This window comes from Gossypium hirsutum, chromosome A12, assembly GCF_007990345.1.
Source record: "Gossypium hirsutum isolate 1008001.06 chromosome A12, Gossypium_hirsutum_v2.1, whole genome shotgun sequence".
NCBI lineage: Eukaryota > Viridiplantae > Streptophyta > Magnoliopsida > Malvales > Malvaceae > Gossypium > Gossypium hirsutum.
The window spans coordinates 16,401,075-16,473,163 of record NC_053435.1 but is presented as its reverse complement, the minus strand read 5'-3'; the positions used below and the strand labels follow the sequence as shown (position 1 = coordinate 16,473,163).

At 32.7% G+C, this 72,089-nt stretch overlaps 4 protein-coding genes across 5 annotated transcripts; 2 read left to right on the top strand and 2 right to left on the bottom strand.

The window, feature by feature from the left end:
* Window positions 1-3,241: 3,241 nt before the first annotated feature.
* On the bottom strand, window positions 3,242-4,863 carry LOC107926562 (E3 ubiquitin-protein ligase RNF5). Its single transcript, XM_016857448.2, has 2 exons — window positions 4,595-4,863; window positions 3,242-4,145 (listed from the first exon to the last, which is right to left on the bottom strand). The coding sequence occupies exon 2, from the start codon at window positions 4,129-4,131 to the stop codon at window positions 3,451-3,453; it is 681 nt and encodes a 226-aa protein (XP_016712937.1). The 5' UTR covers window positions 4,132-4,145; window positions 4,595-4,863; the 3' UTR covers window positions 3,242-3,450.
* Window positions 4,864-36,528: 31,665 nt separating this feature from the next.
* LOC107926583 (UPF0496 protein At2g18630) lies at window positions 36,529-38,550 on the bottom strand. 2 transcript variants are annotated; one of them, XM_041084046.1, is made up of 2 exons: window positions 38,136-38,550; window positions 36,529-37,790 (listed from the first exon to the last, which is right to left on the bottom strand). In XM_041084046.1, exon 2 carries the CDS (start codon window positions 37,786-37,788, stop codon window positions 36,616-36,618), a length of 1,173 nt encoding a protein of 390 aa, XP_040939980.1. In that variant the 5' UTR covers window positions 37,789-37,790; window positions 38,136-38,550; the 3' UTR covers window positions 36,529-36,615. The 2 variants fall into 2 exon arrangements, with proteins under 2 accessions (XP_040939980.1, XP_040939981.1); XM_041084047.1 differs by having other exon boundaries at window positions 36,529-37,890; window positions 38,136-38,533.
* Window positions 38,551-41,747: 3,197 nt separating this feature from the next.
* On the top strand, window positions 41,748-43,479 carry LOC107926601 (NEDD8-conjugating enzyme Ubc12). Its single transcript, XM_016857499.2, has 6 exons — window positions 41,748-42,170; window positions 42,383-42,491; window positions 42,658-42,736; window positions 42,830-42,946; window positions 43,030-43,183; window positions 43,264-43,479. The coding sequence occupies exons 1-5, from the start codon at window positions 42,062-42,064 to the stop codon at window positions 43,165-43,167; spliced, it is 552 nt and encodes a 183-aa protein (XP_016712988.2). The 5' UTR covers window positions 41,748-42,061; the 3' UTR covers window positions 43,168-43,183; window positions 43,264-43,479.
* Window positions 43,480-61,316: 17,837 nt separating this feature from the next.
* Window positions 61,317-63,037, top strand: LOC107926612 (anthocyanidin 3-O-glucosyltransferase 5). The gene has a single exon (XM_016857508.2). It carries the CDS (start codon window positions 61,500-61,502, stop codon window positions 62,943-62,945), a length of 1,446 nt encoding a protein of 481 aa, XP_016712997.1. The 5' UTR covers window positions 61,317-61,499; the 3' UTR covers window positions 62,946-63,037.
* The last annotated feature ends 9,052 nt before the right edge of the window (window positions 63,038-72,089 follow it).

The window sequence follows — 72,089 nt, the reverse complement described above, 5'->3', positions numbered from 1 at the left end:
GCTCCAAATATAAATAAATCAGAAACTGTGACTCGAGAAAATAGCATGACTAGAAAATCAGCAAAAGTGTAATTATGATTACATTTTCATGGAATCATGTTGATAATTTGCTTATTATTTTCATACGGACTTACTAAGCTTTAAGCTTACTCCCTCCTCTCAATTTCCTTAGTGTTCTCAGGTCAGCTCAGGGTTGGAGACCGTCGGAGGCAGCATCACACTATCAAGCCAACAACTCCGGAGTATTGTCATATGTGTATTAAATACTTTCAAGTGAGTGGCATGTATAAGGACTAGTTTTTATGTTAGATGTTGTTATGATTAGCCAAATGTATCAGCTTATATTGATTTATTGTATATGGCCATGAGATGTGGCTTAAATGGTTATGGCTTGTAATCCTAATTATTCTTGCTATGTGTTAATGTTTGTGATGTGTTTATAATTGGTTGTTATGAATGATTAGTATAACACATGTACATGCTGAATGCTCTAAGACCATTCGAGGTGGTCGTGGACATGGAATGAATGTTTGGCATGGTAGTAAGTAGATAATGATTGAATATGGAAAATTGTAGAATGTGAATTGGAATGTCTAACTTGGTGTAACATGAGTATAGGTAATAAACACATGTATGACAACATGTAAATGCTTTAATGGAATTTTACTAAAGGATGATTAACCATTAAATTGATGTTATAAGGTGTGTCTATAATGTGTATAAGTATGGGAGAGAATTAAGCACAACATAAGGCTTGGAAAATAGCCTAAGTGTTGGCTACACGAGCAGAGACACGACCATGTGTCTCAGCCGTGTGGAGGACATGGCCTAGCACACAGGCGTGTGGCTTGACCGTGTGGATCAATTTGTTTTGCTGACATCATAAACAGAGAGTTACACGGCCTGAGGACACGGGCTTGTTGAAGACACACGAGCGTGTCCCTGTGTCCACACAGGCGTGTGACCCTGTTTCATGAAAATTTCTCTAAGTTTTTCCAGAGCTTTTTAAAGTCCTCGGTTTAGTCCCGAACCACCCCGATGTATGTTTTAGGCCTCGAAGGCCTGTATAAGGGACAATCTACATGTGTTTGAAAAGTTTTAATTTGGATGAAATTTTACAGCCCGATTTTGCATGTTTGTGAATGTTTAATTCCGGTAACGCCTCAAACCATGTCCCAGCTTTGAATACGGGTAAGGGGTGTTACAGAAAGTACAATATACTTAAGGGCAAGCATGAGCTAAGTAGGGGGATTTGATAACATTTTAAATTTGCATCATTTTTTGTGTTTAAATCAATTAATTATTGAATTTATCCCTGCTAAATTAGTGATTTTATGTTTTAATCCTGTCAGAAATACAATTGGGATGCTTTGAGTCAAACAAGGAAAAAATGACTAATTTGTAACATAGTCAATAAAGTGTGGTCGAATCAGAAACTTGGAAATAATCAAGGACTTATCAGATTTGTTTTGACCTTGTAAAAGCTAAAATTAGAAGAAAATCTAATTTTATTTTTTATTTAATTCTAATTTTGTGTAGTGGATAGTTAGGCCAAATTTAGGAAATCATATGTATATAAATATGGCATTTACGATATCTTGAAAATACACTTGAATTCACTTGGAATTGAATAAAATTATTTTTTCCCTTCCGATTTCATGCGTTAGTAGCATATTGCTACTCCATTTCCATTTCCATTTCCTTATTTCTTGGCAAAATTTTTTAATTGATTTCCAAGTCCCTTCCCTTTCCAACTTCCACCATTTTCATTCAAATCCACTCTATAACCAACCAAAGCATGATTAAATTCATGCTTATTCTAACTTAGCTTTAGGCCGGTATTCTTTCCGATCGGGAATCGTGAGATATGTATCTGTACTAAAATCTTTCCAATCGGTATTCATTATTTTTCCTAAGTATCGGGATTGACAAATTCATCCCTTAAAGGTAACTCAATTTTAAATCAAAAAGCGCGTTGGGTTGGAGTCGTGTTTGCGGACAGTTGGGGAAATGAGTTGGCCATGCTATATTAGGATCACTTTTCCCTTGATTTGTTCTCAGAGATTCGAAAATGATCGGCAATGGTTGGTTCGCAGGTCGTACCAGGATCAACTTACGAGAGGAAGAATTGGCGACTAGGACGTTCTAGCTGCTATAACTAGCTTATTGTTTGGAGGAAAAAAATAATTTTCGAGGATCGGTCCTGAGATCAGAAATTGTCAAGTCTAGGGCTAAGGCTTACTTCTTCTATTATTAAAATTCAAATTTGACTTCTAATTTTATTTTACTCCCTATTTACTTAATTGCTTATTTCTACCATTTCTATTATTTAATTTACAAACGTCTCAAAACTCTTGATTTATTTATTTATTTTTCAACAAGATGTTTGGAGTCGTAGGCACGACTATTGCCATGATTATCGACACGACAGAAATTCTGATCACAAGTTAAATGCAAAAATTGATTATAATACCAATCCCTGTAGACTCGACCCTACTACCACTCTTTACTATTATTTAGAATTATTTTAATTGCAAAAATTATTTTTGGTGGTTTCGACTCCCAGCAAAGCCATAAAAAGAGAAAAAGATAAATTATACCATTAATCACTAAATTATGGATAAATTTTTGTTTTGATCACTTAATTAAAAAAGTTATAATTTGATAACTGAATTATTTAAAAATTTTCTTTTAAGTCAATGAACCATTCAAAATTCTAATGATCTCCAAAAGAATATTCGACGATTGAATGGGAGATTGATACCCATTGAAGAGTAGAAGAATATAACTTAAATCCAAATCGATTTGACGGTCAATGTGAAAAAAATTACAATTTGAATTTTAATTCGTAAATTCATAACGTAGAAGAAAAAAAAATCCTCAATTAGTGCAAGTAATACAAACAAAAAATCATATAATATTGATTTTAACAATGTGATAACTTAAATGAAAAGTTATTTTAGTTAAATGAAAAAAAAAACTCACTTATAGTAACCAAATTGTAATGATCAAAATTTACCCTTAAAAGAACAGTGACTTCAAGCCAAATGCTTTGAAAACCTTGAGGAGGGCACTCTCGTTCTCCTCACCATTAACAACATTCTCAGGAATGTCACCTGTTTTTGACTCCATTACCGGAAAAGATGAAGAGGAACAAAATTTCCATGGCACTTCAGTACAATAGGATTACATTAATTGAACAAGCAATCAACATAAATTTTCCATGTCTAAAGAGGAAAAATGAGGAACTTTCACTTGTTTTTATTTTGAAAAGGTGAACATTAACACTGGTTTGAGTTGTTTCTGATGCTAAAAAGAAACAAAAATGACAGTCTCATTCATATAGACAACTTTTTCTCAAGCCCAAACATAATCATTCTCCAGTGCTGCTGGTATATCTACAGACACTGAATATCCAACACTGGATAACAGCTTAAATGCTGAACTATTTCACCAATAAAGCAAAGCGAGGACAACAAACACCCCAATCAACAACAGAAGATTCTTCAAAACATTATCTGCCTGCTGCCCTCGTGTCGTCGGCTGGGGAAACCCATGAGCAACACCACCGTGAAATGTATTGAACCCATAAGGAAACCCTGAAGTTGTTCCATACACGGTAGCATCTGGAAATCCATGAAAATGAATATTAAACAAGGATGGCAATAGGCCTCCAAAACCCATGGTGAAGTTACCGATCCTTGCTGTTGCCATCGGAACAAAACTGCCCATCAATCCAAACCCATAATTTGCAAACTGATTTGTTTCCGGGGGTGGAGGAGGAGCAGTAGCCGGCCTTTGCCCAGCTGGGCGGTTTGGGATTTCCATGCCCGGATACGATTTAGAGCGCGGGTCAGTCTTGTTTTTGCCCCTGCCATAAAGGGGAACAAGTTTTTCCTCTTGTATTAGGGCCTTGCAAACCGGACATTCTTGAGAATGCGAGTGATGGTGCAACCATCTGTAGAGACATGGCCAGCAGAAGAGATGACCACAAAGTGTGACGATTGGATCTTGAGCCAATTCAAAGCAAATATTGCATTCAAAATCACCAGCATCGTTAGCATTATTACTGCTCGAGCAAGATGGACTTGGGGGAGGCATGCTTGTTGATTCACCAAAACCACTCGCCATTCCTTATATACCTCCTAACACAAAAAATCAAGTTTTCATGAGGAAAATGCACAGGATAATAAGGCAAAAAACAAATGAGAAATCCAGAAATTCAAGCTACCGAATCAAAAGATCACCGCTCTCAATCAAACTCTTCAAAACCCAATTCCCACTTTTTTTTAAAAAGAAAAGGAAAGAAAAGAAAATTTGAGATGCCAAATTACCAATAGCCACCAAACTAATAAAACCCTAAAATTCCAAAACTTTTTGAATTCGTCAAATTAGCCCATAAAACGATATTAATCATAAACCAATCCCAACAATTAGAGAAAAAAACCCTAACGTAAAATCAGAAAATAGATCAAAGAATTAAAAACCCAGAAAACTAAAAATCTAGAAACAAGACCTCATCCGCATTCATTACAAAGTATAAACTAAAAGAAAAAATAAAAACATATCTAAGAAGTGGGTAAGAGAAACTAACCTGGGAATCAAAAGAATAGATTGATGAGAGTCAAGGGAGAAGGTTCTTAAATGGAAATTAGGTAATTTCGGGAATATTCGAGGCTATTCGAAATTTTGCTTGTTAATTCTCAAGTCCAAGGCAATTTTGAGAAGTAATTAAAGATTCTATATATATAATAATATTAACAGAAGAAAATCAGTTAAAAGCAGTGGGGTGGCGTTTTATCTCTCTCACTTGAGACTTTTTCGCAAATTGGAATTGGAATTGCTTAAGTAATCTGAGTCAGCACTAACACCTTGTTTGGTGATGGAGGAAAAAAAACAACAATTTTTTTAGTAAGAAAAATAAATTATCTTTATTAATAATTGAAATACACGTTATATTAACAATATAAAAATACTATTAGCAGGAGTTGAGGGAGATTGTCAGTGTCTTTCCTACCTTAAATAGTGGTTGAGGGTTCGATATTCGTCCTGAGTATGAAGCAAATTTAAAATTTGTGGTCAGCATTTACTCCCTCAATGGACTTACAAAATATACAGAATTAGTTACTGAGCTCGTTCTGATAGATACCTATATATAGGTGACTAATTATTACAAAAAAACTTATATTATATGGAAACTACAAATTTAAAATTCAGATGTGTATTTAAAAATAACATATAATAAATAATGTCATTTTTTTTATAGGATGTCAAAAGGAGATCAAGTTAGTGAAAAGAAAATCCAATGTTAAAATTCAATTTTATAAAAATTAAATATTGAGTTGAATTGTGACGTCAACACAATCAATAACATTATTTATACTAGAAATCTTATCACACATATGCGTGTAAAAACCATAGATTTAGAATATAGACGTGTGTTTAAAAATAGTATACATTAAATAATGAAAACATATGGTTTAAAATTAATTAATCATAACACATGAAATATGTATATTATTATAATTAAAAAATTGATTAAATTGTGAATAAAGCGAAATTTAAACACAAATAAATCAAGTTAACAATACTAAAATGCACTACAATTGTTTATCATGTGTTGTCATTAATTTGTGAGCTAGTGTTGAGCCAACTCAATTAACAACATTATTAATATTATAGATATAACTGATAAAGATAATAAATTGTAAAAATTAAAATAAAAATGTATAAAAATGATCAAAATAATGTTTTGGTTGATTAGCGAATTTAAGGTTTTGCAAGTTTAAATAGAGTATATTCAAATTTCATTATATTCATATTTTTATTTATTTTTTTAAAAGTAAAAATATTAAAATACCCTCAAATAATGTAACTTGTTTTAAATACGGAACATCATTTTATAATTTCCTAACTGAGTTGGTGCCTAATTGACTTGTGACACCAATTTAGTTTAGAGATTTCTTAAGGGTTTGTATTTGTTATACTAGCAGTGTACTTTTTTTATTCTACAAAGAGCCTTAAAAGTTTGTCACATGTCTCTTTTCTAAATATTTATTTTTAATATTTAACTATATCCTTTTATTAATAGTATAGATACATAAGTTTGGTGAGAGACAACATTTCATATTAAAAGTTAACTTTTTTTTTATTTTCTTAAGAATTATTAATTTTGCAACGGTAATAAATTTCTTTATAACTCCATTAAATATGGGTTCTGTAACAATTGGTTTAGACCTTATTTGAAATAGTGGTTTCAGGACCACAAATCTGAGCCAGAAAAATATTTTAATATTATGTTCTGTGTTTATAATATGAGAATTACCATGTGTGAAAGTTTCGTATGAAAATTCGATCATTTGTGTGCTTAATTTGTGAAAATGACCTAATCGCATAAAATGTAAAAGTGGCCTTCTATTTGTTAAAGTTCTTATTTGATATGTCTTTGTAAATGAAAGGTCCTTATGTTGCAATTAGACCATTAATATGGTTAATGGACATTAATGACCTTAATACATGTGATTTTATAATATTTTATTATAAGGGAAAATTGGTAAAATGAATAATTATGTTAATTAAAATAAACTAAAAGCATGAAATAAGCCATTATGTGTTCATCCATAGCCGAAATTAGAAAATAAAAAAGAAGAAAAGGTTTTAGGGTTCGGCTAAATAATTTAAGGACTATAAGGTATGTGTTTTGATCTATTTTTGATAATTTTTATGTTTTTTGTGATCATTGTTAGTAATCTATCAAGCCCGTATCTCAATTTCTAATTTTGTTGATGATTTTGAGTTATGCCATTGATGAAATTATAAGTCTTGTGAAGTTAGTTGTTGATAAATGGAAGATATGTTTTGGGTTAACATGTTTGGTTTTCGAATTTTTGATGAATTTGAGTAATTTGAACTAAATTGTGAAAATGAGATTTTGAGGAACTAAAATGTGAAATAAATGAAATATGTGGGCTTGTATGAGCTATAGGAATATTCGGCGAAGCATATGTCTAAAGAAATTTTGTGTATTTTGTGATTTTATGAATTAGGGACTAAATTGTTAAAATGTAAAAATGTGAGGGTTAATTTGTAAAATGCCCTAAATATGCATATTTGGATTGAATTGAATGATTTGGTGAATAAAATAGTTAAACTTGAATTGATTTAGATTAATAACAAAAGAAAACGGAATTAGATCGGGAAAAGTCGAAAGTCGTCGAGTAGCCGATTCTGTTCATTCGAATCCGTATGAAGTAAGTCTATATACAAATAAATGTGTTATGAATTAAATTATTATTGATTATATGCTATTGAACTATGGTGAATGATTATATGAGTTGAGAAATATGAGATATCCGAGAAAGTATCGACAAAGTTCTGACATCTGAAAAGCCCCGTACGAACCTTAGGAATAGTTACGATACATATGTCATGACATAGGATCCGATATGTGTTTTCCTGTAAGATCACGTCTGGGACATTGGCATCGACTTATGATTTATGTGTAAGACCATATCTGGGACATCGGCATTGTATTTGATTTCGTGTAAAACCCTGTCTAGGACAATGGCATTGATATTTGGTTACATGTAAGACCACGTCTAGGACGTTGGCATTGTATGAGCTTTCCGAGTTATTTGCGTATCCTTATAATTTTGAATGGTTCAACGGGCATTCCGAGAAACGAATATTTATATGAGATGTGTATTCGATTCAGGTATGTTCAAAATGTATACTATGTTTGAAAATTAAAAGGTAAGTATATGTACAAGTGATGATATGTGTTATAAGTATGAGAAAATATGCTATATGTGTAAATGAATTAGATTATGTGAAATGTATATGAACTATGTGGTTTGGGATAATATTTGGCCATGGAGTATATGTAATTTGATGATGCTTTCATGTTTTGAATGATAAGATTATTTGTACATGGCTTACTAAGTTTTTAAGAGCTTACTTGGTTTGTTTTTCAACTATTTTATAGATATCAAAGCTACCGAGAGCTCGGGGATCGTCGAGGATCGTCACCACACTATTGAACCTTATTTTGGTATCTTTTGATATTGTGAATGTAAAAGTATGGCATGTATAGGCTAGAAGTATTAGGATATGTTTTGTAATGTATATATCATGTCATGTGATATGGTTTGTTTGTGTTTAAACTTATGGATTGATTATAATATAAGATATGTGATGCAAGTGTGTCATTATGATGTGCATTTGGTTGGCCTAAAGAAATGGTTAATTTGATAAATTTTGTATGTGCATATTTTAGAATTGGGTAAGAATTTGGTATGAGAATGAATGGAATGTATCAAGGTTATAAACCATAAGTTTTAATATGTTTTTGGCTTATGAAATGACATGAATTGGTATATGTTATGAACATGAGATTGGTTGATAATGATATGCCATGAATGTTGAACGTTTTGATTATGAAATGGTTGAAATTTGATGTGCAATTGGTGTCTATTTGATGATTGTAAGGAGAACACTGAATGGGTGGCAAATTGGCCTTGTAAATGACCTATTTTTGCCCACACGGGCAGAGACACAAGCGTGTGTCTTAGCCGTGTTGCTCGAGGGCCATTTCAAAATGAGCTGAGCAGACCACACGGTCGCACATACGGGCGTGTGCTAGACCATGTGGCCAAGTCAATTTCAAGCACGGGCTAGACAGATGTGCGTGTGACTGGCCGTGTGACCCAAGTCAATAGCCTCCCTAATTTTCACACGGCCTGGCACACGGGCTTGTCTTGTGCCGTGTGGACAAGTCAGTATGTATGTCCTGTTCACACGGGTGTGTGACCTGTACAACTTTGAAAAATGTTTAAGTTTTAAAAATTTTTGTATGAGCTCAGTTTAGTCCCGACCCCTTTCTAATGCATGCTTAATGTCTCGATGACCTATGTAAGGAACTCTATGGTAATGTTTGACTATGATTGTGGATGATATATATGAAATATTTGTAAAAATGTTTCGATTGTCTGGTCACGCCTATAACCCTATTCCGGCAATAGATACGGGTTAGGGGTGTTACATTTGGTTGGTATTAGAGCTACAGTTTAGTCGATTTTAGGACTAACGTAGTGTGTATGAGTCTAGCTATACATGTCATATTTATGAACTGCAATAGTGTGATGAATCCTGACAATGAAAATGTGTTTTTATATAGTAAATGGATCCCGAACGAGCCGTAGATGACGTTGTCGAGAGTAATGCGCCTGCTCCCGCGCAAGGGGTAGCGCCATCTGATTCTAGATCGGCTAGAGTAGCCATGATGGAGAGGCTAGACAAGCCTTTTATCAAATGATGAATGATTAGTTCAGTCAGTACATTAGATCTAATCCGGCATTTCAACAACCCCCAACCCCAACTAATCCTTCGCAAGTCCCTATTATGCCACAAGCAAATCCGATTCAGATAAGTAAGCCATCGGTTGACAAGATTAGAAAATATGTGGCCGAAGAATTTTGTGCTACTACGAATGATGAGGTTGAAAGAGCCGAGTTCTGGTTAGAGAATACAATAAGAGTATTCGATGAATTGTCATTAACTTCCGATGAATGTTTAAAGTGTGTTGTTTCACTTCTGAGAGATACAGCGTATCACTGGTGGAAGACATTGATATCCGTGGTTTCGAGAGAGCGAGTCACTTGGGATTTCTTTCAAACTAAATTTCGAAAGAAATATATCAGTCAAAGATTTATTGGTCAAAACGCAAAGAGTTTCTTGAACTGAAGCAAGGCCGTATGCCTGTTATAGAATACGAGTGAGAATTTGTAAAGCCGAGTCAGTATGCACGAGATTGTGTATCTACTGAGGCAATAATATGCAAAAGATTTGAAGATGGTTTGAATGAAGATATTCGTTTGTTAGTCAGGATCCTTGAGATCAAAGAATTTGTAGTGCTTGTTGAACGAGCATGTAAAGCTGAAGAGCTTGGGAAAGAGAAAAGAAAAGCTGATTCAGAAGCTAGAGAAGTGTGAAAGAGATCATCGAGTAAGCCATTTCAATCTGTATCAAAGAAGTTTCGAGATGATTTTAGCCATTCAAAGGCTAATATGGGACATTCGAGTGGAGATCGTGCTAGATCACATTCGAGTTTTAGAGCTCCGGTTACATCTGTTGCCAGTGTTGAAAATGTTTGATCTGATCTACCCGAGTGTAAACACTGTGGTAAAAAAACATCTAGGCAATTGTAGACTGTACGATAGGGTTTGTTTCAAATGTGGATCATTAGACCATTTCATCCGTGATTGCCCTGAGTCTGACGAGTAAGAAATTGTGCAAAATTCGAGATAGAGTAACACCTCAGCTCGAGGTAGACCTCTCAAAAATATTGGAAATGTGAGTGGTAGTCAAAGAGGGACTAAAGACACTGTTATTCGATCCGAGGCTCGTTCACCTGCCAGAGCCTATGCCATTCAAGGTCATGAGTAAGCTTCGTCTCCAGATGTGATTACGGTACTTTTACTATTTACAATACTTCTGTGATTGCTTTGTTAGATCCTGGATCAACGCATTCGTATATATGCATGAATTTAGTGTCCAGTAAGACTTTGCCTGTAGAGTCTACTAAATTCGTGATTAAAGTATCAAACCCCCAGGTAAAAGTGTCTTAGTTGACAAAGTGTGCAAGAACTCTTGATTGGTTAACTTTGCACGATGCTATTGTGAATTGCAAACAGGAAACTATTGATTTGAAATGCAAGAATGATGAAATAGTCCGAATTGAATCTAGTGATTTGAATGGGTTACCGGCTGTGATTTCATCGATGAAAGCTCTGAGTATTGCGAGAAAAGGTTGTGAAGCTTATCCTATGTGATTGATTCAAAAGTATCAGAAAAGAAAGTTGAATCAGTGCCTGTTGTCTACGAATTCCCTGATGTGTTTCTTGAAGAACTTCCGGGATGACCTCCGATTCGAGAAGTAGAATTTGGCATTTAGTTAGTACCGAGAACTACTCCGATTTCGATAGCTCCGTATAGAACAGCTCCGACCAAACTAATAGAATTAAAATCTCAATTGCAAGAGTTGACTGATAGAGGGTTTGCTAGACCGAGTTTCTCACCTTGGGGTGCTCCAGTTCAGTTTGTGAAAAAGAAAGACGGTACGATGAGAATGTGCATTGATTATCGTCAATTGAACAAAGTGACTATTAAGAATAAATACCCTCTACCTCGAATTGATGATTTGTTTGATCAATTGAAAGGAGCTACAATGTTTTTAAAGATAGATTTGAGATCAGGCTATTATCAGTTGCGAGTAAAAGACTCAGAAATTCCGAAAACTGTATTCAGAACGAGGTACAGCCACTATGAGTTTTTAGTTATGCCTTTCAGATTAACTAATGCACCTGCTAGCTTTATGGATTTGATGAATAGAATTTTCAGATCGTATTTAGATCGATTTGTTGTCGTATTCATTGATGACATATTGATTTATTCGCGTGATGAATCTGAGTATGCCGAGCATTTGAGAATAGTGCTACATACTTTGCGAGATAAGAAACTGTATGGAAGTTTAGCAAATGTGAATTTTGGTTACGAGAAGTCAGTTTTCTGGGCTATATTGTGTCAGCATCAGGTATCCGAGTTGATCCAAGTAAGATTTCAGCTATTCTGGATTGGAAGTCTCTGAGAAATGTTTCTCAAGTCTGCAGTTTTCAAGGGAGATTTGTAAAAGGCTTTTCAATGATCGTGACTCTATTGACGAAAAACTGCTTCAGAAAGACATGAAATTTTATTGGTCTGAAAAATGTCAGAAAAGCTTTGATCAGTTGAAAGCCTTATTGACTGAAGCTTCAGTGTTAGTACAACCATAACCGGGTAAGGAATTTGTAATATACAGTGATGCTTCATTGAATGGTCTGGGCTGCGTTTTAACGCAGAAAAGCAAAGTCATAGCCTATGCTTCGAGACAATTAAAGCCACTTGAAAAGAACTATCTGATGCACGATCGGGAATTAGCTGCGATTGTGTTTGCTTTGAAAATTTGGTGTCACTATCTGTTCGGTGAGAAATGTCATGTTTATTGCGATCACAAAAGTTTGAAATATATGATGACTCAGAAAGATTTGTGTAATGACCCAAAATTCACGGGCACTGGAAAAGTGAGTTATAGGGTCTTTGTCTTAGTGAAATAAGTTCGAAAATAATTATTAGAAATATTTATGAGTTTAGTAGTGTGTCTAATTAGGTTTTAATTAGGTGAATTTAGCTTAATTTAGAATAATTAGTAAAAAGAACTAAATTGAATAAGGGGTAAAAATTTAATTCTAAAGTAATATAAAATAAAAAAGATTAAAATGGTAATTAAACCATTTACAAAAGTTGAGGCGGCATATATGTATTAAAATCTAAGATTTTATTTAGGTTATATTTAAATATTATATATAATTATTATAATTATTAATTCACATTATGGTTTTATATTAGATTATTATTAGTATTATTATTAAATAAACTAAATAGTAGATAATTGTATGGTAATAGAAAATGTACATGTGTAAAAATTATATTGGTACATTTGTAATTTAAATACTCAAGTTACTTATAATTTAAGTATAAAGATATTTTATAATAATTAAATGTATTAACTATATTATGAGATTTTTTTTATATAATTAATAAATTAAAGTTATGGCAAATGTATGAGGATGATAGGGTACAAATGTAATAATATGTATGTGTACAAATGTAATATATGTAATTGATATTAAAATAGATATTTATTAATTATTATTATGTTACATATATTTATTAAATTAAATAAATAAATTATGAGATTTTTGTTTGATAAACAAATTAAATAATGACAATTTTAATAAAATTATTGGTAACAAATGTAGAAATATAAGTGTGACCAAATGTAATACTAATATTTATTTTTAAATAGATATTTATTGAGTTAATTAAATAAAAAGTAAAGGAAATATAAAAGAGAAATAAAGAAGCAAAAGAGAATAGAAACAGAATTGAAAACGGGAAGCAGTGGAGAAAAAGAGAAAGAAAAAGGAAAAGAAAAATAAAATAGAAAACTAAGGATTTGAAGCTTGAAGCTTTGATTGCTAACAAAGAACTAGAGATATCGGCTCAAAAGGGAAAGGAGAAGATTACTGAGGAGTAAATCAAGAATTTCAGGTTTGTATTACTATAATTCAAGTTATTTATTTTTAAGTATTAATTTTAAATTTATTTATTTTATAGTAAATAAATATTGAGGTAAGTAACTATAATTCAAGTTATTTATTTTTAAGTATTAATTTTAAATTTATTTATTTTATAGTAAATAAATATTGAGGTAAGTAATTTTATTGAATTGAATGAGAAATATGTGTTAATATTACTATATTTCGAATTTAATTATTATTAATTGTTGAATTTTAAGTTAATATGCATGGTAAGCATTAGTATTGAATTGTATGAAATTAAATTAAATTGTGATTATATGTGAATAATTGAAATGCATATTGAATTGAGAAAGTGTATTGAACTATGAATATGTGAATTGAAAATTTGTTTGAAAAATGGAAAATGATTGAATTGAAAATGTGAGAAATTGCGACTGAATTGAATTGAGATTTATATGTGATCCGGAAACCTTATTAACTAGTCAGGCTGAGTCGGATATAGTTGGCATGCCATAGGATTGGAAGTGTTCAGGGATACTTCGACCTCGAGTCAATGAGACACTGGGTGTCATACTGTTACTTTGGATAGATTCGATGAGGTACTGGATACCACTTTACTTCGGCTAGGTCGATGAGACACTAGGTGTCAACTTTGTTTCGAACTATCCAATGAGGCACTGGGTGCTAAACTGATGTGTTTGGCTGGATCCATGTATCCGCCAAAGTCCGAGTCTGTTAATAAGGGTAATTAAAAGAAAAGTTAAGTCGAATAAAAGGAATTGGTTGAGCTATTGAAAGAAATGTGAAAATGGAACATGAATTGAAAATGTGACTTGAATGTGAGTATAAGAATGGAAAGCATGAACCAATGGTTCATGAATTAGATAATGGCTCAACATGAATGTATATGATTTTAATTGACGAATAGCTAAATTAAATTGTATGAATATATTAAGAATGACAAATTTATGTTTAAATTGGTTTAGTAAATATTAAAGTTATATGAATTAATTTATATGATTATTATGTTTATAATTTGAATTATGGTAATACCACTGAGTATGAAATACTCAGCGTACGGTTGCTTCCGTGTGAAGGTTAGTAGGCATTCAGAGTCTCGGTTAGTGTCCAGACGATCCCAACTCCAGCGCAAAACTCGGTGATGTATTCTTCTTTTGGCAAAAGTGGCATGTACATAGGTGTTAATTTGGTCACTTTAAAATGTTATATAATTTTTGTTGTAAAGAATGGTATTTGGTATTTTGGTATTTAAACTAATGAAATAGTATGAAAATTTATATGATATATTTGGTATAATTAATACTAACATGATCTTTTGATACTTGGTTTAATGAAATGGAAATAGAATTATCATAACATATTTGGTATAGTTGGGAACAAGTTGAAATAGAATGAATGAAGTTTATTTAATTAAACAATATATGCGAATGTTTACCTAGTAAATTACTCAGTTGATGTTAAGCTATGTTTAGGTATATTTAAATATGAAATCGTATGGATTGTGATATTGGTTTTGAATTGGTTGCGATTTGAATTTGCAGAGAAGGTTAAATATTTAGAAAGCGGTTATATTGAATTTTTCTAAAAAAAAAAAGATAGTCAATTGGAAAAAGTTTTATATGAACTTATGATTATATTATAACATGTTCGATAATTATTTAAATATTAATCGTAAATTATCCGATTATTCAGTAATTCTTCGTAACCCTATTTTGGCGACGGTTTAGGGTTAGGGGGTGTTACAATTATTGGTATCAGAGTTGTCAGGTTAGCCGATTCTCGGACGAAATCGAGCTCAAAAATTGAGTCTAGAAGTACATGCCACTTTTGAGTTGAAATTAAGTCAGGATTTTTGGATGCTGACCTATTTGTTTGTTTCTGTTTTATAGATTAAAGATGACAGATGAAAGAATAGAATATACTGATCAGGAAATGTATATTGGTGATGAAGAGTCGTATGGATTAGTTGAAACTTAGTCGGTAACACCTAGCATAAATCCTGTAAGAAATCAACCACCTAGAGTTGATAAAAGAAATGATAGAGATGATTCTGATATATTGAGAAAAATTACCGATGCACTACAAAGAGTAGCAGAAACTATTCCTGCTACGACTTCAGTTCCAAATCAAAGACGTGCCCCAATAAAGGAATTCAGAAAGTATGGTGCCACTGAATTTATGGGTCTAAAAGGAGTCAATCCATCAACTGCTGAAAATTGGATGGAGTCAACTAAGAGAATTCTATAGCAATTAAAATGTACCCCCTGAGAGTGCTTGATTTGTGTTGTTTCTCTACTACAATGGGAAGCCTATCTATGGTGGGAATCAATGGTACGACATTTACCAGAGGATCAGATAACATGGGACCTATTTCAGAAGGAATTTCAAAAGAAATATGTTGGAGAGATGTATATCGAAGACAAGAAACAATAATTTTTAATGCTGCAGCAGGGTGACATGTTAGTTATAGATTATGAGAGGGAATTCTTGAGACTCAGCAGATATGCCTCCGAGTTTATTGCAACTGAAGCATATAGTTGTAAAAGATTCCTACGAGGTTTACGAGACGAGATCAAGGTACAGCTGGTATCACAGCGTATTACTGAAATGGTAGACTTGATTGAGCAAGCTAAAATGGTAGAACAAGTGCTGGGCCTTAATAAAAAGACTGAAAGTGTTCGACCAGCTAGGAAGCGTACGAGAACTACCAGTTCAAATCCTTATCCGAAAAGACTTAAAGAATCTCAAGGTGGTTGGAGATTCAGTTTTAGATCAGACAGAGGTAGAAGAAGCAGAGGTAAACAGATGACAATATCTACTAGTAGTGTGAGAGGTCCTCATGAAATGTAGAAATTCTAGACTGTGAGCACTGTGGAAAGAAACACAGAGGAGAATGTTAGAAATTAACTAGAGGCTACTTCAGATGTGGTTCTACCGATCATTTCATTAGAGATTGCCTGAAAACTGACAATGCTGCACCAATATCATCATAGAGATTAGTATCTATAGCTAAAGGTAGAGGTAGGGGATCTGGTAGAGGTGGTTTGGTTTCTAGAGGAGGTGGAGTTAAAAGAAGCAATGACATTGTTAGCCAGCAATTTGAGGCCAGAGTACCAACCAGAGCTTATGTGATATCATAGAGATTAGTATCTATAGCTAAAGGTAGAGGTAGGGGATCTGGTAGAGGTGGTTTGGTTTCTAGAGGAGGTGGAGTTAAAAGAAGCAATGACATTGTTAGCCAGCAATTTGAGGCCAGAGTACCAGCCAGAGCTTATGTGATCAGAACACGTGAAGAAGGTGATGCTCATGATGTGGTAACAGGTATATTTCTATTATATTCTGAGCCTGTTCATGCTTTAATTGATCCTGGATCTTCGCATTCCTATATTAATTGAAAATTAGTTGAGTCAGGGAAATTAAAATCCGAAATGTCTAGAGTGTCTATTGAGGTGTCGAGTCCGTTGGGGCAAACAGTGTTAGTGAACCAGGACTGTCCAAGATGCCCGTTGATTATACAGAATAAAAATTTTCCGGTTGACTTGTTAATTATGCCATTTGGGGATTTTGATATAATACTGGGAATGGATTGGTTATCTTAACATGAAGTGATTTTGGATTGCTATAAAAAGAGATTCAGCATTCAAACAGAGAGTGAAGATTAGGTTGAAGTAAATGGTATTCGTACTGGAGTGCTAGCACGAATTGTTTCAGCAATAAAGGCTAGTAAATTACTTCAGCAGGGTTGTTCAGCATATTTGGCATATGTTATTAATTTAGATTCAGTTGGAAGCCAGTGTGGTAAATTTCGGACAGTTTGTAAGTTTCTTGATGTATTTCCTGAAGAATTACCGGGTTTACCTCCAGATAGAGAAGTTGAATTTGCTATAGAGGTTTATCCGGGCACTACTCCAATATCTATACCTCCATATCGAATGTCACCTACAGAGTTGAAAGAGCTGAAGATACAGTTGCAAGACTTATTAGACCGTGGTTTTATTCGACCGAGCATATCACCGTGGGGAGCTTCAGTGTTATTTGTTAAGAAGAATGATGGATCAATGCGGCTTTGTATCGATTATCGAAAGTTGAATAAGGTAACAATTAAGAATAAGTATCGACTACCTCGTATTGATGATTTGTTTGATCAGTTGAGAGGAGCTTTTGTATTTTCGAAGATTGATTTAAGGTCAGGCTACTATCAGTTTAAGGTAAAAGAAAGTGATGTACTGAAGATAGCTTTCCGTACGAGGTATAGCCATTATGAGTTCTTGGTAATGCCATTCGGGTTGACTAATGCCCTAGCTACTTTTATGGATCTCATGAATCGTATCTTTTAGCCGTATTTAGACCAATTTGTAGTAGTTTTTATTGATGATATACTGGTTTATTCGAAGTCAGATTCAGAGCATGATCAGCGTATCAGGATTGTACTATAGATATTACGGGAAAAACAATTGTATGGAAAGCTCAGTAAATCTGAATTTTGGTTGTCAGAGGTTGTATTCCTGGGTCATGTAGTATCTGCAGATGGAATCCGAGTTGATTCAAAGAAGATTGAAGCAATTGTACAATGGAAACCACCAAGAAACGTATCAGAGGTACGTAGTTTTCTTGGTTTAGTTGGGTATTATAGAAGATTTGTAAATGGATTTTCGAAGATAGCTTTGCCGATGACCAAACTGCTACAAAAGAATGTACCGTTTGTATGGGATGATCAATGCCAAGAAAGTTTTAAAAAGTTGAAGCAAATGTTAACAAAGGCACCAATTTTGACATTACCAGAGTCAGGGAAAGATTTTGTAGTGTATAGTGATGCTTCTTTGAGTAGTCTGGGTTGTGTACTGATGCAGGATGGAAAGGTAATAGCCTATGCATCTCGTCAATTGAAGCCACACGAACGTAACTATTCGACTCATGATTTGGAACTAGTAGCTGTGATTTTCGCTCTGAAGATTTGGAGACATTATTTGTATGGTGAGAAATACTACATCTATACCGATCATAAAAGTTTGAAATATCTCCTCTCCCAAAAAGAATTGAACTTGAGACAAAGACGGTGGATAGAGCTCCTAAAAGATTATGACTGTGTTATAGATTACCGTCCAGGAAAAGCTAATGTTGTAGCTGATGCACTAAGTAGAAAAGCTACAATTGAATTAAGAACAATGTTTGCACAGCTTAATATCAGTGATGATGGGAGTCTTTTGGCCGAGTTAAGAGTAAAGCCGGTAATGTTTAATCAGATCAGAACAGCACAATTGAAAGATAATAAGTTGTTGAAAAAGAGAGAGATGGTACAGAATGGCACAGCAGAAAACTTTAGTGTTGATGATCATGGTTGTTTGAGATTCCAAAATCGGATTTGTATTCCAGCTACTTCTGAGCTTAAAGAGTTAATTCTTGGATAAGCTCACGATAGTCCATTTGCCTTACACCCCGGAGGTACGAAAATGTATCGTGACTTACGAGAATTATATTGGTGGCCTGGAATGAAAAGGGACATAGTTGAATATGTTAGTAAATGTTTGGCATGTCAACGAGTAAAGGCAGAACATCAAGTTCCTACTGGATTACTTCAGCCTATTAGTATTCCTGAGTGGAAATAGGATCGTGTCACAATGGATTTTGTTACGAGATTGCCATTATCGGCAAACAAAAAGAATGTTATTTGGGTAATTGTTGATCAGATTACAAAATCAGCTCACTTTATAGCAGTCAGAACAGATTGGTCATTGCAGAAGCTTACAGAAGTGTATATCCGGGAAATTGTTCAATTACACGGTATTTCAGTGTCAATAATTTCAGATCAAGATCCTCGGTTCACATCGAGATTTTAGAGACAGCTACATGAATTATTGGGTACTCGACTTAACTTTAGTACAGCCTTTCATCCACAAACCGACGGACAGTCCGAACAGGTAATTCAAATATCAGAAGATATGCTTTGGGCTTGTGTTATTGATTTTGAATCAGGTTGGGAACGTTATTTGCCATTAACTGAATTTGTCTACAATAATAGTTTTCAATCTAGTATACAAATGGCCCTGTATGAAGCACTGTATGGTCGAAGGTGTAGATCACCGGTATGTTGGACAGAATTGAATGAAAGAAAAGTGATTGGGCCGAAATTGATTCAAGAAACAGAGGAAACAATAAAAAAATCAAAGACAGATTGAAGGCGATTTTCAACAAACAAAAGTCTTATGCCGATTTGAAATGTCGAGACATTGAATATTCAGTCGGAGACAAGGTATTTCTTAAAGTTTCTCTATGGAAGAAAGTATTGAGATTTTGTTGGAAAGGTAAATTAAGTCTACGTTTTATCAGGCCATATGAAATAGTGGAAAGAATTGGACCTATTGTATATCGATTGGCTTTACCTTCGGAATTACAAAAGATTCATGATGTTTTTCATGTTTCGATGCTTCGGAAATATAAATCAGATCCTTCTCATATAATTTCTACAGAAGATATTAAGGTTCGACCTGATCTATCCTATGAAGAAGAGCCGGTTCAGATCTTAGCACAAGAAGTGAAAGAATTAAGAAATAAAAAGGTTCCTTTAGTGAAAGTTTTATGGAGGAATCATAACGTTGAAGAAGTGACTTGAGTACTAGAAGAAACGATGAGAGCACAATATCCTCATCTCTTCTTAGGTAAATTTTGAGGACGAAATTTATTAAAGGGGAAGAAATGTAATGACCCAAAATTCACAGGCACCGAAAAAGTGAGTTATAGGGCTTTCGTCTTAGTGAAATAAGTTCGAAAATAATTATTAGAAATGTTTTTGAGTTTAGTAGTGTGTCTAATTCAGTTTTAATTAGGTGAATTTAGCTTAATTTAGAGTAATTAGTAAAAAGAACTAAATTGAATAAGGGGTAAAAGTTTAATTCTAAAGTAATAGAAAATAAAAAGGATTAAAATGGTAATTAAACCATTTACAAAAGTTAAGGCCGCATATATGTATTAAAATCTAAGATTTTATTTAGGTTATATTTAAATATTATATATAATTATTATAATTATTAATTAACATTATGGTTTTATATTAGATTATTATTATTAGTATTATTATTAAATAAATTAAATAGTAAATAATTGTATGGTAATAAAAAATGTACATGTGTAAAAATTATATTGGTACATTTATAATTTAAATACTCAAATTACTTATAATTTAAATATAAAGATAATTTATAATAATTAAATGTATTAATTATGTTATGATATTTTTTTATATAATTAATAAATTAAAGTTATGGTAAATGTATGAGGATGATAGGGTACAAATGTAATAATATGTATGTGTACAAATGTAATATATGTAATTGATATTAAAACAGATATTTATTAATTATTATTATGTTAAAGATATTTATTAAATTAAATAAATAAATTATGAGATTTTTGTTTGATAAACAAATTAAATAATGACAATTTTAATAAAATTATTGGTACAAATGTAGAAATATAAGTGTAATCAAATGTAATATTAATATTTATTTTTAAATAGATATTTATTGCGTTAATTAAATAAAAAGTAAAAAAAAATATAAAAGAGAAATAAAGAAACAAAAGAGAATAGAAACAGAATTGAAAACAGGAAGTAGGGGAGAAAAAGAGAAAGAAAAGGGAAAGAAAAATAAAAGAGAAAACTAAGGATTTGAAGCTTGAAGCTTTGATTGCTAACAAAGAACCAGAGATATCGGCTCAAAAGGGAAAGGAGAAGATTACCGAGGAGTAAATCAAGAATTTCAGGTTTGTATTACTATAATTCAAGTTATTTATTTTTAAGTATTAATTTTAAATTTATTTATTTTATAGTAAATAAATATTGAGGTAAGTAATTTTATTGAGCTGAATTTAGAAAATTGAATGGAATGAGAAATACGTGTTAGTATTACTACAATTCGAATTTAATTATTATTAACTGTTGAATTTTAAGTTAATATGCATGGTAAGCATTAGTATTGAATTGAATGAAATTAAATTAAATTGTGATTATATGTGAATAATTGAAATGCATATTGAATTGAGAAAGTGTATTGAACTATGAATATGTGAATTGAAAATTTGTTTGAAAAATGGAAAATGATTGAATTGAAAATGTGAGAAATTGCGACTGAATTGAATTGAGATTTATATGTGATCCGGAAACCTTATTAACTAGTCGGGCTGAGTCGGATATAGTTGGCATGCCATAGGATTGGAAGTGTTCAGGGATACTTTGACCTCGAGTCAACGAGACACTGGGTGTCATACTGTTACTTCGGATAGATTCGATGAGGTACTGGGTACCACTTTACTTCGGCTAGGCCGATGAGACACTAGGTGTCAACTTTGCTTCGAACTATCCAATGAGGCACTGGGTGCCAAACTAGTGTGTTTGGCTGGATCCATGTATCTGCCAAAGTCCGAGTCTGTTAATAAGGGTAATTAAAAGAAAAGTTAAGTCGAATAAAAGGAATTGGTTGAGCTATTGAAAGAAATGTGAAAATGGAACATGAATTGAAAATGTGATTTGAATATGAGTATGAGAATGGAAAGCATGAACCATTAGTTCATGAATTAGATAACGGCTCAACATGAATGTATATGATTTTAATTGACGAATAGCTAAATTAAATTGTATGAATATATTGAGAATGACAAATTTATGTTTAAATTGGTTTAGTAAATATTAAAGTTATATGAATTAATTTATATGATTATTATGTTTATAATTTGAATTATGGTAATTCCACTGTGTATGAAATACTCAGCGTACGGTTGCTTTCGTGCGCAGGTTAATAGGCATTCAGAGTCTCAGTTCAGCATCCAGCGATCCCGACTCCAGCGCAAAACTCGATGATGTATTCTTCTTTTGGCAAAAGTGGCATGTGCATAGGTGTTAATTTGGTCACTTTAAAATGCTATATAATTTTTGTTGTAAAGAATGGTATTTGGTATTTCGGTATTTAAACTAATGAAATAGTATGAAAATTTATATGATATATTTGGTATAATTAATACTAACATGATCTTTTGATACTTGGTTTATGAAATGGAAATAGAATTATCATAACATATTTGGTATAGTTGGGAACAAGTTGAAATAGAATGAATGAAGTTTATTTAATTAAACAAGATATGTGAATGTTTATTTATTAAATTACTGAGTTGATGTTAAGCTATATTTAGGTATATTTAAATATGAAATTGTATGGATTGTGATATTGGTTTTGAATTGGTTGCGATTTGAATTTGCAGGGAAGGTTAAATATTTATAAAGGGGTTATATTGAATTTTTCTAGAAAAAGAAAAAGAGTCAATTAGCAAAAGTTTTATATGAACTTATGATTATATTATAACATGTTCGATAATTATTTAAATATTAATCGTAAATTATATGATTTTATATGTACTTATAATTATATTACAACATGTTCGATAATTATTTAAATATTAATCGTAAATTATCTAATTATCTGGTAATGCCTCGTAACCCTATTTCGGCGACGATTTAGGGTTAGGGGGTGTTACAATTTGAATCTGCGATAGAAAAGATGGTTAGAGTTACTGAAAGACTACGAGCTTGTTATTGATTGTTATCTGGGAAAAGCAAATGTTGTTGCTGATACTTTGAGTCGAAAATCATTGTTTGCATTACGTGCCATGAATACTCATTTAGCTTTGTCTGATGATGGTTCGATTTTTCCTGAATTGAAAGTGAGACCGTTGTTTTTACAATAGATTATTGATGCTCAGAAAGTTGATAATGAGATAATAGCAAAACGAGCTCAGAGTGATTAGATTCTAATTCAGAATTCAGAGTTGATAAAGATAATTGTCTGAGATATTGAGATCGGATTTGTGTTCCGAGAAATTCAGAGATGATTCAGATGATTTTGAGCAAAGCTCACAATAGTTGTTTATCTGTTCATCCGGGTAGTACAAAAATATATAATGATTTGAAACAGCATTACTGGTGGTTTGGAATGAAAAGAGATATCTTCAACTTTGTCTCGAAATGTTTAATCTGTCAGCAAGTTAAAGCTGAACATCAGGTGTCATCTAGTTTGTTACAACCAATTATGATTTTGAAATGGAAATAGGATAGAGTGACAATGGATTTTGTTTCGGGTTTTGCCCTATCTCCGAGAAAGAAAGATGCAATTTGGGTTGTGGTTGACTGATTGACGAAATTAGCTCATTTTATTTCGGTACAAGCTGATTACTCGCTTGATAAATTAGCTAAGTTATACATTTCCGATATTGTGAGTTTGCACGGTGTGCCATTATCTATTGTGTCAGACAGAAATTCGAGATTCACATTGCGATTTTGGAAGAAATTGCAAGACGCTTTGGGTATGAAATTGCACTTCAGTACTAGTTTTCATCCGCAGACGGATGGTCAATCCGAGCAGGTTATTCAGATTCTTGAAGATATGTTGAGATGTTGCATTCTTGAGTTTGAAGCTACGTGGGAACAATATTTGCCTTTGATTGAATTCACTGATAATAGTAGTTTTTTATCGAGCATTAAAATGGCACCGTACGAAGCCTTATATGGTCACAAATGTCGTACACTTTTGCATTGGACTGAGCTCAGCGAGAATAAGATACATGGGGTTGACTTGATAAAAGAGTCTAAACAAAAAGCAAAAACAATCCGAGATAGTCTAAAAGCAGCATCTGATCGTCAGAAATCATATGCAAATCTAAAACGAAAAGATATTGAATTTGAGATCAGTGACAAAGTGTTTCTAAAAGTATCTTCATGGAAGAAAGTACTCTGATTTGGCAGAAAAGCCAAATTGAGTCTGATGTTCATTGGGCCATATGAGATTATCGAGCGTATCGGGCAAGTTGCTTATAGATTGTTGTTGCCACTAGAACTAGAAAAGATTCATGATGTGTTTCACATATCGATGCTTCGACAATACAGATCCTATCCTTCGCATGTGATTCCTCCATCTGAGATAAAGATTCAGTCTAATTTGACCTATGATAAAGAATCGATCCATATTTTGGATTATGAGGTTAAAGAACTACGAAATAAGAAAATTCCGTTAGTAAAAGTGATGTGGCATCGACACATTGTTGAAGAGGCCACGTGGGAGCCTTAAGATGCTATGAGACAACAATATCCGAATCTGTTTAACGGTAAGATTTTCAGGAACGAAAATCCCTGAGGGGGGAGAGTTGTAACAGTCCGATTTAGACCTTATTTGGAATAGTGGTTTTGGGACCAAAAATTTGAGTCAAAAAAATATTTTAATATTATTTTTTGTGTTTATAATATGAGAATTAGCATGTGTGAAAGTTTTATATGAAAATTTGATCATTTGTGTGCTTAATTTGTGAAAAAGACCTAATCGCGTAAAATGTAAAAGTGGTCTTCTATTTGTTAAAGTGCTTATTTGATATGTCTTTATAAATGAAAGGTCCTTATGTTGCAATTGGACCAGTAACATGGTTAATGGACATTAATGACCTTAATATATGTGATTTTATGATGTTTTATTATAAGGGCAAATTGGTAAAATCAATAATTATGTTAATTAAAATAAACTAAAAGCATGAAATAAGCCATTATGTGTTCATCCATAGCTGAAATCAGAAAAGAAAAAAGAAGAAGAAAAGCTTTTAGGGTTCGGCTAAATAATTTGAGGATTAATGTATGTGTTTTGATCCGTTTTTGATAATTTTTATGTTTTTGTGATCGTTGCTTAGTAATCTATCAAGCCCATGTCTCAATTTCTGATTGTTTTGATGATTTTGAGTTATGTCATTGATGAAATTATAAGTTTTGTGAAGTTAGTTGTTGATAAATGGAAGATATGTTTTGGGTTTACATGTTTTATTTTTGAATTTTTGATGAATTTGAGTAATTAGAACTAAATTGTGAAAATGAGATTTTGAGTGAGTAAAATGTGAAATAAAAGAAATATGCGGGCTTGTATGAGCTATAGGAATATTCGGCCAAGCATATGTCTAAAGAAATTTTGTGTATTTTATGATTTTATGAATTAGGGACTAAACTGTTAAAATGTGAAAATGTGAGGTTAATTTGTAAAATGCCCTAAATAAGCATATTTGGATTGAATTGAATGACTTGGTTAATAATATAGTTAAATTTTAATTGATTTAGATCAAGAACAAAAGAAAACAAAATTAGATCGGGGAAAGTTGAAAGTCGTTGAGTAGCCGATTCTATTCATTCGAATCCGTACGAGGTAAGTCTATATACAAATAAATGTGTTATGACTTGAATTATTATCGATTTTATGCTATTGAACTATGATGAATGATTATATGAGTTGAGAAATATGAGACATCCGAGAAAGTATCGACAAAGTTCCGACATCTAAAAATCCCCGTACGAACCTTAGGAATAGTTACGATACATATGTCATGACATAGGATCCGATATGTGTTTTTGTGTAAGACCATGTCTGGGACATTGGCATCGACTTATGATTTACATGTAAGACCATGTCTGGGACATCAGCATCGTATTTGATTTCGTGTAAGACCTTGTCTGGGACAGTGGCATCGATATTTGGTTACATGTAAGACCACGTCTGGGACGTTGGCATTGTATGAGCTTTCCGAGTTATCTGCATATCTTATGATTCCGAATGGTTCAACGGGCATTTCGAGAAATGAATAATTATATGAGATGTGTATCCGATTCAGGTACGTTCAAAATGTATACTATGTTTGAGAATTAAAAGGTAAGTATATGTACAAGTGATGATATGTGTTATAAGTATGAGAAAATATGTTATATGTGTAAATGAATTGGATTATGTGAAATGTATATGAACTATGTGGTTTGGGATAATATTTGGCCATGGAGTATATGTAATTTGATGATGCTTTCATGTTTTGAATGATAAGATTATTTGTATATGGCTTACTAAGCTTTTGAGAGCTTACTAGGTTTGTTTTTCAACTATTTTATAGATATCAAAGCTACCGAGAGCTCAGGGATCATCGAGGATCATCATCACATTATCGAACCTTATTTTGGTACCTTTTGATATTGTGAATGTAAAAGTTTGGCATGTATAGGCTAGAAGTATTAGGATATGTTTTGTAATGTATATATCATGCCATGTGATATGGTTAGTTTGTGTTTAAACTTATGGATTGATTATGATATATGATATGTGATGGAAGTGTGTCATTATAATGTGCATTTGGTTAGCCTAAAGAAATGGTCAATTTGATAAATTTTGGTATGTGTATATTTTAGAATTGGGTAAGAATTTGGTATGAGAATGAATGGAATGTATCAAGGTTATAAACCATAAGTTTTGGTATGTTTTTGACTTATGTAATGACATGAATTGGTATATGTTATGAACATGAGATTGGTTGATAATGATATGCCATGAATGTTGAATGTTTTGATTATGAAATGGTTGGAATTTGATGTGCACTTGGTGCCAATTTGATAATTGTAGGGAGAACCCTTAATAGGTGTCAAATTGGCCTTGTAAATGACCTATTTTTGCCACAAAAACAGAGACACGGGAGTGTGTCTCAGCCATGTTGCTGAAGGGCCATTTCGAAATGAGCCTGAGCAAACCACACGGTCGCACATACTGGCGTGTGCTAGACCGTGTGGCCAAGTCAGTTTTGAGCACGGGCTAGACACACGGGCGTGTGACTAGCTGTGTGACCTAAGTCAATAGCCTCTCTAATTTTCACACGGCATAGCACACGGGCGTATGGACAAGTCAGTATGTATGCCCTGTTTTGACACGGCCTAGACATACGGGAGTGTCTAAAGCCGTGTGAGGCACACGGCCTGTTCACACGAGCGTGTGACCTGTACAACTTTGAAAAATGTTTAAGTTTTGAAAAGTTTTGTAGGAGCTCGGTTTAGTCCAAACCCTTTCTGATGCATGCTTAAGGTCTCGATGACCTATATAAGACACTCTATGGTAATGTTTGACTATGATTGTGGATGATGTATATGAAATATTTGTAAAAATGTTCCTATTGTCCTGTAACGGCTATAACCCTAGTCCGGCGACGGATACGGGTTAGGAGTGTTACAGGTTCAATCCTAGACATGTTAATTTTTAGTTTTTTATTTAATTTTTATAAAAGTATGAAAAAAATCCATCATAATAATAATAGTCATTTAATAAAAAGGTATAATAATAATTTCTTAACTATGTTGGTATCCGATTAATCCATAACACCAATTTTGTTAATAGTATAAATGTTTTAATTTTAATATATAAAAGGGAACATCTTTTTTATCAAAAAAAAACTTATTTAAGATTTGTTCTTTTAACTTTGTTAAGTTCCACTTAGTTGAGTAACAAAGGGACACCAACAAAAGTGGGTAAAAGGGAAAAAGAAAAAGATTAATTACTCAATTACAAAATAAGGTTGTTGATGAATCTCATGTGATGGCATGATAGTAAAGGGTGCTTACCTTTTTAAGTGTGGCCTGAGTTTGAGTCGGACTAGTCACGTTTATTGTTCGAGTTTTGTCTTATTATTATAATTCACTAAAAAAAGATTGTTGACCTTAAATAAAAGTTTTATTTAATAACCATATTAGCTGTGTTCTACAAAAACTAAAACTTGACTTTTCAACAAGTCAGGAGTTACCTCAATCATAATATTTCTTAGAAATTATAGAAATAAGTAATTAACCTTATAGTAGTTTTGGATAAATTATAGTGATGATTTTTTTTTGTTTAACTATAAAATTTTTAAAATAATTACTCAACTAATCAAATTTATTTATCCCTTCAATGTCGCAAAGTTTTTTTTTTGAATAAAATTGACTAGTAAATGTAACACCCTGAAAATTTCTACAGTAAGATATTATCCTTAATATAGTAAAATAAGGAAATAAAGTGACAAGAAGAGGAAAATTGAGTTGTCACTGGGAAGTATATTATGACATATTGATTCAAGAAAGGACTAAATTGTAAAAGTGAGAAAAGTTTTGTGGCCTAAGAGTAAATACTTAAAATTTGAGGGATTAAAGTGTAAATATGAAAAAGTTGAAGGATTAATAGTGCAAATATTTTAAGGGTGGAATGATCTAGAAAACAAAGAAAATTGATGAATTAAGACCAAATTGAATAGGTGGAGAATTATGAGGGATTAAATTACAATTTTACCAAATTAAGTGATGACTCAAGAATGAAATTTTAAAAGATCACAAAGGGCAAAATGGTCAATTGGAAGAGAGAGAAATCTAGAAAGTAATGATTATGTTGGTGATATTTTATAATTATTTAATTAAATAATTATTATTTATTTAATATTTTAATAAGATATTTTATTATTTTATTTAGTCTATATATATATGTGTGTGTGGAAAAAACATACACACACACACCATTCATCATCTTTCCCATGCACTAACATGGGAGGAAGAGAGAAAGAAAGAAAGAAAGTTTGCTTTATTTACAATTTGGTCCTTCTACCAAAAATTCACCATTTTCACCCAAAAATTAAAAGAATTTCCATAGCTACCAAGAGAGAAAAATGTTAAGGAGACTATGGGAAGTTAGAATATCAAGTTGGATTCAAGCTAAGGAAGCTGAAGGAGAGAGAAAATCAAGTTAAAGATTGAAATCAATGGAACAAGGTAAGAACATCAAGATTTCAATACATTTTTAAGATTAATATTACTGAAAAGCATGGAATTGATGTTAATGTAGAGTTTTCTTAGATATGGTCTTATGTTCTTGATATATTAGTGAAGAAAAAAATAAGAGAATGTAATGAGAAATAGTGTAGAGAAAGAAAATAAGGATGTTATAAACATGGTAAATAAACATCTTGCACTAAAATAGTTTTGGATAGCAGCAGTAGGCTAACTTTGAAAAATCACCATAAATTGTGGATATCGAATTAGAGGATGAACAGAATATTTAATTAAATCTTATTGAGTCTAATTTCTTATAGAAGAAACGGTGTAAGCAATGGAATCGTAAATTGTGAGATATAATAAATTTAGTGAGACAAGGTCAGAATGATTTTGGGTTCCCCTGTTCTGACTTTGGAAAATCATAAAAAATTGGAGAAAAATAATTAGATTCTTAAAGTTATATGTTTAAAATCCTGAATAAGTATATTTGCAATATAAATAAACGAGAACATTATCCGAATCCTGTACAATGAGATAATTAATTTTTAGTAAAGAAGGGTTGGAATTGTCAGACAGCAGAATAAGGGTGAATTTAAAGAATAAAATGTACTTATTGGCTAAACCAAAAATTCTGCAAATTTTATGGTAAGAATATACATAAGTCTAATTTCATTGAAAATTATCTGATCTTAATTTCAAGTTCTGAAGCTCAAGATATAAATAATTTAGTGACTATGACGCAAATGGATAGTTTTGAATATACATATAAGTAAATAGTGAAATTATTGATAATGTTACCTATAGCATGTTATATAAATATAGGATGTGGAATGGAGAGGAGGAGGAAAACATGTATGAATATTCAACTAGCATGGCTAATTTGCATGTTTTAAGCTCAGGGACTAAATTGAATAAAAGTAAAACTTTATGGGCAATTTTGTAAAAATGTTAGAAATGATCAATTTGTATGAAATGGATTATTTTATTACTTAAAATTGCAAAATTGAATGAAATTATTAACTTAGTTCAAAATCGGGGAAAAACATGTTTTAAGGATTAAATTGAAAAGTGTTGAAATTATGGAAAATTCTAATATTTTATAGAATTCATGAGTTGTTATCAATTTGTATGAGAATAACGGCTGGAAATAAGGATTAAATTGCAAGAATTTTATTTTTTTTAGCCTAAGGATGAAATCGTCATTAATTAAAAGTTTAGGGGCAAAATCGTAATTTTGTTTAGAGCATTAATCGAATGTATTATAACATGAAATAAATGAAACCGACGATCAAATTTATTTATAAAGATCCGGATGACTCGAATACGAGACTTGAACGTGGAAAAGAAAAGATATCGGATTAATGAAATTATAAACATGAACAAGCAACGAGGTAAATTAGTGTAACTTAAATTGTATTTTTAAATGCATGAAATATCGATATAATGAATTATCTTATTTATGTTTATGAAAAAATGGTAATAGAATGATATTTATCATGACATGTAAATATGTGATTATCTTTGATACGTTGATACAAGGAAATTAAGTATATTGAGACGAGTAATAAATTCAAGTAAAACATGTCGAGAAAAATAAGTATGTTTAAGGGACAATATGTTTGATTTTAATTGGTTCCAAATATGAACACTAGATGAAATAAATATCTGATAAATAAATCGGTAACTCTGGTAATGCTTCGTAACTCTATTCCAGTTATGGATTCGGGTTAGGGGCGTTACAAGTGATTTATTATTAATAGTAAAGAAGGAAAACATAGATAGGTCCTAATACTAGTTTTAGGCCTGTTAAGGTTTAACATACATTCGGCCTTCCCATTAATAAACAGAACAAAATTCAAAAAACAAAACTTAAGAAAAGACAATTCATTTAATGGACACCACCTTCAATCATCTTTTCACATCCCTTGTCCCATATGTTCAGTCGATGGCCTTTCAATATCTTACTTTGCCTATTATCCGATTCTTTTCTTTCTTCACAAAACGATCATCAGTTTGGGTTCCTTCTCCAACGTCCCTCCGAATTCAAATGGTAAAGATATGAAATCACTCTCTTCAGGTGTGTTTCCTCTCCCTTCTTTAAAGATTCTGCTGCAATTTTGTAGGCATAGACGTTTTTTGTTCTGTTGATAAACTGGAAACTAATTTCTTGAAAACAAATCTTCTTACTTTGAATATCGCTGATGATCACCTCTATAACTGATTTATCTGGTTTCATTGATTGGCATTTCTTGATAACTGTATGAGAGTCCCCCATTATTGTTATTGGGAAGAGATCCATTGAGATTCCTAGCTTTAGAGCCTATAGTCCTACATAAGCTTTTGCTGCAAATGGAGATGGAACGTTTGTGTTCAATACAATCTTCGTTTCTAGGAGTTCCCCCGACTGGGCCCAAACCACCAGACTCAATGCCGATTTGAAATCTCTTTTGTCAAAGGCTGCATCGAATTGAATCGTCACCCTGGTATTAGCTTCTCTTTGGCTATGGCTTCTATCCGTATTCAACGTACTCATTCTTTCTGTCAGACCTTCAAGTTCGGCCATATATCTTTGAGCTTTTTGTGATAACTCTCTCCCTGTCTCTGACTTCTTTTCATGAATGAGTTTATTCCTCGAGCTCCAAATGAACCACAATCTACAATAAAACATTTGACATTGTTTAGAAGTACTTCTCTTGAAGACCCAGGTAATCCAATCCCAGAAACTTTGAATCGTACTGTTAATAACCCAAGAAAGGTCTAACATTTGTCATACCTCTGATGTTATAGGACATTACCGAAAAACATGAGTGTTGTCTTCTTTTCCATTTCTACATCGAGGGCATACTGCATTATTAGTCACTCATTTATACTTTAGATTGACTAGAGTAAGGATATAATTCCAGGATATTCTCCATATTGTAATTGTAATTTTTTAAGGTAGCTGTAGATTCCAGAGCTTTTTGTAGAAATCCTTTAGATCTGTCTGTATTAAAAAATTATTAAGATTCGAGCTAGAGTCTTGTAATAGTTTGTAAACACTTCTCACTGAAAATTCTCCAGATGGTTCTCATTTCCACACTTGAAAATTGTCATGAGGTGTTTCCACTAGAGGGATTTGCAAAATATTTTAAGCTATATCTTCTTGAAACGTACTATTAATTAGATCTGTCTTCCAAGTTCTTTTGTGGCTTCAATTAAGTCTGAGACTAACTTTACTCCTTTATTTTCGTTTCTGTTGCTCCATTCATCTGTATCCTTTCTTGGAATCCAGCAGTCATCCCATACAGATATTCCAGTTCTCCTTCTAGCTCTTCAGCACAGCCCATTCTGTAACAAGCCCTTTGCAGCCCAAACACTCTTCTGGGTAAATGAAGGTAAGTTTCCTAATTAGGCATTAAGAATATCTGAATACGGGTAATATTTAGCTTTAAGAACTCTCGCTAATAAGGAATTCGGATTATTAATGAGGCGCCAACCTTTTTTAGCTGATAATGCGATATTAAACTGGCTAATATTTTGGAATCTGAGACCTCTTTCTTCCTTCAAAATGCAAAGGTTCCTCCACGCACACCAATGTATTCCCCTTTTGCCTTGTCCCTTCTGCCACCAAAACTTAGCAATAATGCACTCTAACTCTACACATAATGATTAGGTAATAGGAAACAGGCCATTGTATAGGTTGGAATGGCTTGGAGAATAGCCTTAATGAATACTTCCTTCCCGCCTTAAGATAGGTGTCTAGTGCTCCAATTATCAATACGCTTCTTAAGTTGATCTTTTAAATTCTAAAGCGACTCTTTTTTTTTTTCTTCCAACCATGTTAGGCGATCCAAGATAACGCTCCGGATCGTTTGAGCTTTGCACCCTCAAAATTTTGACGACTACTTGTCTATCTTCCGCTGAGTGTTTTTGCTAAAAAAGACAGTTGATTTCTCAAAGTTAACACATTGTCCCAAACAGATTCTATATTCCCTTAAAATTCTCTTCAATAAAGTAGCTCTTCTACTAGTCGCCTCACTAAAGAAGATACAGTCATCTACAAATAGCAAATGCGATACCTGTGGGCCATTTCTGTTGGCTTTTACTCCTTTCAGTAGTGCTTCTCTAGCTGCAAGTGGCATTAAGCAGGATAAACCTTCTTCGCATATGAGAAATAAAAACGAACTCAATGGATCTCCTTGACAAAGTCCCCTTGTTGGTTGGAACTTTTCTCCTATGTATCCATTAACCACAATTGAATAGGAAACAGAAGTTAAGCATTTCGTAATAGTTTCAATCCAGTTTATAGCGAAACCCATTCGAGCCATTATTTCCTTTATAAAATTTCATTCAACTTTGTCATATGCTTTACTCATATCTAACTTTACTGCCATGAATCCTTTTTTCCCCGGCCTCTTTTGATTCAGTGTATGAAGGATTTGATAAGCCAACAATACATCATCTGAGATCAATCTTCCTGGTACGAAAGCGCTCTGAGCCAAATCAATACATTTGTCAATAACTCCTCTAAGCCGATTTGCAATAACTTTTGCCAAAATTTTATAAATCACGTTGCATAAGCTGATAGGCCTAAACTGCTTCATATTAGAGGGGTTGGAAATTTTTGGAATGAGTACTATATGAGTAGAGTTAATCTGTTTAACCTCCGTACCTTCATTAAGGATTTGTAAACAAAATTTAATAACATCATCCCTAATAGTGTTCCAACACTTTTGATAAAATAAAGCCGGAAATCCATCTTCTCTTTGAGCTTTTGTGGATCCCATTTCAAACACTACTTCTCTAATCTCTTCCCTTGTGTATAGTGTCGTAAGTCCTTGATTTGATTATCCTCCTCGGAGATGTATCTAACAATTCCCGACAGCAAATGATTGTTGTTTCCTCTTACTTCTGACATAAATAAGTTCTGAAAATAAGATCTCGCGATACCTTTCATTTTCTGAACGATCTTCGTTTCTCTCCCTTCTTCGTCTTTCAATTTATGAATAAAGTTTCTCCTTCGACGCTGTGTCGCTTGGCTATTGAAAAATGTTGTGTTCCTATCTCCAAATCTCAACCAGTTTACACGAGCTTTTTGTTTCCAATAGTGTTCATTCTTTTCGATTTCAAAATTCAGTTGAATCTTTGTATCATTCATCTCAGCCAAATTAAAATCATCTCTTTCGGCTTCTATAAGTTCCAATAACCTGGCTGTAAGAAAATCCTTTCGCCTTCATTTGTCTATACGAATCCGACCAGCCGATTTTTGCAAACCTTCCTTTAAATTATCTAATTTTTGCAACAAATTTCCTGAAGATGTCTCCTAAATGTTTTTAACCTCTTTACCAAACAACTCCTCCATTATCCACCAGGCTTAAAACTTAAATACTTTCTTATTCGACCATTTTTCAACCTTTCTTGTATGTATTAAAAGGGGACACTGATCAGAGAAATAGTGGATTAGGTGTAGAATAGTTACCTCAGGAAACATGGCCATCCATTCTTCATTTGCAACTCCTCTCTCTAACCGTTCTCGAATATTTGTCTCAGGTAAATTTCCCCTATCCCAAGTAAACCAATTTCCAAAGAACCCCACATCTATTAATTGACAATCTGCTAGAACATTGCGAAATATTTCCATTCTCCTTTCATCTTGAGGTAATCCTTCATTTTTTTCAAAACCATATATGATTTCGTTAAAGTCCCCACAAACAAACTAATGAATCTCCTCACTAGTGTATAAATTCCTCAACGCAGCCTAGGAAATATCTTTATCTTGTATATAAGGAGACTCGTAGAAGCCACTGAATCTCCATTTGCCTCTTACTTCGTTGTTGTCAACCATCACATCAATATGTCTTTTTGAATAGTTTCGAAGCATAACACAAATCTCATTTCTCCATGCCAGACATAATCCTCCTCTAGTACCCTCCGGATCAACTTCAATCCCAGTGACATAACCACAACTGTATTGAACTCTTTCCATCTGACTTTTGCATAACTTCGTCTCCATAAAGAAGACCATTTGGGGATTTTGTGTCTTCAACATATGCCGAAGTCTTCAAACTGTCCGTGGACTCCTCAATCCACGAACATTCCAACTTAGGATTTTCATTGCGCCTGGTCGTGGCAGCCGCTAATGATAAGTGATTAATCTCAAACAATCTCTTATTTCTTATCGCCGAAGTGTTAATCTCTCCCATTTCTATTACCTTCTCCATGTCCCCTCTAGCTCTCTTCTTCCCTTCCTCTCCAATTAAGACTCTGTCTTCCAGGTCATGCTCCATATCAGTTAAAGCTTTATCTGTTAATTGCTTTTCCCCCAAGTGATTCAAGAACACCGACTTGCCTTCCAGATTGAATCCCAAAACCGGATCAAAAGGCTGTCCATATCCTGGTTTTTTGTTTCCAACAGCCCGCAGAGTATTTCCTGTCATATAACTATCTTCTTGATTTCCATTCAATTTCCTTTCACCTTCTTCTCGCACCCAAACACTGTTCATTGCAAAAGCCCTTCGAGATTGAGCTCACAACGATAAATCCCAGCCCATTTCATTAATTTCCACACCTAACGCCATCTTTGCTTCACAAAAAGAATCATTATGGCCCAAGCAACCGCAGTAGAAACAAAATAGTAACAGTCTTTCATACTTAAATCTCACATATGTGCAATTTCCACATAACATAATCTGCTTTTTCCTTTTTAACGGACGCCGTACATCAATCTGAAATCTTATTCTTATATAATTTCTATTTTCTTTCCCCAGATTCGATCCATCATATTCTATAAATTTCCCTATAAAGTTGCCCAATTGCACTGCCAAGCTTTTAGAAAAGAGACCAATAGGCACATCATGGATCTGTACCCAAAAAGGCGTCAGGATTAAGGGTACTTTTAATGGATCCTCCCCCCACTGTAATTTGTGTAACACTAATAGATGATTATTAAATGTTCATGGAGACCCTTTCAAAACCCTATCTATATCCATAACATAATAAAATTGAAACAAAAATCGTTTTTCTCCCAGATATCGAATTTGAACACCCCGGACAGGGTACCACAGGTTTGCCATAGTGCTTTTTATTGCTGGGAAGTGAATAATACTAGCTGTTAAGAAACAACCCACTAACCTGAAAACCCCTGCTTCTCTATCTGTATTCGACTCTATTTGAATTTGTGAGACTGCTCTTCATCTTCATTAAGTGTTAATCCCGCTAATTCGGTTTCCATTGATTGCAGGCGAAAGACCCGATCTTGGATACCACTTTGCTATGCGAGAGACATGAGAGTTTTTAAAGCACACCGCCGTCAAGCAAACAATCAACAAAAAAAACAAAAGAAAAAAAACCTAAGGAACGTGCCAGAGAAGGCAGACTATTTCGTGCTAGGATAGCAGGCTTATCATATTCAATGTCGCTAAGTTTAAAGAAGATTATTGACATGAAAATTTTAAAATTGAAATAATAACATATTTAACTCTCAATAATTATATATTCAATCAATTTGATGATTAAAACAAAAATTTAACTCTCAATATTTACAAATTATCTAAATTTGATCCTAATTATAAAATAAGTAATTAATCTTATTTTATTTTAAAATTGGGTTGATTGAATTCCTAATAAAATAAAGTATGATATTTGATATAAATTTGTAGGTGGAAATTGTGCAATTATTTTCGACCTCCCTTTGCCAACCTTGGTCACACAATCAAGAAAGATTTGTTTCTACACAAGAAAATAGTCTAAAATTGAACAATGTAACTGTTATACGTATAAGATCAAATCCAGTGGAGCAATTTCATTACCTTGAATACAGCATAAAATTATTACAACATTAACACACTGAAATTTACCTCATTGCTACACTTCCCACGGGCTGTCACCCGTTGATGAATTCCCAGAACGTTTCATCATCTTCTGCAAAACTACCGTCCTCGCCATCCTAATATCACGGCTACAATTTTCGGCCTGTTGACCCAATTCCTCAATGGTTTTCATAAATGCTTCTAATTTTCCCTTGATCTCATTGATTGCAAGCTTCACTGCATCTTCTTCTCTAACTGCAAAATCAGCATTATGCAATAAAGATTCCATCTCAATTTCCAACCGGCTAATCAGCACTTTTATGTTTTCCATGTCATAGATTGTAATGCAGGAACCGATCTCCATTCCGATTATTAACTCCTTCTGCCCTTGCATCTCGTTCTCATAGCGCTTCCAAAGCCAGTTGCACCATTTTCCGACCGAACCAATAGGAACCGCCATTGCACCCGCCAAAGCTGTGACAACAGGCGGTGCAGCTATGGCTGCTGCCACCACGGAGAAAATCAATACTGAAACAAAAGTGGCTACAAACAATACATTCGACACCCTCCTCCATGTTTTCAGAGATTTCATTTTCTTATCGAGCTTTCTCTTCCGAGATTGCAATTTCCGTAGCATTAATTCCTGCTGCCTACGGACCGAATCAAACAGTATAAAGAACTCCTTAGTGAATGGCTCCTCAGCTGCTTTAAATTTCCTTAGTTCTTCTAAGGTCTTCACAAATTTCCTCTCATCATCCCCGACTTGTAAACCCACCTCTTCCTCGAAATTCTTAACAGCCAACTGAATGATTAACTGGTTGTTTCGAGCACGCTTGAGGCAATTCTGAAGAGCAGTGCAGAATTCTAAAGTCTTTTTAGTGTTGTCGAAGTATTCCTCAACCAAAGAAAACAAGTCTGGATTGTTCCATATATCTCTCTGACATTCTAAGATGATTTTCACCACTTCTTGGTTGGTTTCAAAAACACATCCAGTGACCTCTTTGAGTGAGTCAAAAGATAAAGCTTGAACACCCATATTAGCAGCCAGTGTGCCAATGACATCGTTGGTGCGTTGATGGAGGGTCGCATCAAATTGCTGCAAAGTCGAATCATTTCTACAAGCAGCCTCGTAGGAGCTCAAGTCTGATTCAATCCCAGAATCAGTCCTGCCTTGAGAAGATACTTCTACAACACCTCCTTTCGTTTTGCTAGATTTGCACCCCATCATAACTGATCAACAAACCCAGAAACACTGTAGTAACTAGGTTTACAGTGCTGAAGAAACTTCAAATTTAAGTGAAAACCCAGTAATCAAGTGGTCTCCTATGCCCTTCTCCAATGAAAACTTTTCATAAATCCAACAAATACAGCTAATTCTTTATTGAAAGTACAGCAAATTAACCAAAAAAAATAAAGGGGGAAAGCTTGGGGGTAAGATTATAAAAACCCAGAGATAGTTTCCAAGTGTGGAGACCAATTAGATCGAGATGAGAACAAAATCAAAATAATTATCCCCAAAGGTTAAAATATTAAATCTCTCGTATGTAATCGCAGAAATGGATGAGCTAAAATTACCTGAATTTGAAGTGGAAAGTCTTAAGAATTGATGGTTTCTCGATTCCTGATTTCTTCTCTCTTGAAATCCTTAGCAGATAATAGAGCTCGAAAAAAAACGAAGCTGCTACGATCCAGTGAACTCAAGGAGGCACCCAATAGCATTAGATAAGGATTTCGAGAGGAGAAAAGAAAGGAAAATGAGAGAAAATAATTGTGAGAGAGGGGGAAAGATAAGAAGAATGAAGTCAAAAGTGTGCTTTATTACTTATATTCTTTCCAACAACCGTAAGGTGTGCGAAGGGTGAGAGGAGAGCAGGGTTTGATTGTAGGAATGATGAGAAAAGTCAAAGAAAGAAAATTGAATTAGAAAGCTTTAGGACCAAAGCCAAGTGCCCGGACACAAGGCGGAACCTTCAAAGATACTACTTCGCTCAATGTGGCCCTATATTCCACAAAAAAAAAACATCACTTCTAGACTTGGAAACATTCAAAATTCATAACTTTTCGACGTGCTAAGTTTAAAAATAGGTAAATTAGTATCTTTTTCAATAAAAATTATAAAATAATTTTTAAAATTTAAAATATTTATAAAGGTTTCAAAATTTATATTTTTAAAAAATTATAAAATTTCTAAAAAAAATTCTAAAATATATATATAAAAAAATTTAAAAATAAAAAAATTATAGAATAATAATATTGGGATCTAAATAAGTATTCTAGTTTATCATATTAAAGTATTATTATTATTTTGCTTTTAAAAAGTTTTCAAATATATATGGTTTAAAATTTATGTGCTCTAGCATAAAATTAGTTATACTATAACAAGATTTTAATTTGGCATGTTTAATTTTTTAATTTAACTCGAACAATTTCACTCGATTCGACTTGACTCGAATCTCATTTCACTTGTCTCGATTTAAAAAAAATTCAAATCGAGTTAGGATGATAAAATAGGACTCGTCAACTCGATTAATTTGAAATTTTTTCACTTGATTCGATCGAACGCTCACCCTTAATTGTGAGTGAGATTGAAATAAAAAAATGTTAAGGGCTGAAGTGAAAAAACCACAAAATGTTGAGGATGAATTTTAGAATTAAACCTAAAATTTAATTTGACAATTTATTTTAGAAAATATTGTGATTTAAAAATTAATTTTGTGTCATAAACACCAAAAGAATAAAATAAAATATTAGAATTTAATTTGATAGAAATAATATTTTTAAAAAATATATCATTTATAAAAAAAAATGATAGCTATACTTAGTTTGTAGGTTTTATTCTTTCGTTAATAACAAAAATACTTTTTATAGAAGTAATTAGGGATAGCAAGGGGATAGGTCCAATTTTGATCCAAAGTTCCATTTTGACTATCCAACTCCAATCCCATTTTCACACCATTTTTTATATAAAAAATTTAAAGATATTAGTTTAGAAAGTAGTCTTGGAGAGTTTTAGAATTAAAACAATTAGGGGTTAAATCTAAATAATTAATATAACGAGAGGTAATTTTGTAAATACTCCAGGCAAAGCGAGGTGGGTTTACACTAAACTTGAGCCCGACTATTTTCTAAATTTACCTAATCCACCTCAAACCATTTTTCCCCCCTAATTCCACCCTATTAAATCAAATCCAATCCAAACCGTCCTATTTTAGTATAGAAATTATTATAACTATTAATTCTGCCCACGTTTAAGAAGGATTTAACTTTTAAACAACTAATGAAAAAAAGGAACATTGATTATTGATCTAGTTTGATTGATGATAAAAATGGACAATTTATTCTATATCAAATTATAAGTATTTTGTTGGTTCATAAAAATAAACACCAAATTAATCAAAGATAAAAAAAAACTATAGTGATAAAAATTATTTTTATGAATTTATTGTAAGACATAAAAAAATGACTGAAAATATAGACAAAAATTATTATAATTTGTTTGTTCCTGAAAATATTTTATCCCCTAATCACTTACGAGAATTATGAATTTAGATTTCTTTCAATTTAAGGGATAAAAATGGCATATATAGAAATGCAATATTTTTAAATAATGTAAAACACTGTGGTCAAGTTTTGACTAAAAACAGATATCTTGATAGTGATAAAAAGAACAAGTTGAGTTAATTATTTATTTTTTAATTAAATTATAATGTAAAAATTTAAAGGTTACAATTTGTTCAAAAATTTTGTAATCTTCGTATATTTAAAATTTAATCTCTATATTTTTATTTTAAAAAATTTAGTCTTTCTACTTTTCGAATTTATAAATTTTAGATCCATTTGTTAACACTTTAATTAGAATGCTAACAATTCTTTATAAGAGCCTGTGCGAGAAATATAATGGCACTAACAATTTTACACAATAAAAGAATTTTAATAGTGCTAACAATTCTACACCAACTCTTATAAAAATACATTTAGGTTGGTTAAAAAAAATAAAAATGTTATAAAGATCTATTTATCATTCCCATTAACATTGTAACCAAGTTAAAAATAAAATATTATATAAGCTAATCACCGTGAAATCTTTAAAAGAGCCTGTGCGAGAAATATAAAAAGTCAATGATGGAAGATGAAAAAGAAGACCATTTTACACAAGTATGAACTAAAGACTCAAATGTTTTTTTAAGTGTGCAAATAATTAAGTAAAGAGTAAAGAATACCAACAGTTACTAATTTTGATTTTAATGATAAAACAGTTATTCAACTTTTAACTCAATCACTAAATTTTCGAAAAATAAAAAATCAATCACCACTAACCATTTTTCATTACAGATGTAAAGGGAGCGGCCATTTTCCATCATTCTCTCATCCTCTTCTCTCGTCTCCCTCCCCCTATCATCACTCTCCCATCCCTCTCCCTCTTCCCCACCATCCCTCCCCCTTACTCTAATTCTTTCCCTCTCTCCCACCATCCCTTTCCCACTGCTAACCCACCCACCCTTTAAGCCTCTTGACTTTGTCTCCTAAAACCATGGGTTATGTTCTTCCCAACCAAAATTCTCAGTTAAATGAATAAAAAAAAGTATTGTTCTTAATTAAATCAAAGTTCATATATAATTTTGAGATTTATATCTAAAAATTTTAAAATATTAAAATTTTATCAATCGCATTTAGTAGAGTTTGAAAATGAGATTATATTATCTTTTAGAAGAATACTACTTACTATAATTGTTTTATAATACAATCAAACACAATTTATAATTGCTAGATTTGTTTAGGTGATAAATTTGAATATTTTTTAATTATTTAAATAATTACAAAAAATGTTATTTCAATTAATTAATCAGTTAAATAATACTTTTGGTTATTCCAAATATTTTTATACTATCTCAAGACGAATTATTTGTCTGTAAACTAATATCTTAATTTGCAAAAAATAAAATAAAACAAAAAGTATAGTGGAAATCTAAATATTAACATTATTTTACGAATTCTTAATATTTATGACGAAAGCCCACAAATATCTTAATATGTCATCATTCTCTTTTAAGTTAATCACTATTGTTGAGTGATTGACTATTCTAAAAAACTTTGATACAAAATAAAAAAGAGCATGTGCACAATGATAGATTAAGAAAGCTTACTTGAGAGATTAAATAGAGAGCTTGAGTCAAATAAACATGCTCCCAATAACATTGATATAATACTAAAAAAATATATGTATTTTTAAAATATTAAAAATTTAATATAAAATTTTATTCAAATTTCTTTTTAAAGCTATCGGTTAAGCGGGAATAGGGGATCCTTATCGCCGCTATTTTCTGTTACATTGTTATTTGCGGCAGCCATTCACTGCGATTGATTTGAACTTTGTTTATATCGCTGCGCCACCGCTATTTGGACCCCTGATTTTGATTGATATTATTTTGATTCCATTACTAAATTCTGATTAATGGCTTCTTTTAAAAGTTTTTAACACCTATTAGCAGGAGCCAGGAGCTATGATTCGATTGTTTAAAGTAAAAGAAAAGCAGAGAGAAACTGCTGAAAATGCAAAGGATGAAGCCGTCAGGAGAAAGCAAACTGCGGGCGAGTTGCGTTTACACAAAGGTTTGCTTGTTTACTCAATCCATGTCTTATTTTATTTTCCCCCTAAATCCCCTTCATTTTTGTTGCAAAATTCTTTAGCTTTCTTAAAGATTGAATGAGATTGAGCGCTGAAGCAACTGGATTTAAGAGGATCGGTTTGATCTAGGATCCAATTAGGCAATCAGAGGTTAATCAATTTGAATGTTATGCTTGATTTTGCCTTAAATTTGCAGACATTTCTGAGCTGAACCTACCCCAATCCTGTGGCATAGCATTTCCTAATGGAAAGGATGACCTGATGAACTTCGAGGTTTCGATTCGACCTGATGAAGGATATTATCAGTAAGAGCTTTGTTTCATGACTCGTATCTTAAACCAAGTAACTTGGTTGTTTTCTAGCAATAATATTTTGGTTAAATCTGTTCTTAGAAGTGGAAAAACTCTTGTTTCACATACAATTCGGCTTATCGCATTTAATAATTTGCCCAACTTACTGCTGCTTTCGCAGCGGTGGCACATTTTTGTTCTCCTTCAAGGTTTCTCCCATCTATCCACATGAGGCACCCAAAGTTAAGTGCAAGACAACGGTAGGTCCCCTGATCCTTGTACCCAAATCGTGTTGGTTTATGTTCTGTTTTGGTTATAACCTGGGTTGTTTGGTGTTGTACTCCGATTTCCAGATCTACCATCCAAATATTGACTTGGAAGGAAATGTTTGCCTTAACATCTTACGTGAAGACTGGAAGCCCGTGCTCAATATAAACACAGTAATCTATGGACTATATCATCTGTTTACGGTAATGGCTATTGTATTTCTATGAATTTGCTGCCATCTTTTCCAAGTATTTGTATCCGTATGATATTTGAATCTTGTGTGAAGGAACCAAATTACGAGGATCCTCTAAATCATGATGCTGCTCAAGTGTTGAGGGATGATCCAAAGTTGTTCGAGTCTAACGTGAGATGGGCTATGAAGGGTTGCCGTATCGGAGACACCTTTTACTCACAGTGTATCTAGCTTTTGCGAGTGTAACGTATGTCACTGAGGGCTTTAGAATGTGACATTCACCGTAAGCTCATACTGATGTCGTTGCTGTTTGCTTTGGTGTAGCAGGAAACCGCATGTGCTTGTTCTATATGGAATTGGACTTCGTCTTTGCAGCTCTCCTTTTAATTACAATATTCGAAAAACCTTTACTTATAGCTTTGTAATTGTGTATCTTTGCCCTGCACCCCTACCTTTATTTGAAAATACCCAAGATTCGTGTGGTTTTCACACAAGGGCTTCTCTCCTTCTATATTATAATAACTTGCGTCCTTTGTTTCAACACAAGATTTGGTTTCTGTTTTACCATTTTCTTCACCTCTCAAGACTTTGAATAAAAGGAGACGAAAACATAAACAAAACCTGGTCTCCTACGTAACAATGTCACCAAGTAATCACAAGACAAATGAAAACAAAGAAAATGATTGAAGTTTTCTTCCCGAAACTAATTGTCACCATACTAGCTGCAGTCTACTGTGTATATATATATTGTTATTTTTATATATTAAATAATGAGATTAAAGATAAAAATATTTATAAAAATGAAATTTTAATTGAAATGGTAAAAAAATTATTTTAAAAATATTGGTGATATCAGTTAAAATATTATATATGTAAAATTTACAATACCAAATAAAAAAATACTTATCAATTATATAAAATTTTATTTAACAAGTTTCATAAATACAATCCATCATCAAATTAATTCAAAATAAACAAGCAAAAAAAAAATCATAAATCAAGGTTTATAGGTTAAAAGAGGCCTTATGAAAAAAAAAATCCATTGAGCCCCTGCACTAAATTCGCACCCAATTAAGCTCTTGCTGTTAATAAAAAAATCAATTAAGCCCTTTCGTTAACAATTTCATTCTTTGACCATGTTGATCGTTAAAATTAGTTGATGAACCAATCAAATGGTGACATGTGAAAGCTTTTGATTTAAGCTTGTATCTCTCATTAAAAATTATAGATTTATGAACTTTATAAAAATCTAATAAATTATAATTTTTTTATAAAAATCGTAAAAAGCTTATAAATGTTATAAAAATATAATAAGTTCTAATAAATTATAAAAAATATTTTTAATAAAATTATAAAATATATGTAAACTACAAAAATTCATTTATTGGTTCCTCATTTTAAAAATTAGACCCCTAAAATAAAAATAAACACATGACATTAGATCAACTATTGGATAATGAGAATAATTGTCATAATCAATATTGTTTAAATTGAACTGGGTAAGCCAATTGAATTAGTTGGCCGAAATCAATAAGGCTATTGGCCCAAAGAAAGCCATAGATCGATTGGGTCAAGAACTGTGTGGTTAAATCAGATTGTTTTATATTTTAATTTTTTTTTATCTTTTAATGATTTATTTCATGGAACCAAACTGATCGGTCAAACCAATGAATTGGTGACTTGATCGGTTCGACCACCAGTCTAATTCTGAAAATCTTGGTCAAAATATTTTTTGCTGACATATGCTAATAGTTGAATAATGAAATTTGGTTTGATAATATCTCACTGTACCAAAAAAAAACTTTGTATCTTACATGCTTAGCACATGATTTTTAACTTTTCAAGGTCCAAACTACTAAATTATACTTAAAAAGTAGGATATAAAAGTTTTAAAAATAAAAATAACAATTTATCAATTAAAAAGAGAGGATCATGCAATTATCGTTTTATTTGCGAAATATCGAGAACATTTTATTCAACATGAACATGATCCTAACGACCTGACGACTCTTTCCATTATTCAATGGTTGTTCTGATGTCATGTGTTTATTATGATTTTAAGACTTTAATTTTTTTTATAATTTCTAATTTTTTTAGTATTTTTATATATTTTTTATAATTTTTTATTTTATTTTTGAGTTTTACAAAATTTTAAATATTTTAAATATGTTTTATCAATTTTATACTTTTTAAAATTTATTAGATTTTATAAATTTTTATAATATTTATAAGTTTGTGTGATTTCTTATAAATTTTTATAATTTTTAAAGTTTATATCAATTTTAATATTTTTTATGAGAAAATATAATATAAAATAAAAAGTTGTCATGTGTCACTAATAAATTGGTTCGTCAATTAATTTTAACTATCAACATGGTAAAAAATAGAAACCGTTAGCGTAAGGGTTAATTGATATTTTGATTAATGACAAGAACTTAATTGGGTGCCAATTTGGTGTATGGGCTTGATTAATTTTTTTTTTATTTTTTTTTCTGTTAAGGGGTTTTAGAACTTATAAGCCTAAAATAAATAATTTATTTTTTAAAAATTTTAAATCGTAGTCATCTTTTACAAAAAAGACATAGGTTGATTTTTTTTTCAATTTTAAACAAATAATTTAATTTTGAGACGTACACAGCTCACAGTCCGTCAATGATAATAGAATCGGCTTTAAATTTCCTTTATATATATTTTTCTTTTTTATTTGTTACCTATAGAGCCGGTTTTAATTAGAAAAAGTCAAGCCTTTTAAAAAATTTCACTTACAACCTTTGGATAGCTTTGTCCAAAAGCAAACAGAATTTTACGGTTTGGGTATCTTAAAAATTTATCAACGAAAACTTCTTCGTTCAGGTAAATTTTTTTATATATATATATATTAATTTATGTGAGTAGTTTTTATTTATTTATTATGGTAGTTATTTATTTATTTATTATGGTTTTATTATGGCTTAATAAGTAAATGAAATTAGAGAAACATCAATGATAAACATGTTTGAAAGGTATGTGTATCTTTGACTCCTTGGTATGTATGAGGTATGTTAAATAAGTATGTGTATAATGGGATATTCAATATGTCTAAGATATGTTTAACGAATATATGTTTATGCGTGCTATGTGATATCTGATTGTTATCTTCGTTGAATAATGTTTTGTGACACAATCGAATAATATTGATGTCAAACATGGTTTGAGGTACGTATGAATGTAACTTCTCGATCTTGGTGATATTTTGGAATGTGTATATATTTGTATATACTTGAGATTGTGATACCTTATGATGATAATGCCAATTCATTTAATTATAATTTATTTTAATGAATTATTGATAAAGAAAAGAATGCCCAATTAACTGTGTTGGATAGAGTTATGGGTATAATTGGCATGTCATAGGGTCTGTTTGATAGGTGGGAGATCCACGCTTTATTTGTGTTATATTCAGCATCTTGTGCGTGTTATATTCAATGTTTTATGTGTGTCAATTTGATTTATGTCTTTATGTGTGTCAATTTGATTTAGGTCTTTATGTGTGTTATACTAGTGTGGTTGGTGGGATCAATGTATTTATGCTTGACTAGCACTTTAACGCATGCATTAGTGTACTGGTGGATTGATCCATGTATCTATCCTCAAACTCGAGTTACTTAGTGGTCATAATAATAAAACGAATGTGAATTGTAAATAATAAAGGATTATGTTATAAACTTAAATATTGATATCGATTGTGTTATAAGAAACAATATGCTAATTCCCTGAGGGTTCGTTGATATTATTGACAGTTAAAACTTAAGAGTATAAAACGAATACCTTGCGAATGTTTTAAAGTTGGATAACATGAAATCTTATGTAATTCAATGATTTTTACCTACCTTGCTCAAGTTAATTTCAGTTTATTTGTATTGATTTCAAAATTATGTTAGCATTGTTAAATATCCAATACTCAATGTACGGTATATGTTTGTTTAAGGAACAGGTTCAGGATGGCTTTTGGTAAAATTCGAGACTGTTAACAACAGCAATAATGAGAAAAGAAGAATTCTATCATATCATTAATTGAGTTTAAGGGGTGTATTTAATACAAACGCTGCTATTAACTAACTAACAGTATTAATCGTTTAACTAATCTTGTTTAACAACATAACTACTGTCTATTAATACTAAAGCTATTCATAACATGCCCCGAGCTTTATCAACTTTCTTCCCTACTCAAAACTTCACGATTGTTTGGCACCACTCGCAGCTGGCTTTTAAACTTGCTGAATAAACCTATTGAGAGAGGTTTTGTCAAAATATCACCAATCTGATCTTGACTGGATATATGTCCTACTTGAAAGGATCCATATGCAACCTTCTCTCTTACAAAGAATAGATCCAATTCGACGTGCTTAAACTTGGAATGCATGACAGGGTTGCTTGCAACTGCGACAGCAGCTGAACTATCGCACCAAACCAATGCCTTTGTTTTAACAGGAGCACAAAGCTCAGACAACAAAGACTGAATCCAGACCATTTCGGTAGTGACATGAGCAAGACTTCTGTATTCTGCCTCTGCTGTAGACCTGGAGACTACTTGCTATTTTCTAGAGCTCCAAGAGATTAGATTGCTACCAAAGAAAACAAAAAATCCTGATGTGGATCGTTGATCATCTAAGTCAGACCCTCAACTAGCATCTGAATATCCTTCTAGTAAAAATTTTGTAGACCGAGTAAACTGCAATCCATGACTCAGAGTCCCTTGCAAGTATCGTAGGATCCTTTTTGAGAGCCTTAAAATGAGAATCCAAAGGGTTATGCATAAACTGACAAACCTTATTAACAGAAAAAGGCAATGTCTAGACTGGTAATAACAACATATTGGAGAGCACCAACGATACTTCTAGAAAGATGCTCATGTTCAATGGGACTACCCTCATGAGCAGAGAGATGGTAGGTAGATGCCATAGGTGTAGGAGAACTGTTTGACTTGTCCATGGAAGCTCTTTGAAGTAAATCCTGAATGTACTTCTACTGACTAAGAAAGACACCATTTGATGAATACATGACTTCAACCCCAAGAAAATAGTTCAATCTCCTCAGATCCTTGAGAGAGAAACGTTTATTGAGTTCTGTAACAAACCTGTCTATTGCCTGAGAGTTATTTCCAGTGACAATAATGTCATCAGCATAGACTAGGATATAAATCAATCGGGATCCTGACTTGTGAATGAAAAGAGAGTTGTCAGCCTTAGATGCTTGAAATTTAGTCTCGAGAAGAAACTCTTTAAGTTTATGAAACCAAGCCCAAGGTGCTTGCTTGAGGCCATATAATGCTTCCCTCAGCTTGCAGACAAGTTGTTGACCATCTGGTCCTTGCTTTTCAAACCTTGGAGGTTGCACCATGTAAATGTCTTCCTATAAATCACCATTTAAAAAGGCGTTATTGATGTTCACCTGTCTGAGAGACCACCCTAGTGAAACAGCAAGAGCCAGCATCAGTCTGATCGTTGTGGGCTTGACCACAAGACTAAAAATCTCCTGAAAGTCAATGCTTGCTTCTTGAAGATAGCCTTTAACAACCAAAACTGCCTTTATACCGAGCCACTAAACCATTTGAGTTTCTTTTCACTTTGAAAATCCACTTACAGCCAACAACTTGACGTCCTGTAGGCAGAGGCACGAGATCCCAAGTGCAATTGAAAATTAAAGCATTGGATTCTACTTGTGCAGTTGCAGTCCACACAGGGCTTTGAAAAGCCTCACTAATGGATGAAGGCTCCTTTTCAGTCAGAAGAGAGGAGAATGTTTTTGGTTTGAAAATCCCACTTTTAGAACGAGTTTGCATAGGATGCAAATTCACAGCAGTAATAACTCTTGAAGAAGAGGCAAGCTGAGTACGTACTAGTGAAACACTAGCTGCTTTTGAAGTACCAGAACATGTCTCAAGAGAAGGACTATTTTAAGGAGGAGCAGGCATAGGAGGATTCCTAATTAACCCGGAAGAAGTAGGAGTAGTTATAGGAGAACTCCTAAGTAACTCGGAAAAAGTAGGAGTTGTCATATGAGAACTCCTAAGTAACCCGGAAGAAGTGGGACCAGCAGAAAAGTATGAAGAACCAGAGGAACATGAGAGCGTTGACGATTGACCCTAATAGAATCTATAGTTGAACAGGAAGAAAAACCAGTCTAAAAAGGAAACTAGGACTCATCGAAAACCACATGATGAGACAAAAGTACACGACCATCTCCAGTAAGGCACTTATAGCCTTTTTGATTGATACCGACACCAAGAAAAACACACCTCTCAGACCTAAACTATAGACCTTAAATGAGGAAAACAGGCACAACCAAATACCTTCAAGTGGGAATAAACAAGTTGATGCTTGTAGAGTTTCTCATATGGACTGATTTGATATAGAATAGGTGTAGGTAACCTGTTGGTCAGATAGGCTGTATGAGCAAAAGCATAGGACCAAAACTTCAAGGGCATAAAAGACTGAGCTAACAAAGTCAACCCCATTTCAACTATTTGTCTATGTTTCCTTTCTGCAAACCCATTTTGCTCAAAGGTCTGGGGACATGTGACCCTATGCTGGATGCCAAGACGAGAGAGCTCTTTGGACAGAGAACGATACTCTCCCCCCCAATTGCTTTGAGGCACCTTGATGAAATGATTGAATTGAACTTGAACCATCCGATAAAAGTGAAGAAAACACTGAAACACCTCAGACTTGGACTTTAGAAAATACAACCAAGTATATCTGCTATGCATGTCTATAAAAGAAACATAATAAGAGAAGCCATTTGATTGCACATGAGCTGGTCCCTAAACATCAGACATGACAAGTTCAAAAGGTGAAGAGTACAATGTTTGTGAAGAATTAAAAGGCAATTTATGAGATTTTCCTAGTTGACAAGCTGTACATATGTTGGGTAGACTGGTGCTCTTAAAAGAAACATTACAAGTATGCAAAACATTAGCAAGTGTAGTAGCACATGAATGGCTGAGTCTGCTGTGCCATAATGCAGGAGAAGAAACTTGAGCAATGTAAAGAACAGGCAATCTGGGCTTTTGAACAACAACACTTCTACCAGAACACGAGATACCAAATCTATAAATTTCTTTATGCATGTGGCCCACTAACAGAGTTTTTTTGGTTCATATATCTTTCACAAAACACATATAAGGGTGAAATTCAAAATAAACAACGTTATCTTGAGCAAACTGTCTTAAATTCTTGCACACTGTAGGAACATATAGGACAGTCTGAAGGCGTAAGAGCCTCAACCCAACCATAAAGTTGGAAGAACCTATGTGAGCAATAGATACAGAGTCACCATTGCCCATAGACACTTGACTTGCACTTGTGTAGGGGGAGGCAGTTGTGAGATTTTCCATATTAGGAGTGATGTGATTTTTTGCCTCAGAGTCAGGATACCATATCTGATCAGGTGGAGAAGATGCAAGAGCTCAAAGAGACAGCTGACTGGATGAATTTTGAGGAAATGACCCACAACAATGAGACATAGAAGGAACAGAAAAAGAACAACCTTTGCCATGTAGCGGATGGTAGTTGACTGTCATCGAGTTAGTTGAGCCAACACCGGAGAAGTTTTCATCAAACCTGTGATAACAGGTTTGAACCATATGTCCAACCTTACCACATAACTGACACTGTAGCCTGGAGCAAGACTAACCTCGACCATTCTTATGAGACCTACCACAAGACCAGCCATGACCTTGACCTTTGTAGCCTTGCTTATGGTCCTGAGAATATCGATTGGACTCAACAGGCTATTTCGAACCAATGTCAGTGTCTTGTTGTCGAGAAGCTAAATTTTCTTGGCAAGGACCTTTTGTTAATAGATCCAGTTGTCGTCCTTCACAATCAATCAACATTTCAGTCAACAAGTCAAGAGATAAATGAGTGGCAGAGGCAAACACCCGAATAGAGTCAAACTCGAGTGAAAAGCCAGCCAAGATGACACTCACTTGTTCTTGCTCAGAGACAAAACTACCAGCAGCAGTCAAATTATCACCAAGATGCTTTACCTTTGATACATATTCTTTAATAGAAAGATTAGTTTTCTTGAGCGAGTATAGAGCATGGCGCATGCTCGAGATTTTAATGGTAGACTTTGCATTAAATCTTCTCTCAATGGTCGACCATATATTAAAACTTGTTTTGGAAATTGTAAGATGGACCAAGACATCATCTGTCACAGTAGACAATAGCCAAGAAGCTAGAAACTTATCTTGCTTCTTATGAACAAGAAAAGCTGGATTTCAAGTTCCTGTCCTTCAGATCCAATGATAAAATGAGGAGGAGAAAGAACTGTACCTAGTACAAACCCTTCAAGACCATAACCCTCAAGAATCAACAAAAGCTGATGCTTCTATAAAAGAAAGTTGTGCTCAGCAAGTTTGATAGTGTCGTGTTTGGAGAAGTAATGAACTGTAGGTGCTTGTGAATGAATAGCCTTCCCAGTGTTAGAGGAGTGACGAGGCGTGTCAACCACTGGTATAGTGTCTGGAACAGTTTCGGTGGCCATGGAAAGAAAAGAGAAAGAAAAAAAATTCTACACCAAGAAGACCTTGGCTCTTGATACCATGTTAACAACAACAATAATGAGAAAAGAAAAATTCTATCATATCATTAACTGAGTTTAGAGGGTGTATTTAATACAGACTCTGCTATTAACTAACTAACAGTATTAACCCTTTAACTAATCTTGTTTAACAACATAACTACTGTCTACTAATACTAAAGCTATTCATAACAGAGACTCGTAAAGCATCCCAAGTACAAGACTCAGCTCAGACAAATTTGTGTTCTTTTAACTATTTCCTAGGTTAGAGTCTCAAGGTTTTAATGATATCTTAGAGACTTCTTATATGTTTTAGTATTGTTGGATATTAAGGTGCCTTATAGTTGAACTTAGTTATATGATGATGATGATGATGATAGTTATTTGCATAGTTCAGCTTGTTATATTATCTTTCTATGACTATTTGATGTGTTGTAAGCTATGATCGTGAATGGTTTGGATGTATTTATACAAGCTAAATCGATGCATATCAATGGGGTGCTATGTTGGCATAGGTTACTTTGAATTTTGACTCCGATGTCGACCTCGTGTAACCACGAGACTTGTTAATTAAATACAATTGACATCTATAATGCATGTACATAAATAGCAATGATGATTAAATTGTTTGATGTTTATAAGTTAAGAGTAGTGGAAATGTATTGCGTTAGTCTGAGTTGCTTTGGTAATATAATGTGACATCATACATTTAGATTCGACGACTAAATCGGGTTGAGTGTAGTGTGTTACATTATTTATATTGATAAATAAATTTTTGGCTTACATATTTGTGAATATTTATTTAATTTTATTTTTATTTACTTTGAATCATAATATATATTATTGACTTGCATATTTATTTTTTTCTTTCTCAAATTTACCTTTTTAAAGTTTCTTTTTTATATATGGATAGTTATTTAGTGTACTCGATGGAAAATTTTAACTCTACAATTGAGATTAATATTTTGCCACATGTCCAATATATTAATTTTCTTATTTTTTTAATTATAATTTAAGGGTATATTGAAAAATCTCAACCACATTTGTAAAGTTGAAAAATGACATTAAGTGTCTACTAAATAATTTCCCCTCTATATATATATATATATTAATTTAAAAATACATTATACTAAAAATATTTATCTTTGACAAAGGACCACTGCTTTGAAAGAATATAAATACTTCACCAAAGATTTCTAAAAATATGATTAATTCACAAGAGAACATATTGTTGCATGTTAGTATCATTTATCTTATGTATATTAAAAAATATTTTTTAAAATTAGTTTATTGAATTTTATGATGGACAAGAGATTAAAACGGGAAGAAATTTTGGTGGGTAATTAGTTAGCAAAACTTGGGGTATATAATATAGGTCTCCAAAATTTATCAACTGGAATAATTTGCGATCGATATGAAATAGGGAGCTTCTAATCTATAATACGTAACAGTCTCTCAATATGCCACATGACAGATATAATTTTTTAAAAAATTAAAATTATATTAAATAATAAAGAATATTATTTTTTTTCACATAAAAAATGTATTATCTTAGTCGGGGTCTATACGAGCTTACAAAAACTCTTTTCATAACCTGAGACCATTAGAGGACTAAACTAAAAAGTTTCAAAATATTTTGGGTTGGAGTTGCGACTTCAAAGGTGCGATGTTGCGACCTCCAGTTGGTTGACATAACAACTTGAGGACTAAAATGTAAAATTTCCAAACTTCACTGAGTTGGCATTGCGACATTAAAGGTTGGTGTCACGACATCTATATGGTGGTGTCGCGACCTTAAGAGCAATCTACTACAAGCTCAATCCCTTTTTGTTTCCACCCTATCAATCACATAATATGGCTGACTTTTAAGACCTATAATGGCAAGCATAACAAGTAAATGTTCATCCCAACTTCTCAATTGATTATATCATGCCAACTCATGCAATTAAGGCTTAAGAAACCTTTAAAACCAAATGCTCAAATGGCACACACAATCCGTGACAAAAAACTAGGCATAATTAGACCATATATCAAGCTTAACACACACATACCCATAGGCACAAATCCAATATTATCATTCATAATTAGGGATGACATTTTACATATTAAAGACCTTATATATATGCCACAACATGAGATACCAAAATGTACATATTTCTACCGTCTTGATGATAGTGTGTTATCTGTACTGATCTGGCTTGATGAGTTCTACAAGCTAGAGATCTACATGTAGGAAAAACAACGATAGATAAACATTTAATGTTTAGTAAGTTCAAATGGAAATTACAACACTTACCTTGCACATAGATGAGCATGCTACTACCAAAAGGATTTGGCATACATTTGGTTAAAGCTTGACACATAATGTCACAACAAAGTGCATAACAAGCATAAATATACAAATGTGTTAGGCATTATAGCATGTACAAAACATCACCAACTCATTCCAATACATAGAAGATCATCATAATTTCATATACTATCATCAATTCATAAGTTCATTCCATTTCAATTTAAATCACATTTCATAATACCTTACCAAATTCGATTTATTTCATTTTCTAATCTCAAGATTCAATTTCAAGTTTTGCCCAATAGAACCTTAGTAAAATGGACTCGGACATGCGGGTGAACTACACGACACCAAGATAGCTCAAATGAGAATAAACTATACCACACCAAGGGACCAAAATGCAAAGCCCATAGGCATCAAATGTTTAATCATATTCAAATACGTCCCTCCACCACCCTAAGGTCTTCATAGAGACAAAGAGTATTCTATAATCCGCAACAGATGTTGGATTTCGAAATAACCTGTCATAATATCATCAACTATCCCATACACAAACGCGCATAAGATCATATTGACATGCCAATTGTATCCTAGCTTTTTACTAAGTTCATATGGGTATCAATCATTCATATTTGCATATTCATACCCTGTACTGTCACATATCAATTTCCAAATTCTGTCGGTTGAATCTAAAAATGAATATTCATACATTTAATGATCCACTCTCCTAGATACAACAACATATATAATATTATTCACTTATTCATTTCAATTCAATCACATTTACTAGCCATGTGTGTCAATTTCCACAAATATCATAACTTATGATCAAACATAGATATTGTAACACCTTGAACCCGACCTAATCTGTTGGGTCTAGATATTAGGTATTACTTCACAAACTTAGAAAAATTTTAAAACAATCAACAATTATTCTTTATTTAAAACATTATTTATTTAAATGTTCAATATTAAAGAACTAAATAAAGGTATTTTAAAAAATAAAATAATACATCAGAATAATTACAACTTATTACAACACTAGAAGTTTGCTAAGGACAGACTCTCAGAACATAATCCTACAATACACCACTATTTAAATATATCCAATGTATGCATAATATCCTAGATTGTCACTTCGTTGGCCTAATGTGGCTTGTCTCTCCTATCGAACTCATTCACACGATATAACCTGAAACAAAAACATAATACTTATAAGTTACACGAACTTAGTGAGTTTGAAAATACAATTTACCCATAAACTTTTCATGTTGAACTCTTCATCTTGATTATTTAGATTACCAAATCTGTCTTTGGCTGATACCTTTACATCGTCCAAAACACACATATATATACCCATGCGCCACTTACCATACTTAATAAATTATCCTTAACTTAACACATTGGCTGATTTTAGATTTTACCAGATAATACTACTTCTTCTTCTCTATTCAGACAACTTGTATCGTTTATTCCAGAACAATTGTTCACAAACACCGTTCACTGACAGATATCTACACTTTTGGCAGATTCCCTTGCGGAGTTGAATATCATTAGTATACCAATCAAATTATTTCATATTTCAACACCCAACACAACTCATATGTATTCTGAACTAATAGATCATTCAGAAATGTTCCTCACAACTCTTGATACAAAGCAAGACAATACCTAAATTGACAGATGGTGTAATTACTAGATAGTTCTATAGTCAAAACATGAAGCTATTCATATATAGCGAATACCAACAACTCAGATTTCCCAACCCTATATATCACAGATGAAATCAGACTGATGAACACTTTTTTATCTCTTATTACTAAAAATACTTCCAGATTCTAAACTAACAGATGATCACGGTGGATAACCTCTTTAAACACACAGATTTATTCGATTATATAACAGAACTAATCAACCCAAAATAACTCTAGAGATATCATATTCTTATCAAAGACTTATCTATCGAAGAACTTCTCAGAATTTATCCAGAACTTATCTCAAGGGCGATACATAATTCACCACATAGACTTAGCAGAGTAAGCTACAAAGGTAAAATAGAATGTACCACAAAGGCGACATATAGGATATGCAACATAGGCTTAGCAGATTACGCCACAAAGGCCAAATAGAAGTACAACACAAGGGCCAACAGAATAAGCCACAAAGGCTAAAAAAGATGCCACCTAAATACCCAAGAATTACTGTGTTTGTGATATAGATTTGCCTAAACTCACTTCGCGTGAGGTTTGCCCATCATTGCCTTAGGACTCGTAGAAAACCCCAGTCGATAAATGCAACTCATCCTCTTTTTCCAAAATGTGCCGTGACCATTGACTTTCCTTACAATTGTCATATCGAAATTCGTGTTTACTATCCTGATAGACTTCATTGAATACCACTGTGATGTCAAGACTCACATCACATAATCATGTATCAGAGTATTACATCCCGGGCACATACACATAGTTTCTTCACAGAATCACATGCACTCATACATACAATTTATTACATACGTAACTCACAAGGACACTATAACAAGATTGTATATATATTTTTAGTAGTCATTCAAGTATTCATGCATTGTTACTAGAACATAAATCACAAGAAAACTATCTAGAATGACTTGTAGGTGTCGATATTAGGGACTCACTGACTCTCACCTTGTTGTAGGTCATAATCCACCGAACGTCTTTCACGAACCAACAACACCAACTTTTTAAAAGGAAATGGATTCACCATTAAAACCCATTTATAGGCAAATTGCTAACATTTCAACTAAAAATAATCCTCATGAAAGGCTTTGTACTTACAACTTACTGTTTATATATTTCTTATAGACTTACTCTTCCAAAACTTAACATGTAGAGTTGTATTACTTACTAGGAGGTAAACCAACTAATGATGAAATAAAGAACTATAGCCTCTAGCTTAATGAGGAAGAGACAATATTTAGATTTAAGAAAAAGAAACAAAGAGTAATATTGAAGGAAGAATAAACTCCCTCCCAAACACTTTTGACCCCTATATATTGATACGTCTAAATTATATAGTTTTTTTAACACCTTTTTACTTATAATCTACGCAAATTTCGAGTATATGAATAGCTAATTGAGTCATTTTAGTTCATATTAAGACATTGGGCATAATTCTAGTAAAATGTGTAATTTTATGAAATTAAGTATTAATTTTACATAATTTTACTATTTTATGTTACATATTAATTTTTGTTCAATTTGCTACTGTTGGACCACTGAATTAAATAAACGTGGGAGCCAAGACACACATGGAAATGAGCTAATATCTACTCCATGTGGAGGGCAACACAAAAAATTTGACCCAAAAAAATTAATCAAGCCCAGTTGAAAGTTGGTTGCTAAGAAGGGTTAGTTTACTAGCTAGTTGGATTGTCAAAACTGTTCAACAAGGGGGAGAAGAGCCCAAATCAGCTAAGGCATGGAAATTAAACCAAATGAGCTTTGGAATATTTGAATTGAAGGTTTTTGTATATGTGAAAAAGAAAATAGAAATCAACCCTAAACTTAACCTTTGAAAACCGTCCAACCCTTTGCATGATTCATGCATAAAATCAAGCATGAATCAAGCAACCACTCAACCCGCTCTCCACAATTTATGGTCGGCCAAGCAAGGGAGAAATCCAAGGGATATCCATGCTGTTTTTAGAAAAATCCCAAGCCACTCCTCTAGTATAAATACCACCTCCCATCTCCCATTTTATTCATCCTTCATTCACAACATTCTCCATCCTTTCTCTTCTCCCTTCCATGCCTAAAGCATTCCCATTTCCCCATTTTCCCTTTAGCTAGCATTTTCCCTGGAGGAAAACCACTCTTGGTTGGCCACCTTGAGGATCAATTTTCGAAAGAACAATCACGAGGATTGCAGGAAGCCACCACGATCAGTCTTCAAAGAACTGCTAAAATAATCAATAGTTTATTCTTCCTGAATCTTTATTATTGTTCTTAGTTATTCAACATGTTTTCAAATTATTTTGATATTTTTCCATTGTCAATGATGAATTAAGTTTGTTTTAGCTGGAATGATTGCATTAATTTGATAAAATTCATTTGATTCATGTTTATGATGTTTTGTGCCTCAGTTGTTCATGCTTCCAATTAAAACCATTTATGTATTTCATGCATTAAAATATGTTTGAATGCATTAGAATTAGTTGATCAATCCTAACCAGATGGCAATTAATGGATATAATAATTGGAAGGTGCATACTTAATTTAGATCCTAACCCAATTAAATTCAAGGTTCATAATAACTCAAAAAAGCTCTATTACCTTGCATAACTTTTAGAATTGTATGATTAAATTGTTTCAAACCTAACCCTCCCTGTTACTTAACATAAATTCTAAGGAATCATTAGTTAAATATGGACATAGAAATATACATGTTTTTGTAAGTATAAGACTTCGAAAGAACTTATATCAGATTCAAAGTTAATGAATAATCGAGTTGCCATGAAATTTTTTCCGAAACATTCTTAAACATGATGGGAATGAATTGAGTCAAGTGTTGTAATTATTCTAGTTTATTCATGTTATTGTTGTTAAACTTAGGAAATTGCTGCTTAACCATCTCATTGCATTTAGATTAATTTTCATTTAGTTAATTAATTTAATTTAACATCCATCACCTCAAAATATTCTGTTTTTCTTACCAACTTGTAAATTCATAATTTTGCAATTATTTGATTAACAGATACAATCTCTGTAGAGACAATTACTCTTTTACTTATTTATTACTTGATAACGACTGTATACACTTGCACATTCTATCGCAAACCATATATATATAACCAACTTCTCTTAATGGAACTTGGCAAGTATCGCTTGAATATAGAATTTGTCATTCTTAATGGCCTACAATTTCTGAGAGAAACATAAATGAAAATCCTGAATAATTAATATTTGACCAGTCAATTCAGTTAACCCCTAACCAGATCTCATTACCAGACCCAACTAACACAGTATTAAAAAGAACTGGGCGTACTATGCATGTGACTATAACTTAACTGGCTTATACTTTATTTGATATACCCTTCTCTTATATAACAAAATAAGAATAAAATAAAACCTTTAATCACCTCTATGGCAGTTACTATAGACCACTTTCTAATATGCTAGAAGGCTGTAAGTTGTGAATTCAACTACGCCAATTTGATAACTTTACAGCCCTATGCCTTAAACTCAAATTCGCTAAACTTGGGGTGTGACAAATATAATGAAAACAAACACAAGCATACCTATTAAACATGTAACGGTAGTAAGTTCCATAAGAACTTACCTTCAAAAACACAAAACGAGCTGATTTCTCAAAGCTTATTCCACAATTTTAACTTTTCCTCTACTAGCTCCACCTTTATCAAATTTCAGTTCTATAAAGTTATATATATATATATAACAATCAATATCATATATTAATACACAACAACCATTTAATGGCTCACAACAAAAATTCCATGAAATGCATGATTCTAATTAATCCCTTTTTGAATATATACATATTTTATATTTTATTTAATTTAGTCCCTAAACTCGAATAAGCATAACTTTCGGTTCCTAGCTTTGGATTAAAATATGACTTTATATTCTTTCATTAGGTACCTAATAATTTCTATTTCTAATGTAATTTCATGATAGATTTTACATTTATTCAATTTGGTCTGCAATGTTACAAAGCTAACAAACAAGCTTAACTAACTTTACAATTTAGTCTTTTTTATGATCTAAGCTCAATTTCTTTCAATTCCAAGCCTATTTAATCAATTTATCAACAATGAAAAATTTCTAACAATTCAACAATTGATCAAATTGATACATGAACTAGCTAAATCAAACTCCCATGATCACAAATCTATAAAAAATACTAGAAAAATAGCTTGATTTTCATACATAATTTAAAGGTCGTATGTTTATTGAAACTTTCTCCAACTTCTGGCTATGGTGGACGGTGAACTAATGAAGATGATGAATCTCCACTAACTTTCACCTTTATATCCTAATTAGCCATTAATTAGCCTAGTTTAATTCATGGCTTAACTAACATAATTAACAGTTAATCTCACTTAATGGAGAATGTCATCATCATCCACTAACTATAAGAAACAATGGTTTATTTATTATTTTAGTCCTTGGGATAATTGCTATTTAAGTTCTCAAGCTTTTGCTTAATTAAAATTTTATAGCGATTGGACTTTTACAATTTAATCCCCGAACCTTAATTAACTATTTTATCGACTAAATTACTTGACCATTCTCTATTATTTTCTCACCATAACTCTGTAAATATTCTTATTTTATATTTACAGACTCGGTTTATGAAAATTAAATATTCTTATTTTATATTTACAGACTCGGTTTACGAAAATGAGATTTCGAAACTACATTATCTTGTACCACTGAAGATCAAATCATTGCACATTTGTCCAAATTCATTCTAGATATATTTGTTAATAAGTTTATATGCTTTTTAACTAAAATATCAGGATATTATTATTTTGAAATTAAAAAATATATAATTTTTTTTAAAAAAAGTTAAAATATATAAATTAATATAATATAAAAAAGTTTTAACATCAAGAGTGAACATTGACAAAAGGTTGTTCAAAATTAATGTAGACATACTTTTTAGTTCTTTTATATATCTATATCTATATATATCTATATATATATATATATTTCTGTAAATTTAGAAATTTTTAGTTCTTTTATATGTTTATATATTTTTATAAATTTATAGATTTTAGATTTTTTATTAATTTATATATTATAAATTTTTATACGTTTTCTAAAATATTGTAATTCTTTTATATTTTTATAAATATATATTATATATATTTATAATAATAAAACCTAAAAATTAATATTTTATAAAAATAGAAATATATATGTGAACTTACTAAAAATATCTCAACAACCATATGTTCATATTCATTCTTGATGTAAAAAAATTATATTTTTTATTAATATATATATTTAAATATCTTTTATTTAATCTATGTTTGCCATGTGGATCAACTTGGATCTCCGACATTGATTATTAGATCAACTTGGATCTAAGATATGTTCTTCTACTTGTGGATGATGCTGATCCACTGTATCGGTTATCGAATCGTTGCTTGGAACTCGTTAACTGAATTTTTAAAAAAATAATTAATAGCATGGTGAATTAAATAAAAAAAATTCAAATAATTTAATGATTTAAATAAAAAATTTTCAAGTAGCTAAAAAATTATTTTATAACTTTTTAAATTTTAGAACTATAATTAAAAAAAAAACAAGCCTAAACGAGTAAAAAGGAAAAATAGTGAGATCAAAATTTCTGTTGATATGCAACCGTTAGCTACACATTAAATTATGGATTGTGAGCCAATCGTTATACTTAGAAAAGGGTATCAATTGTGTGGTGTAAAATTGGACTCTTCTTACTTGGATCAACCTTTCATAGCAATGAACTACTCTAGAAGGACAGATGTGAGCTTAAGAATAGATAATTTGAAAACGAATATCATTACATGAAATTTAAAATGTGTAACACAGTTGCTGGAAAAGCAAGTTTATAAACACTCCAAAATAGTCCACATTTGTTTGATAATTGAAAGAGAAGAATTCTCCAACACTTGTAAACTAAAATCAGTCTCTATTTATTGACATAAAAATACCATGACTTTTCTTCTATGCTGGCTCTTGTTTTTGTTTCAGACATGGAAAGTAAATTGGAGACTCACGTAGTACTGTTATCAAGCCCTGGTTTAGGCCACCTTACTCCAGTCCTGGAGCTTGCAAAGCGCCTAGCCACTCTGTCTAATTCCAAGGTAACCATCTTCGTTGTTCCTTCACTATCAGCCGCAGAATCTCTGGTAATCCAATCGTTTATGAGCCTGAACCTATGTCGAATCATCCTTCTCCCACCACCCGATATTTCTCACCTTGTCCATGCTGATGCCGCGGTGGTTACTCGAATAGTTGTTATTATGCGTGAAATTAAACCAGCTTTTTCATCTGCTGTCTCTGCTTTGAGTGTCCCTCCAACACTTCTCATTGTTGATTTATTCGGATATGAAAGTATGGACATCGCCGATCAATTTAAGATTCCCAAGTTTGTTTACATCCCCTCGCATGCATGGTTTCTTGCTTTGACTTTATATCTTCCGGTTCTCGATGAGGTTGTCAAGGGAGAGTACGTTGATGAAAAGGATGCTTTGTTTATCCCCGGATGTAGGCCTCTTCAACTTGAAGATGTAGTAGATCCAATGTTATGTCGATCTGATCAACAATACTTGGAATATTTAAATATGGGGATTAAGATCCCAATGGCAGATGGGATTTTGCTTAACACATGGGAGGAGCTGGAACCAGCAACGCTTGAAGCTTTGAGAGATGATAAGCTCTGGGGTGGTATCAGCAAGGCTCCAATCTATCCAGTTGGGCCAATGGTAACAACGCCAAACAGACCAATTGACTCGAACAAAAGTGAAATGTTTCATTGGCTAGACAAGCAACTGAGTGAGTCTGTTTTGTACATATCATTTGGGAGTGGGGGGATATTGACAAAGGAGGAAATGAGAGAGCTGGCTTTGGGTTTAGAGCTAAGCCAACAAAGGTTCATTTGGGTGGTCCGAACACCAGTTGTTGGAAAATCCTGTCATGGGTCATTTTTCACCGTTGGAAATGACTGCAATGATGAAAGATTAGCAGGCTATTTGCCTGAAGGATTCTTGGGCTGGAGCAACAATATGGGACTGATAATCTCTGATTGGGCTCCACAGGTTGAAATTTTGAGGCATCAATCAGTTGGGGGATTTTTGTCGCACTATGGGTGGAATTCGACCTTAGAAAGTATCACCCATGGAGTACCCTTGATAGCTTGGCCCCTATATGCAGAACAGAGAATGAATGCTACTTTGTTGGTAGAAGAGCTGAAAATAGCAGTGCGATCCAAAACATTGCCATCAAAGGAAATTGTAGAAAGAGAGGAGATAAAGTTGATGGTGAAAAGGCTAATGGATGATGAAGAAGGGCATGCAATGAGAGCTAGAGTCAAACAACTCAAATTGAGTGGAGAAAAAGCTTGGAATCACAATGGTTCTTCTTTTAAAGCGTTAGCTCAATTAATGCGTTAAGCTTTGCTTTATCTATTAAACTATATTCTGAGTCTCTTAAGAAAACTTGTGCTACTTTTATATGCTTTGGAAGAATAACACACTTTGTACTACTTCTGATTTAGCGAAACACAATTTAATTAAATATAAAAAATATATTCAAACATAAATCATAATGTGTACCAACTTCAAAATTTTAAAATCTCAGCTTCTACTGATAATACTAATACAGTATCTAAAATTAAAATTGAAGTTACAAATATGTTAGGGTCTTTTTTTTTGATAAAATGATAAATTTTGGATTCTAATGTCAATTAAATTCAATTTTAAACTAAGTTGAATAAGTAACTTTAAATAAGTATGACAACGAAGGTAAATAACTAAGATTGACAATATAAATATCATATTGGTGGACATTTCTGTAACACCCATATACCCGAGTCAAATCAATAATCCAAGTGAAAGGGTGTCACGTTTCAGGACTTATACATGACTTAAACACAACTTGTTTTCAAAGCATTTTACTAACTACTTAACACTTTCATTACCTAAGTAAATGTCACATTACTGTTCATAAATTGAAATTCGTACTTTACCATCTTACTTTGTTGATGAGATGTGATTCGGTAAGTCATTCACGAGCCCTTTCCACATGATCACTTTCCACACATTACTGGATAGAAATAACGCATTAAATTTCATGAAAGCTTAGTAAATACTTCTGTAAATCATATCACATTAGTTTATTTCTAACACTTTTATTCACATTATGTCTTATTATAATCTTTTCACTATTATACTATTGAGCACTAAATCAATGAAACAAGTCACAAATTTAAATATTTGCCTGTCAAGAATTACACATATTTAATTCACTTCACATGCCTACTTCACTTCACGAACTTATTCACTTCACATGCCTACTTCACTTCACGAACTTATTCACTTCACATAACAATTTTACTTCAGGTAGTGTAGTCCTTAGTAAGCAATAGAGGACTAAGAGGGATACACGGAATAGTCAAGGCACATAAGTGTTAATATCAAGCGCACCGAAGTATGAATATCATGTGCATCGAAATGCGAATATTAGAAGCATCGAAGTGTGAATAACAGGAGAGCGCTCGAAAATTCCAATGCATGCTAGTTATATCCCTCTAATTCCATTTTATTTATTAGAGCCTTCGCACATTCTTGTGAACATTTCTTTTAAATTCACGTCATGTTTGCACTTTTTGTTTAATTATACACAAATTTATTACTATCTTCACTTAATCAACTTATAAAATTTATAATCTTTTACCATCATCTTCACATATCTTATCATTTAATCCACTTATAAAAATTTGTAATCTTTCACTATCTTCACATATCACATTCACTTACAAGTTTACTTAATCACTAACTTTCACATCACCTAACACTTTCACTATTTTTTGTTAGTACAAATCTCTAGTGAGGAAAATCTCGAACAGACGAATGAAACTCGAACAGAAGAAGAAATAGGACAAGGCTCCAAGGCGTGTATCAAGTCACTATCTTTAATATTATATTCGCCCCCACCTATCTTTGGTGTGCAAACGAGTTCCAAGAAAATTAACCTCGAGGATACAATGAAGCCAATGACTATTTGCGTTTTGCACTGACGAGAATAGCCCACTACACACTGAGCAATGTATGACAAGAAACTTAATTTCTATAAAGGATTTTTGCAGTAATACTTTATAGAATAATCTAAAAATATTAGAAAACGAAGGAAGGAAAGAAAGAATATTAGAGTTTGTTGGTATGATAAAGAATATTAGAATTTGTTGGTATGATTTCCAAATGAAATCTCATTCCTATTTATAGGAATTTTCATGTCTCTTCATAGAGATATCTTTCATCAATAGCTGTCTTTCTGCATAATAATTTCTTTAAAATAAACACATAATTATTCAAATAATATTTTTTAAATAGTTGTAATTCTTTTTCAAAAAATAAAATAAAATAAAATAATTTTTTGATTAATTACACCCATTCATTTATAGTCATTGGAACACTGTAAATATTTGAAAATATTGTAACATTTCTTGAATATGAATTTTCAAGAATTATATACATTAATACTTATACGTGGAATTCACTCATTATCATTTATATGTTCACTGATTTATAATTTTTATCACTTGCTATTTCTCACTTCACTAATTTCATCACTTATTAGTTAATTCACTTTGTGACATAATACTTTTCTGCCACAAGAACACTTATTTCAAATCTCACTATACTTTTGTATATTATTCATCTACGCAAATAATTTTTTTCAGCAACAAGGGTCGAGTTTTGTACGTTCAATTTATTCACAATAGATGACCCATTTTTTATTACAAATCACATGTGCAAAGTAATTTAAAAATCCCGACCTTTCAAAAAGGGTTGTGTAGCCGTACATAGCCTCTAAATTATTTATATTACGATATGCGAAATTTAAAATTAAAATCCATTTATTGTTTTTGAAACTAAATTCAATGATATTTTTATCATAAAATTTATAAAATTTAATTTAAAGTAAATCAATACTAATTATTTTTAAAGTCAAGTCAGGGGCTTCCTGATAGTTTGAGTCTTCTTCACTAAATTTGATTTTCTCTTAATACAAATCGTTTGTTTTGTTTAAAACTAGACTTATAAAATTTCTAAGCATATATTCACTCTATACAATTTTTGCAAAAATTTTAAAGTTGTACCACATCTGTTGTTTTTCCCAAAACTACTTGCTTACACTTAAAAGAATTTGTTTTGTCAAAAACCTTATAGGCACTCAATTTTACCCGGGCCCAGAAATATGTCTAAAAATAAAAATATAATAAACCCCAATTTACCCGGGCCCAGAAATATGTCTAAAACTAAAACTAAAAATAAAATAAACCCCAAAAAAAATGAAGTCCAAGTTCAGTCCAGAATTACAAATATAATTTGGCCCGATCAGAATGACCCATTACTTGAAAAGATTTAAGGTCCATCTACAAGCTTGACTTATATGAAAATGTAATCTTTAAGGATATGCAATCTTAGATATGATATAATCTTAGATATGATATGATATGACATGCAATCTTGAAGATATGATTTTGTAATCTTAGAGATTTAATTTGTAGATATCCTTTAATCTTAACCGTTGATGTAATTGATCTGTACCGTTGGATTTAGGGAGGCTCAATTATAAATAGATGCCTCTCCCTTCATTGTAAATCACTTGAGTTTTGAGAAGCAATAAGAATTCTTGAGAGCATTCACTCAAATTTCTCTCCCTCTTGCGTTCTTGCTCTCTGTGGTTTGTTCTTAATTTTTTCTTCGTCTATCTTAGTTTTTCAACCTTTTTTTTATTTTAATTTCTTCATTTTTCAAATATGTATATTTATTCCTATCTTTTATACATTTGATTATGTATTTATATATTATAATATTTAACCTTTTTATATAGTTTATTTTCAAATATATATTTTCTATGCATGTATATATATTATATTATCATTTCATGTATTTTGAACTATTGCATTATATTTTTATAATTTGTAAATGTTCTATTTATTCATTTTTTTAGTGTATGTCATTTATCTTATTTGTGCATAGTTTCATTTTTTTTATACGCTATGTTTAATTATTTCTTTTATGTGCTATTTTATGATATATACTGTTGTATAATTTTTGCATGTATTATGTTTTTCTTTTAGTTTACTCATGTTTTTATTTGTTTATTATCTTATATTTACCCTAGTATGATTTTTTTTCATTAAACGTATGTTCATGTTATTTAGTTTTGTCTTAATGATATTATTTATGTTTGTATGGAAATGTTAGAATATTTTGTACATCTATGCTTCATGATGCATTAATATGTCATCCTAAAACATCATTTAAAATAATATTCCAAGGGTTTTTTTTAAAAAAAATAAAAGGCAATGCTTGATGTTTGGAAACTTCGAGAAAGGAAGTGCCCTAACTTATTGGGTTGCGACTTTTCTCGTTGAATTCGAATAGTCAAGCACCTTTCTAAGTCATTTTGAGTTTTCAAAACTTAAACAATTATTTCGTGATTTCAAAACATAGTATCCTAACTTACTGGATATGACGTTTTGTTGTTTCGAGATAGAAATTTTCGAAAGACAAGCTTAGTTTCGAAGGTTTTAAAATGTTGCGTCCTAACTTACTGGATGTGATGTTTTGACTCGTTTAAAATAAGTGAGCCTTAATTTTCAAAATTGAGACATTCTAATTAAAAGAGGTTTGCATCTTAAAACTTTCAAATTTCCGACATTAAAGACACTTGATAATCAATTAGGTATCAATTTTTGGGCGTTACGAGGGTGCTAACCCTTCCTCGTACGTAATTGACTCCCGAATCTATTTTCTCGACTTTCGTAGACCAAAATTAATGTTTTAAAACAAAACATTTTATAAGGTGATCCAATCACACCTAAAAAGATTGGTGGCGACTCCTGTTTTTGTTTTTCTTAAAGTCGATTCCCATTTTCCAAAACTCGATTTAAAAATAGTTTCAACAGCTTGGCGACTCCACTGGGGACTAATAAGAGAGTCAAGCCGTATAATTGATTACCTTTTGTCTTAATGTCGAAAATTTGAAAAATTTTAAATTCAATCCTCTTTGCATTACATGTGTTTGTATTATTGCATATGTTATATATTCTGATACGCATTGCATTTGCATGACCGTTGTGGTCACACCCTTAAGTGGGAGTGAGAAACTATGCCTTCGTGAGGTTTTCGCCTCCGTGCAGGATAGTGGATCACTTTCGGGATACATCCGTGCCTATGGTTTCGTGAGATTTTCATCTCCGTGTAGCCATAGAAAAATGTATTCCCCTGAACTGAACTCGATTCAAATGAGCCTATAATGGGTGAGGATCGAGGAATCTGCTGGTTCGGGTACCTCAAACTTTAGAAACAAACCATATATAGAAAAATCGTAAGAGCTCAATATAGATAGAATTATACTTAGGTTACCTTTGTGTTTATTAATATACTGACTATTTTCTTTCTTTTGTGCATGTCATTTTGCATTTAAAAGGTATCGATTCACGGTCAGTTTCTAAGTTAGAAAATTTTATTATGGAGAACGGACTGCTTGATAAAATGGAGGGCAACGTTAATGTCCATAAATGGTCAAAGGAAACGCTGAAGGATACACATCAGAATTATGGGGTTACACTCGCATCAGCGTGGCGCAAAATAATCTCCAGGAGTTAAAAGAAATATGGGATCAATGGAGTAATGAAGCCAAGCAGTTGTTCTACAAAAACTAAGGGGACTTGCAGTATTTGCTTGACAGGAGGATAGATGAGCAATTCAAAGTGAGTGTGGGAGTATTGATGGACACTTCTACCATTATAGTATTTTTTTTTCATATGAAGACGGTTGCCATGTGGATGGTAAGGGTATTGGAAGGAAAGTGATTGATAGAGTGCATGAGACCTACAAAAATGAGTTGGATGGAAAGAATTTTACCTATGATGGTAAAAAGCTCGTTTACTATAGGACCGCTACCAAACAACAAGCTTGAGTTTACTGTTGTACTTATAAAAAACAATAGAAATACAAGCCCCGATAGCCTGGATAGTTCAAGTAAGCGTAAAAGAAAGCGATTAAAAAAGACCGTATCATACAAAGACCTTTAGAGATTAGCTATGCTGTGAAGGTACCGAGGCAGGATGCTCTGCGTGGGTAGAAATCTGAAAGCTCTCAAGAAACATTGAGGATATAGGATATTTTTTTAAGGTAGCACACTGCAGAACGGGATACCTACCTGTTCGCTAATCTATCTCAAAATAATCAGAACAACTTCATAGGTATTGGAGGAGGTGCCCTTAGCTGCACGGATTACCCTACAGGTGAGGTCGTAGCTCAAACTCAGGAGGCAGCTGATTATTTACAGACATTGGCGGCACAGGCTGACATATTGAGCACCAATATGAGCTACAATCTGATCATGGCCAAGAGTTTGTTTTGTTGTTAAAACTTTAGGCATTAGGGCGAAAGCGTATTTGTAATCCATTTATATGTAAAGATATTCTTTTTCTAAATAAAGTTTTCTAAATGAGATTGAATCGAGATCGATACCTTTTGCATTCATCTGCATCTTATAACATTTCATTGCATCATTTGCATTAAAAATAATAAAAAGATCCTAGTTAGTTAAAGTTATTAAAGAGAGAGAGAGAGAGAAGAGGGTCACGGCTGAGTGAAAAAGAAGTTGAATAGGATTTAACTACGTTCCCTTACATATCCCAGACTTTTGTCTTAGGAGGGATAGCTTACCCAGAGAAGGGGGTGTTTGGAAATGAAAATCATCCCATCAATTTCATACATGAGGAAGGGACTGAACAAAGAAACTTTAAGGGCATTCGCCTTTACGAACCGGGAAGTTCTTTAAACAATTGGACTGCAGAAGAACTTCTTGTAATCTTTAGGAATTTTACGGAGTAATATTTAGAAACACTCTTGTTGCTCTAAAGCCTAGGTGTAATGAGATTTCTTTTGAGAAGTGGGCTCATGTTCAGACATTTTTATTTTCAATAAAACATACTTTTATTATTTATCCGAGTAAATATTCTTTCATTCTGATTCTTTTGACCTTTGACATTCTTTATAAATTTTCATTTCATGTAAATAGTCATTATTGAATTCATTTATTCCTTGTATATTCTTTTGTGTGCCTATCATAGATCCCTAGATATCAATAGCACGGGCAACGATACTACAGATTCAGAGTTCCTTTTGAGTGCGATATGTGTTTAGAGGAATCTCAGTACTTTGAAGGTGACAGAAATTGACTTGTTTTTGAATTTGTTGAAAATGGTTTTTACCCCATGAAGTGGTGGTAAGAAATATAGCCTTAGAGGAAGGAAATATTGCGAAATTGGAATTAGCTGAGGAGATAAAACAAGACCTTGTTGAGACTATTATGGGAATTCAAAAATGTGGTCCAAAGATGCATGTAGGAGGATTTGCAATTGCCAGGATAAAAATGAAGTTTTGGGGCATTGTTAGTCCACCATGGAAAGGGATCGCATCAGTTGCACAATGAATGTCAAATTTAAAGGAGTCAAGACTTATGGGGCATGTATGTTATGGGCCCGAGCTCGTCAAAAGTTTCAAGCTGACAATAACTCATCTTTGTGGACGTCAACTACTCCATTAAGAGGGGCAGATAGTTTCATATGCCAATATTACAAAGTCAAAAGTCATCCATTTCAAAAAAAAAGATTATATAACTGCACAATGCCAAAAGTTTGCAGTCTTTTCAAAGATAATGCGCCATACCACAGTACAACAAAGGTTGCCAAAAGAAAAGAAAAAGAAGAAAAAAACAAATTACAGAAGATGACCGAGACTGGTAAAAATTGGCATAAGAAACTACCGCCTACTCTCTATGCTTACGCTGGGGCAAGCACCTTCAATTCCAGTTGTTTCAAAGGTTCCAACCATCATCCTTGGAATTGGTGCATTGTTTAGCTTTCCTGAGCAGTCTGATGTGCCGTCAATGGTTAGCTCTAGGCGGTGGCCATTGATTTCCAGCTATGAGGCATCAGGTCGTACATAGTCTCTGAAGCTTAAAATGATAGATTCTTTCATCAAAACCAGTTTCTGATAAAGTGGATGACGGTATCATGAAGGAAGCTCTCTTAGACTTCTATACAAGTTTAGGGAAGAGGAAACCTGATCAAATCATTATTTTCAGGGATGGGGTTAGCAAGTTTCAATTCAATCAAGTTTTTTTGTTGAGGCTTGCAAGTTCCTTGACGAGAAGTGGAACCCTAAAGATTGTGGTTATTGTTGTACGAAAAACCATCATACCAAGTTTTTTCAGCAGGGATCTCCTAACAATGTGCTACATGGTACTGTCATTGACAACAAACTATGCCATCCAAAAAACAATGATTTTTACCTTGGTACCCATGCTGGAATGATTGGAATCACGAGGCAGACCCACTATCATGTTCTCTTAGACCAGGCTGGGTTTTCGGTTGATGATCTGCAAGAGTTTGTTCATTCTCTATCCTATATCAAAGGAGCACCACAGCCATATTTGTTGTGGCTCCTATTTGCTACGCTCATTTGGCAGCTTCACAGTTGGGGGCAATTTATGAAGATTAGGGATGCTTCAGAAACATCATCGAGTCATGGTGGGATGTATGCTCTAGGAGTAATCTCTGTACCTCAGCTTTCTAGGTTGAAGGATAAAGTCAGCAACTTCATTCTTGTCTGCTGAGAATCATTGAACCATCTTTTTGTAGGGTTTGACAAACAACAGTCAGGATTGTTGCTGGGGCAATCCCTTTCTCATGGGTTTATGAATCAAGATTTTTCCTCCAAACTTTGATGGAGTTAAGAATTGAATACCTCTAGTAAACTTAACTTGAAAGTATTCATCCTAAGCAAATGTACCAAGAATGGATGACACAGACTTATGACAAAGAAGGTTCGTCCAAAAGAATTTCATAAAGGAAACCTTGTGCTGAAAGAGATCCTTCCCATGCAAAAGGATGCTGAATTGGGAAGGGTCATATGTTGTGAAGAGGGCTTTCTCTAGAGGTGCACTGATTTTGACAAGAAATGGATAGGAAGAATTTATCTGATCCAGTGAATTCGGACTCGGTCAAGGAGTACTTTGTCTAAAGGAGAAGGGAAGCCAAGGTGAAAATCCGCAAAGGGCACTTTGGGACTTCTATTTCAAAAATAAAGAAAAAGAAAAGAAAAAAATATAAAAATAAAAAAAAAGAAAAAGAAAAAGAAAAAATAAAAATGGAGAGGCCAAGGTGAAAACTCGCAAAGGGCGCCTTGAGACCAAAGGGGTTTTGAATTGAAAACCCGAAAAGACAGCTCAAATTTGGAAAGTCATGCAGTGACCTTGCTATATCGGATTCGATGAGAAGTGAAGTATGTTACATATCGAGGCATCAACGAATTACTTTGGATCTTTTAAACACATGTTGAACTCAAGAAAGTCTTCATGGAGCTGGTGTATAGATGCTCAAGCGGCGATATCTGGGGCATCTGATTTCTGTCCTATTTACTATCTTTGGATTCTTTTTCTTCGCAAAGATATGTTCTCAGGTTAATCTTTTTTCATTCCTTCCAATAATGTGTCCAAATCTAATTATC

Bases quoted from the DNA above. Each gene is read 5' to 3' on its own strand.
- LOC107926562 (XM_016857448.2), bottom strand. From the start codon at position 4,131: ATGGCGAGTGGTTTTGGTGAATCAACAAGCATGCCTCCCCCAAGTCCA.
- LOC107926583 (XM_041084046.1), bottom strand. From the start codon at position 37,788: ATGATGGGGTGCAAATCTAGCAAAACGAAAGGAGGTGTTGTAGAAGTA.
- LOC107926601 (XM_016857499.2), top strand. From the start codon at position 42,062: ATGATTCGATTGTTTAAAGTAAAAGAAAAGCAGAGAGAAACTGCTGAA. The intron at 42,171-42,382 runs GTTTGCTTGTTT...TTAAATTTGCAG, and splicing joins CGAGTTGCGTTTACACAAAG to ACATTTCTGAGCTGAACCTA. The intron at 42,947-43,029 runs GTAATGGCTATT...TCTTGTGTGAAG, and splicing joins GACTATATCATCTGTTTACG to GAACCAAATTACGAGGATCC.
- LOC107926612 (XM_016857508.2), top strand. From the start codon at position 61,500: ATGCTGGCTCTTGTTTTTGTTTCAGACATGGAAAGTAAATTGGAGACT.